This window comes from Abrus precatorius, unplaced genomic scaffold (assembly GCF_003935025.1).
Source record: "Abrus precatorius isolate BTA unplaced genomic scaffold, Abrus_2018 Scaffold3, whole genome shotgun sequence".
Taxonomy (NCBI): domain Eukaryota; kingdom Viridiplantae; phylum Streptophyta; class Magnoliopsida; order Fabales; family Fabaceae; genus Abrus; species Abrus precatorius.
The window spans coordinates 27,095,762-27,167,850 of NW_020874373.1; the positions used below are offsets into that span (position 1 = coordinate 27,095,762).

At 29.7% G+C, this 72,089-nt stretch overlaps 4 protein-coding genes across 5 annotated transcripts; all 4 read right to left on the reverse strand.

Annotated features, from left to right (window-relative positions):
- Positions 1-5,916: 5,916 nt before the first annotated feature.
- On the reverse strand, positions 5,917-7,140 carry LOC113861243 (aspartic proteinase PCS1). Its single transcript, XM_027493937.1, has one exon. It carries the CDS (start codon positions 7,138-7,140, stop codon positions 5,917-5,919), a length of 1,224 nt encoding a protein of 407 aa, XP_027349738.1.
- Positions 7,141-10,951: 3,811 nt separating this feature from the next.
- Positions 10,952-15,704, reverse strand: LOC113862400 (amino acid transporter AVT1D-like). The gene is made up of 12 exons (XM_027495490.1): positions 15,523-15,704; positions 14,504-14,766; positions 14,157-14,216; positions 14,002-14,048; positions 13,881-13,904; positions 13,603-13,783; positions 13,298-13,520; positions 12,803-12,938; positions 12,470-12,635; positions 11,363-11,406; positions 11,217-11,279; positions 10,952-11,115 (listed from the first exon to the last, which is right to left on the reverse strand). Exons 1-12 carry the CDS (start codon positions 15,702-15,704, stop codon positions 11,020-11,022), a joined length of 1,485 nt encoding a protein of 494 aa, XP_027351291.1. The 3' UTR covers positions 10,952-11,019.
- LOC113861245 lies at positions 14,553-25,670 on the reverse strand. 2 transcript variants are annotated; one of them, XR_003504166.1, is made up of 4 exons: positions 25,293-25,660; positions 24,744-24,850; positions 15,523-15,732; positions 14,553-14,766 (listed from the first exon to the last, which is right to left on the reverse strand). XR_003504166.1 is itself a non-coding variant. In XM_027493938.1 (2 exons), the coding sequence occupies exons 1-2, from the start codon at positions 25,562-25,564 to the stop codon at positions 24,712-24,714; spliced, it is 411 nt and encodes a 136-aa protein (XP_027349739.1). In that variant the 5' UTR covers positions 25,565-25,670; the 3' UTR covers positions 24,639-24,711. The 2 variants fall into 2 exon arrangements, 1 of the variants encoding a protein (XP_027349739.1); XM_027493938.1 differs by lacking the exons at positions 14,553-14,766; positions 15,523-15,732 and having other exon boundaries at positions 24,639-24,850; positions 25,293-25,670.
- A 5,168-nt stretch (positions 25,671-30,838) lies between these two features.
- On the reverse strand, positions 30,839-33,028 carry LOC113863255 (E3 ubiquitin-protein ligase RDUF1-like). The gene has a single exon (XM_027496771.1). The coding sequence runs from the start codon at positions 32,831-32,833 to the stop codon at positions 31,868-31,870; it is 966 nt and encodes a 321-aa protein (XP_027352572.1). The 5' UTR covers positions 32,834-33,028; the 3' UTR covers positions 30,839-31,867.
- Between the last annotated feature and the right edge of the window lie 39,061 nt (positions 33,029-72,089).

A 72,089-nucleotide genomic window follows, 5' to 3' on the forward strand; every position in this document is an offset into this window, starting at 1 on the left:
ATGAAATCAATAAGGTTGCTCTTCTTTGTATATCTATTTTCAAGAAAATAGTTATTCAAACTTGAGACTCATATATTAAACAAACTTTTTTTGCAGGTCATAGAAAATCACTTTTCACACAATAATTTGTTAGAAAACTCATATCTAATTCATTTCAAATACAAAAATTACAAAATAACTAAGAAAATTTCACTATGCCTACTATACACACACACAAGTACAATTTAAGCACTCACATAATTTCACACGAGACACAATTTATCTCTGCAAGTCACAAAGTTTCTTTTTTCTAATAATAGTTTAGTAGAAAAATCATAATTAATTTATTTTAAGTTCAAATTTAGTAAAATCAGTGATAAATTACTCCTAATATAGTCCTTTATTTAAATAAAATGCCTCTATAATTTATTTCAAAATAGTTCTTGATATTTTTAAAAATTGCAATTTAGTCTCTAAACTTTGATTATTTATAAAAAAAAAAATCATGTTTCCAAAACTTGGTAGATTTACATTTGTATAGCAGGTTTCCTCCAAACTTCCAAGTCATTTTTCAAGTCTCAACATAGTCAAGTTAGTCCTCTTGGTCCTACCACTTTTGTAAACAAAGCTTTTGATTAGTATTTTCTTATATCAAAGTTAAACCTTTCAAATTTAATCTAAAACTTCTTGGAATCTCATGTCTTACTCACGGTTCAAGTGGTTCAAAGATGTTCAAAGTTCCAAAAATTCCTCTCATGATTATTTTCCATTTTTAGTTCATTTTCTCTTAATATTTCTTTCTAAAATTTTTCAAAATTCATTTAAAATATTAATTAAATTATAAATATTTTAATCAACTAAATAATAATACAAATATATATTTTGACCTATTAGAATAATTGTTGTGATTTTATGACTTATATTTTTGTAATTGGATTTTATTTTGTAGAAGTTTCTCACTAGTTTTAATGTTAATTTTTGCAGATAAGCATAAGAAAATTACTAATACTTATTAAAAATATTTTGAGCAAAAACTTAAATAATTTCAATTGGTCTTGCACTTATGCACGACTGCGCTTCATAGGCGTGTTTCATTTTCTAGCACAGTTGTGCTAGATGAGCGTGCAGGGCCGTGCTGAATAGATCTGCATTCGAAAGTTTAAATTCAAAATTTAAACTTTGCGGGAGTTTTGATCCATATTCAAATTTGAAATTTAAATAAAGATTTTGGTTGAGAATTTGATTGTGGATAAAATTGATTTGAAAAGATATAGCTCAATTAACCAGAAACTCAGGGCACATCCTATATACAGAGGCCTTATGCTCTACACTAGAGACAACTTTTCTACTTCATTCTGCACCAACTTCTCTACACACCTTCTTCTCCCTCTTAGTTTTGACTTATTTAACTATTGAAAGTTATTGGAGATCATTGCCAAAGACGACGAGCCTTCTTTCGAAATTTGAGCGAGTGATTGAGCACCCCTTAGAGAACAATAACTATTTTCATCTTTCTGTTTGGGTTTCTCTTATTTGAACCCTCTTTTGTATCTATAGATTTGTTCTTCATGTTTTTCATTGTTCGTTTTGTTATGAGTTGTTAAATTTATAGCTAGGGCTATGACGGATCCTATTGCATACTCTGTATGATTTTTACGATTAATAGTAATGTTGGTTTCCTTGTCTGTTTGGTTTTTATTTTATTGAATTGAATTGTTCATGTTAAGAACTGATCACCCTTAGCATCTTATAGTTAATTGCATCGTAGGCGATCATATCACATGTAATTAATGGAACTATACGATAAAACAGGACAAAGGATTAGACGGATTAAACTTAATCTTTCTTTTCCAACCATTATTAAATTAACAAACCCATAGGTTCTTTATGTTTTCTTTACCTTTTTCCTTGCATGATCATTGGGGGTAATCGCCTAGAGAAAAGAATATTAACATTACATGATCTTTGAGTGTTAATAGATTAAGTATGAGTAGTTGGTAAACACTACAGAAATTGACATTGAGATTAAACTAAAATAAATATAGAAAGATGTAATAGATGAAACCATATGCCCTAAGCTCTTCTCATTCAATTTCTGTCAAAAACCTCTTTTACATCTTTTAAATTACTTTTTGGATTTAGATTTTTTGTAATTTTTTATTCATTACGCAACCTTTCTATTTAAACAATTGAATTATGGTATTCTTGATAATTGGAAATAATCTATTGGGACAATAACTTAGGAGCTTGATTTTAAAAATCTTTTATTAGTTTTTTACGGGTACACTTGTTCACGAACAAGTTTTTGATTTGGCTTCTATGATGTCACTTTGTTCATGTTCTTTGCGATGGTGTTTCTATTTTTGGAAATATTAAGAGAATTAAATGTAAATATTGTGAAAGTGAATATACTATAAGTATTTATTGTTTTAACCATCATTTGGTAGAAATAAAGAAAAATGTTTAAGTTTGCATGACTGTCATTTATAATGTTTGAAAGTAAATGTGAGACATTAATATTGGATTGCGAGAAAAATTCATACAATATATATATATATATATATATATATATATATATATATATAGCAAGATCTTAAGGGAGAGGCAACAAAAAGTGTTGCTGGTAAATTTGAAAATATAGGGAAAAAAAAAAAAAGCCGTGATGAGACTCTAACAAACTTATTGCAAAAGAAGTTATCTTGATGTCTTATACAAAGTATATATTGGCAGCTTTCCAGTAAGTACTCTTCTTATACTTAGTAATTCTTTCTTCATTTCTTCCATCATTACTTCTAAATTACCAATATTTTTCATCATAACTTATTTACATTAAGAGTAGAATAATTATAGTAGTGTTTACGGTGAAAAATGACAGTTGTAAACAAATAATCCAAAGATCATTCTGGGGACTGGATTTAGGTCCTCTTTGGGTTCTTTTAAGTGTGTTGTTAACGTGATGCTCAAATTAACGGCGTAAAAGAGTATTAAGCAAGAATAGTGAATAATAAATGTGCAGAATTAAATCAAACGTAGACGCTTTTACAGAAATGTAGCAAGCAGGAACTAAACAACGTACAAAGACATAAGTAACAAGAACTAAGATTAAAATGCAGAAAGGTAAATGCAGGAATGTAAAGGTGCGTGAAGGTAAACGTACGACTCCTCACAACGGCGAACAGCGACCACCGTAGGTCTCCTTGTAGCTGGTATCTAGCGCGGTGCAGGGTTTCAGCGTCTTAGAGTGTTTAGGTACGGTGTCTAGGTGCAAAAAGTCGTCCTTTGTGAAATGGTGCTTTGGAGTATTTATAGACATGAAGATCATCACCGTTTTCCTCCTTTTGCGGGCACTTCTTAGTAACTGCCTTCAACTGTTGATGTTCACTATCCACGATTGCTTGTGATCGTGCTGTTCGTTGGGGCTTCTTTTGTAACCGCTATCGCCCATTATCTCCTTTGCGTAGTGGTGAATATTGATAACTATTGGTAACCACTTTTGAATTTTCCAAGACTCCTATTTTTCGAGTATTTCTGAGAGAAATCTAGGAGACTCCTTAAATGTTATGGCCGTAGAATAATTTCTTTTTTACTTCTCTTTTCGAGCCATTATTGAGTTTTGAGAACCTGTCTTAGTCTTGTGGACTTGAAACATTTTCTTTGCTCATTTCTATTTTTCGAGCAATTCTGGAGGGATTCTAGAGCTCGACCAGGTTTGTGGACTTAGAATATTTTCTGACCACGTCTTATTTTTCGAGCAATTCTGGAGGAAATCTGGAGCTCAGCTAGGTTTGTGGACTTAGAATATTTTCTGACCACTTCTTGTTTTTCAAGCAGTTTTGGATGTCGGGGACTTGAAAACTCCTCAAAAACTTCTCGAAAAGTCATCAGTTTTTGTGGACTTAGAATATCTTCTTGTCAGTCCTGTTTTTTGAGCAGTTTTAGATGTAAGTGACTTGGAAACCCCTCAAAACTCCTCGAAAAAGCCATCAGTTTTGTGGACTTAGAATATCTTTTTGTCAGTCTTATTTTTCGAGCATTTTTAGAGAAAAAATCAACAATGTGACAAAAACCTCTAAAATAGCTTGAAATGTATCTTTTTTGATATGAAACTAAAAAGTCTTGGACAACTTTCTGATACTTCTTAAGTTTGGACCTATTTTTAGGTTCCTTCCTGACCCTTAAAATTTTGTCGAAATGTAGCTTCCTTCAACATGATTTTTAACTTAGAAAATTTTCCTTATCCCAAACAAGTAGGTCCATTTATATTTCAATCATTACTACATCAACAACATAATATTGTAAAGCAAAGGGATTAAATAGTTCATTTTGCTCAAATGCATATTTCTAAATTCCTTTAGTAATATTGTAAATAATTTTGTATAGAATTTGAAAGTCATTACCATTTCACACAATTTAGGACTTAATTCATAAAAAAATTGATTGTTATACATTCAACCTTACAACTTATTATGGGGATGCTATTTTGATTGTTTCTCATTAATGTTGTTTCTTTGTGTTTAATCCATTCAAGAATTTTACAAAACTAAATGAATATAAAAACATTATAAATTTCACAAAGAAAACAAATAAAAACATAACAATTTTTTTTAAAGATATTACCTAGACGAAGATGATGTCTCAATGAGAGACATTTATTCATGTTCTTTTCTTAACATGTGAACTTGAATGTTTACATTTTCACATTGCCATCTTAATTTTAGTAGCATGGAACAAATAAATATAGAAACTTTTTTAAATCAATATTGATGTTTATAAAAGTAGCACAAAGGGGCTCTCAATGTTTTAAGTGATATGATAAGGTAGTGGAAACATCACTAGTTTTGCTACTTAGTAGGACACAAAATTGAAAACATGAAAGGACAAAAATATTCAAAGTAAATTAGTCCATCAATTTTTTGTAAAAATTAATTGACAGTTAAAATAAAAATTTATTTGAAGGATAAATTTGTCAAAAAAATATAAATAAAAAAAATTAATTCTATTTACATAATTTAATTTTTTAAAACTATATTTTTAGAGTTCAAATTTACTAAACATGTAAAATTAAAAAATATAAATAATTTTTTACCAAAATTTATATTATTTAAAACCCACTTAAATGTTAAAAAAAATTATTGTAAAATATTTATATTACCAATTCTCACTACTTTGGTCCATCACCTACAAATTAACCTACTTGAAATAATATCCACATGCTCATACTTCATAACACAAAAAATATATCAATATAGAATACTAATTACATTGAAATTTATTCTCAATCTTGTCACAAAAATACTCAGTCTTTGGAGCAAAATTTATTTATTTTCAATCTTACATTATTTTCATATTCTAAACATTTAACTAAATTCAAAATAACAACACTTTATATCTTAATTTTCACTACCTCAAATTTAATTATTGTGAAAATTTTATAAACTTCAACTTCAATTTTATATAGACTAATAGTCATTAAGAGCTCTAAATAAATAGACTTGTATTTAGAAATTAGTTCACTTTGTCTATATTTTTTGATAATTTTCTTAAAATTATGTAAAAAATTATAGAAGGTTATTTTTTTTTTATTGAATCATTGTATGTACATATTGATGAATAAGTTAATACCTTTATACAATGAAGTAGCTCTAATCTTTGCCAAAAAAAAAAAAAAACATTTCTGAATGAAGTGCATACCATTAAATGATCGATTGATTCTTTAAAATATGAAAAATGTTAAATAACATTCATTTTAACATATTATCTTTAATATATTAATTGATTATAATTCATTAAAAACCAAAAAAAAATTATTTAAATTTTATAATTTTTAATAAATTTTAACTAATAATAAAAAGTATATTAAAAAGTATAACTAATATTACTCTGAAAACATTTACAGGTCTCGCCAAGACTACACCCGAATGAAGTAAGTGGGGCAAGTCAACCCAAGCCAAGTAGTCTCTGTCCAACCAAATCACAACGTAGATGACCAAAACCAACCTTAGATTCGACAAGATCAAACTCCATCCAGATGTTCTGTTGTTGCTGATGACCGATGATAAATGCCTCCACACCTAGCAAATCCGAGTTCCCAAATGTGAAGCAATACACCGAGTCATTCCCCCTAACCAAACCGGGTACCCGATACAAAAGCTGTTCACCCGAAACCCGCATTTCAGCTCCTTCAAAAACCAAACTCACACTTGGTAACGAGGGTAAGTTCGTTTGGTTCATGGGTACCCGGTAACAAAGATCCATTGCTATTTGAAACACAAAATTCGGATCATCCAGTGCTCGTAAAGTACTATTCGTTTGGCTCGAAAACTCTTCTCTTAACACATTATAAACCGGACCAAGTAAAAACGTGAATTGGGTACCCAAATCAAACATGGTTTGACCCGCCCCGGTATGGTCTGGAACAAAAGCAGTACCCGATATGTTTAGTAACTTATCCGAAACCTTAATTCCCTCGAGCCGAACCGTATATGCGGACCTGTCGAAATAGGGTAAGGGAGTGGATATTTGAACCAAAGGAGTGTAGTTCAATGACCCGACCCAAGAAAAATTGGATCCTCCGAGAAGTAAAATTCCCGAGAAATCGGATCCCGATATGCAGTACGAGAATTTGGGGATTTTTAATTGGGAAACCAAGGAGAGGGACCCGAGATTCATGCCCATTAACCCGGTTATGTTGGAGTCCGAATCGGAGTTAGTACTATAAGATGAGTTCATGCACCCGAATACAATTCCCGGGTTATTGGAGGATCCGAACCCGAATGTGTCAGAAGCGAGGTTCCCTTCTGAGGAAGAAGAGTCAGCATATGAGAGAGTGGCGTGGCAGAGGTTGTTGGAGTCACAGGAAGCGGGTATGGGGAAGTCTCGGGTTCGGGTTGTGCATGTTGATGAGGAGCAGGAGATGGGTGAGTAGGATGAAGAGAGATTCGGGTTTAAAATCGGGTCGGGTAGGACCCGTGTGGTGGTTGTGTTGCAATGGAGCCAAGAGAGTTCACTTCCTGTGTCAATGACCATGGACACGTTTTGTGGGGGTGTGCCAACGGTGATGGAGACAGTGAGGCTCACGTTGTGGTGAAACCGAAGCTTGTTGGGTGGTCTTGGGAGGTACCCAGATGGGATCAATTGTGATTTGAGTGGTAAAGCTAGCATCTTGGCATCACAGTGGCAGAGTTTGGTTTGAGTGAAGGTGCCAAGTGATGTTTGTATAATGAGCAAAATGAGAAGTTTGAGACATGGGTCTGTGCAAATGGAGTGGCTGGTGTGTTTGGTTTGGGGTCTCATTGTGGGTTTTTGAATGTTGCAACTTGCTAGGGTGTGAAATAAAACGGTTTAAGGGGATGTTGAATTGCAGGGTTATGATGGGTTTGAGTGTTTTAGAAATGAGATTTGGAGTAATTATGGAGAAAGTGTTGTAAATTTTGGGGGCAAAGAAAAGCATAGGAATTCCTTGATGTTTTAGGCTTGTAAGTAAAACTCCCCTCCTCCTCTGGTTAAGAAAAAGATCTTAGAAAGAGTTGAGATGGGATCTACCAGCGAGGGAAGGTACAACAGACTGTTGTTGTACCAAGTACCATAGTGCCTATGATACCTAATTAACATACATTTGTTTTGTTTGGTAGGTGTGTATGTCAATATCAAGGTGTATCCATAACCGTGTGTATTTGAATTCATTCTTTGGATACATGTTTTTATTCTCTGTTGGATTCTTTTATATATATATGTGATTCGAGGTTGCTTTTTTCTCTTTCTTTAAAATAAGTAGTGATGCTAACATGGCTTAAATGGTATACGTGATAGAAAAGGAATACGGAATTCATGTAGTATGTGGGAGCAACATTGCTGCTTATGAACGTGTGAAAGGCTATGCAATAAGTTTATTTAGGTGGAAGAAATGATTAAACCAAAATAGCTAATACTTCCTTGTAGATGAGATCAAGTCTCAAGGTCCTATATAGGTTTAACATACAGCTTTAACCCCACACAATATGGTAGTTAAACTTTTAAATAATTGAGAATGGCTTCTTCTCTCTTTTGGACATGCAAAAAGCAAGGTTCTTTTGTCCCTGTTGTTGCTACTATAGAATGTTCCACCTCATCTAATCAAGCAGCCTAGCTCAAAAGGAATTTTTCCAATTTTTTGTTGTCTATAAAGCAAGTTAAGCAAGAAAGTTACTACGTGTCTTGCTTGTATATATATAAAAAAAAGAAAACTAAAGCTAAAACCTTTGTTAAAATTTGTTTACTATAATTTTGATTCCTATACTTTAACTTGTGTACATTTTTAATATTTTTTAATTTTAATCACTCACATTTAATTTTATTAATTAACAAAAATAATGAAAGTGTGATATATTATTGATTTGTAAAAGAAAAATATATAAATAAAAATAAAAAAAAATATAAAAATTAAAGTCATTTTTGTTCCTAATTATTTTTATTAGTTAATATTTGTTATACTTTTGTTAATTATTGGATAAAATTTTAGAGTAAAAGACTTAATTTAAATAATTAAAAAGATAGAGAGATTAAATGTAAATAATTAAAAGTAAGAGAACCAACATCACGTATCAATTAAAATATTGAGACTAAAAATGTAATTAAGTTATTGATAAATTAAAATATTAAAAAATGATTTGAAAGTAAAAAATGAGTCTGGGTCTTAATTTAAGAGTCCATTGGCTACACAAATGGCATCTGATGCAGAAACATTATAGTACTTACAGCATCACAATGCGTAGTGCTCGGTTTCAAAATTGTTAGGTTTACTTTGCAAAGGAATATGATGATGGCACCCTTGTGTCAAAGGCATCGTTTTGCAAAGGCTGCTTGCTTCATAGCAGCCTTTCTTGGTTGTTGCAGATGCCAAGAAATTATCTTAAGGCAAAGCACGTGATGCTTTACTTCATCGGGATTAAAAATTAATGGATCTGATCATTTGCTTCTTAAAATAAGTAAAACACTACCCCTGTAAGATATGCTTTAATCAATTCGAATACATACGTGTTGACTACTTCATTTTCAGTACTAGTTCAGTATATCTCACTTTCAACTCCATTAAATATCATTCTTATGTTCATGAAAGCTCAACTAATAAGACTATTGATGTTAGGGATGCTTATTAAAGAAGCATTCGTAATGGTCGTATTTTCTTTTTTAAAAGAATTCTTTTCTAAAAGAGTTGTTGTATACATAGTGAATATATGTTCGTATTCTTATAAGGTATTGAGATTCAAATTCAAGTGTTTTATTTTTAAATAGAAATTATGAATTTCTAAGTTTAAAATATTATTTATATTATTTTACTTAAGTATCCAATAATACTTCAGGTTCTTAGTTTTGGGTCATTAAATTTATGTTTCTAGCTTATTTATGAAGGTCTTACACTTATCTTATGTGTCTGTGTGGAGGGGACAAAAATTAAGTGAACTTAATAAAATAATACATTTAATAACTTTATCAAAGTGAATTTTACTAATCTAACAATTCATTTTAATGTTCATATAAAATAAATTAATTCTTCATAAATTAAATACTAATATTTATACACACGCGTATATATATATATATATATATATATATATATATATATATATATATGAATTTTATATAAAAAGTGAGAAAAAGAAACTTTATAATTAAAAGTGCTGTGTCTTTAATTAGTTTTTCCTTAAGGATTTAAAACACATAATTTATATCATGTGCAAATTAAAATCGGATAAAATTAATTAAAAAATGAAATTTTCATTACTGATACTTAACAAAATATGAACATTTAACACCCAAACTGTAATTTGGAGTGTGCCTAGTATGGAGTGTAGCAGTAAAGCTACAACTAGTCAAAACCCTATTGAAATTTGAGGACATTGATGGCATATTAGCTAGTACGTTGAACATGACACAAAGTACATACGTAATTACATGACCACGTGGCCTTTGTTGGAGTCTTCTGTCTTATTTTACGGTGATAGTTACTCATATTGAAAGCTTCTGCACATGTTGTGTTGTATTTCTCAAGGACGCAACATCATGGTTGGGTCCCGGGACCCATCCATTTTGAAAATGAGTTCCAATTCCATTTTATTAGATTGTGTTGCAGCATTTGACCCCAAAAAAAAAAAAAAATTGTCTTGCAACATTAACTTATTGTCCTTGTTTCTTCAATTTCCTCATTTACATAATAATAATAATAATAATAATAATAATAATAATAATAATAATAGAACATTTCACAGCATGAAAAATGGGGTATTAAGACCTTCAAAACGATTATGATTGATTATACAAATGAGACAAGAATCATTAAACTGTTACCATGATCTTACAATTGATAAATTTATCATTTTGTAAACTGAACTGAAAAGCCATGAGCTTTACAAGACTTTTTTTTTTTGTGTTCAGAACTATATGCATTTGTAACTATATTATTTAAGTTACTCCTTGGTATAAATAACTTCATCTTAAGTGGACTAATAAAATTTTACCTATAAAAGGTTGATATGATTTTTAATATTATAATAATAATAATAATAATTTAACTCTATTACTCTACTTTAAGATTAAGTTATTTACTCCATAAGATGACGTACACAAATCTATATTGCATCAGCATGTTTCTTTGTTTATTGATCTCAAGTGATTTTTAACAGCTAATATTTTGTTGAACGTACAGTTTCTCCCCAAACTCGTAGGAGCAGAGAACTAGAAATACTGAATAGAGAGATCAAGGGAAACTAGTTATGCAGTGGTAGAAGGCTTAAGCTACTTATATTCATTTTCATCAGAAATATATACTATAAAATGTAGACAAATTACAAGAAAATTAACGTTGATACCCTACTCAGACTAAGCTGAAACTATATATGGATCATATCCTTTTCTTATGGACTACGATCAACTATAGTTGGTTAAAATAAAAAAAAACCAAAGACATACACAACTAACAATTCTGACTAAAATATGTATGAAAAAGTCTCAATATGTAACAAACTCAGAATAGTAGGGAGTTATAGATGGGGAAAACAATCTCAGTTAGTCCCCTTCGCCAGCTATTCTTGAAATAGCTGAACATGTTCCAACATAACCGCATACCAGCCCCACAATAATTATCAAAATGCAATTTGTTATCTGAAAATCAAAAGATTTAGGTAACATGCAATTTAATTAGTCTCTTATAATAATATTAAAAGGTTTAAAAAGACAATTTGATTGAAGACATGACTTTTTACCTCAACTTTTGATAATCTATGACTATGTAGTTTGAGATAACATGCACAAGGATAAATAAGTGCCTGTCACGAAACATGACAAAAAATACATAATTCTGCTTACATGATTTGCTCAAGAAAAGTGAATATGAAGAGACAGAACATACAACTAGGATTGACATGAAAGAACCAATTAGTGCCATCAAAGAACCTGCAAAAAAATTTTGAAAGAAGAGATCAAACAACCAAATTTGTGCTCCATGATGTTACTTGATCCCCTTTTACCCAAATTAGCATTTTTTTTCTCGGGGAAAGAATATTGATTTACTGACTACTATATTGGCATATCATGATGGAATGTGAAATCAAAATTTCATGGAATTCTTGTATGCATTAAATCTTTTTAACTCTTCCAAATCCCAAGTGTAGAACAAGTGATTGAAGTAGTAATTTTGGTAAATGTGCTTAAATTTGATTTATTTTAATTATTAGTCTAAAGGACTGCAAAGGAATAAAAAGATTTAATCAAAAATATCTATATAACCATCAAACTTGAATATCAAAATAGTAGATATAGTTATAATTCAATGGATTAGGTCTATTTATTATTTTTTTATAATTTTTTTAAAAAAATAATATTTTGCTTTCTAACTAGAATTACTTCACTATATTAATTTATTAGAATAATAAGAATAATTTTTTAAAATTCTAAATATAATTTATAATTTCATTTATAATGAAACTTTATAATTTCATAACTTAATGTTTTTATTTAACGGATGTAGTTATTGGCAATAACTTATTAAATCCATTGTTTGAGTTCATAATAAATTAAAAATTATTCATATTACTTAAGTTAGAGTTTTAAGCATTGTACAAAGACATACTGTAAAAGTAACTCATTATCTTCTAAGTGAAATTATTGCAACATGAACTTCTTTTTTGTACAAGAGTTCAAAGCTTTTTTTTTTTTTTAACAAATATAAAGTGTAAATAATACAATATGCACGAAGTTAAATTTTGTTTTCAGTGATTAAGGGTTGTCAATAACTACATATTGAGTCATTTGATTAGTCAATCTATTTTACGGAGCCATCCTAAGTTCACACTAAATGGTTTCAATTTTACAATGCATCGTTTCCTTTTATATTAGCCCCTATACAATAAAATGTGAAAATATAGTTGTCCCTTCAAAAGTCATAAAAATAAGAAACAAAAATACAAAAAAACCGTGCACAAAGGGAGTAGTAGAAGTAGCTGTAACAAAGACTTACCAAAATATGGAATATAGAGGGCCACAAATAAACTTATCATCACTAAAACTGTTCTGATAAGAACAGACATAGCATGGCATCTTAGCCTGGGAGAAGGGACGAGTTCCTCTATGCTCAATGCAATAGGCAATAACGTTAAGGCATATTTTGCTAGTGGAGTCACAGCCTATAAAACACAAATTCGTTAAAAAAAGACATCAAAGCAATCATAAAATGTTGAAGGGAATTGAAAGTGTGCTTATGTTGAACATAAGTACCTAGCTATCTGCTATTAGTTGCTACCTTGTAATTAAAAAAGTAAAGAAAAATAGGAGATTGATTTTGCTTTCTTACAGTTGTCCAGGTTGCAATTTTGGATGCATATAATTCTTGTGGCATGTTTAAGGTAAACTGAGATGCAACCGAGTCTCCGAACGTTAAATAGCCCATTGTTCCCACACTCAAGTACATAACCAGACAAAAGGCAAAGCTGCAGAAGGGAAACAAATCAGTAATGCTCTTAAGCAAACTACTGTAAACTAAAAACAAGAAATAACATTTGCTATCAATTCAAACTAACATTAAAGCAAGGGTGGGGCCACAAAATATGCATTGAGGTGGCTAAAGTATAAAATCAATAAAACTCCTAACAAGTTAAGATGAAACAAATGAAGATGATACATCAATCTGTCAAAAAAAAATTTTCACATTTACAATAAAAATAACGAAGTAAACAAATTTTGATAGCCAATAAGTTTTTCTTGGGTGGACAACCTTATTTATCTTAATGAGTAGCATAAGTGCATTGAGAGTCAATGTGCAAATTTCAGTACTAGATTTCATGCTTACCTGACATATAGAACTGATGGGAATTTAGATGGTTCCTTCATGGAAGAGTAGATGTTTGGAAAAACTGCATGACCAGCAAAGCCAAAACTATAGAGACCAACCGAGACAGATATGTTTGTCAAGTCTAAAACTTTTCCACCTGGCTTGAATCCAACAACTTGGTCTATTGTTCCAACCCAAAACAAGCAGAATGAGACAAGCATTGTTGCAAATATTCCTCCAACTGAGGACAAAGGTAACTGTTGTTAGAACCTAAATTTGAAAGAGAGAATTTATACATACATCACAATGGTGAAAAAAAAAACCTGAAATAAAAGAAAGAAGGTTTAGATTTCGCAGCCAAACTGTAGGTAGAACAAGAACAGCTGCTGTGATGGCAAAAATTTGTTGAGTGTCAAAATCAGTCCCACCAAATCTCATGTGGGTGTTAGGAAACAGTGATGAGAGGTTATCACTGACTAGTATTATATACTCAACACAAGAAGCCTACACAGAAGAGCTAGTAACCTTTCAGTACATATGAGAATCAATAGAGCAAAAGAATACATAAACAATTGCAAATAGATCAAACTCTTGCACTTACAAACAGCTCCACATATAAAATTATCTGCATTTGGTAAAAAACATAGCTGTTAGTTTCCCCTATTGTTGTTGCATATGTTCAGATTGTTGTACTCGCTAATTTCTATACCTATTGTACTCACCGCAATCCCCAAGCGACCGGCAACTCCAAAAGCAGCCTGGCCAATATCTGGGTATGTTTTGAGACTAAGGTGGCTGTCTAAACATCTTTTCAATAAAATTCCAGTATAACAGCAGATAATAGCAAACATTACAAGCAATGTAAGACTCAACCACCCTCCTTCTTTTACTGCATATGGAATGGTAAGAATTCCTATGCCACATAATATATTGGTTCCTTCATAGAAAACCAAAAATTATGTAAGACATCAGAGAAAATAAAGGCAATTGTGCATAAAAAATCTCATCTGTATATCACTGGCAATGAGTTGAGTTTTAAATATCTAAAAATTTTAGTAGCTTATACCTTAAAATCAGATCTCTACCTGTTTTAATTCACACCAATGAAATATTACTGTTGTGATTATACACGTGACAACATAATAATTACTCTCTCTATATATATATATCTTAGTAAATACGTGAAGATGGAAAACTTAGAATGAAGAATATGATGATAGTTACCATTAATTACTGATTGCGAAAATGAACATTGCTGCTGTGGTGGTGGACAGCTTGATTGCTCATGGGGTGCTGAGGCAGGTTCATCCTGTTGTGTCAATGAACTTGTCTCGCTAAAAAGAGGTACACTCAAAGATGAATCATCTTCGTTTTCCTGAAATCTCCTGAATGCTGTAGTGAAAGAGTTAGTTCCTCCTTTTGAACCAATTCTCTTTAGGAAAGTAAGTCCAGGTGGTGTTACACTAGTTAACATGTCCATAGATTGCCTGCACGTAATGAACAAAGGAATTTTGGATTCTATTGCTTATAAATAATCACTTTCTTTCAATTTCAAACATATTAATTCATTACTTGTCCCTTCTGTTTAAGATTTTGTTACAGTCTTTTTCTAATGTATAAAAATAAATTTTTTTTGGTATTTAGGACAGTAAATAAAACAATTAAGTGTTTATTCATTAAGCTTATTTTAACAAACTTCACATTTAAATAAGGAAAAAAGTACTAATATAAATATTACAAGCCACTTCTGTAAATAAGCTTTCAATCCTTTTAAATTTGCCCTCAATGAAAAATATATCAAATCGTTATGCATTTTGTTTGAATACCCCATTAATCGTTTATCCCATCCCAACCTATTCCCCTATTGTAACTTTTCCTTAATAGCATTATCGTTCATGAAAATTCATGTCGTATATATCCATATGGAGACCTTGAACTTCTTAATCCGCGTATGTGTCTGTAGCATCATGCATGAAAATATTGTTTCCCAAACTCTAAGACCAACTCACGTTAAAGGAAGCAGTAATTTGTTTCCCAAACTGATTATTAAAAAGACCAATGCAAATCACAAAGGCCAAAAAATAACTCACAAACAGAAGACAAATTACTCTACATGAAAAGCTAGTGCATGCATAAAATTGAATGTACAACGAAGTGGATATATAAGTTCTAAAATTAAAAAGAAAAGATAAATTAAAATCAAAACATACAACAACGATAAGTATTAACAATTAATAATATACCTATAACTTAGAGGCCAAGAGGGACTCATGGAAACCTCATTGGACAAAGTTGGTGAAAGGGGTGTGTTATCTGATTCGGTATCATCATCCAAATGTTCAAACACCCTTTCTGCCTGATTTTCTTCATCGTCAGTTTGGATATCATCCTCACGATCAGGACCCAGATCCTCATCTAGCTTCATCTTTCCTCTCTTCATTCCAGGCCGCTCCCTTGTTTCCCAATAACGTATATCAAAAAGAGAAAGAGACCAAAAAGAAAAATAATAAAAATAATAATTGCAATTTTCGTGGAATTGAATTCTAAGAAAAACACGAATGTTGAGGTTGCTTTGAACTATGTTAGCGTGCCACAGTTTTAGTCGCATAGAGGTGACAACTTGCTATATTAATTCGCTTGGATTTTTAAGACTTTTTGTTCATCAATGACCAAAGAGACTTGCTAATAATAGGAAACCATGCAAGAGACATTTGGGTTGTCCAAATTTAACGTGTTCTTTGTATCAAAATTATTATTGAATGGAGTTTCCATTCTTAATTATTGTGAGTGAAAATGACTTTGTTGAGAGAATTAAGAAACTCACTTAATCATGTCCATGTTTCAGAAGAAATTAGTCTCCAATCATCGACCGGAATGAAATGATCATAGTACACACCAAAAGCTCATAGAGGACTAAGAGGAGGCGTTGAATTTGTTAAGCAACACACCCTTTATTATCGTAGGTGTAGGTTACATTTTTCATTTTAATTAGCGCTTCTATCTTCTTATTTGTCGTACCTTTGGACGAAGTCTACAAATTTTATCTTTATCCTCTTAACTACTTTAAAATGGTCAATTAAAAAAAACTACTTTAAAATATTCTTATCAACATCAGCTTATAAAAAAGAAACAGAATTGATTGTTTAGTAATTATTAATTTTGACGAAAGCAGAACAATAACTATAAACATCACTTATCCTTAACTTAATTACTTAACCTGTTAAATATGGATTTGTTAGTAAAATTTTCGTTTCACCATTTTTTGTGCTGTATAGCACGGTTCTAATAAAATAAAATGCTTATCAACAAAATAAAATATATAGACTTGAAAATCTCGCATAAGGAGGTTATTACATAAACTAATAAATATTCGTGCATGTATTGTCTACGAATATTTTTAAATTCACTAAAATATAAAACTAGAATTGAAGGGAATAATTTAAAAAATATTTAAATTATAAAAGCCCATTACTAATTGATATAAAATGTGTAAAACATTAATTAGAAATGAAATATTTAAAATAAAAATTATAATTAATTAAAATAAGTTTTTATTTAAAATTAAAGATGTCTCGTTTCCTAAAGAATAAAAGAATAAAAAATTAAATTACCCTTAAAAAGTATATTTTACTGTAAAAAATTTAAAAGAAAAAAAAATCAATTCTATTATTTTTTTACTATTAAATAGGGTTGAAATCTCAAACCAAATAAAACTACCTATACAATCTAAAGTTCCAGATTCTTAGAAAATCCAAACCAAGAAAAGGAACCAAGAGAGAGACCCTTATCAAAGTATGAGGTTGTATCAAGAGAACCTATATCCAATTTAGCTAGCATGTTGGCACACCTGTTCCCTTCTCTCATTGTATGCCTAAACCTAATAAAAAGGATGTCTTTCAAAATATTTTTAATAGCATCAATTAGACTGAAAGAAGGATGGTTACAATTTTGAAAATTTAAATTCAATCCATATTACTTCAATGTTTTTATGTATTACAAGCTGCAAACCAAATAATTGTCCCCATAGGAAATCCAACTCCTCCTTAGGAACTGGACTAAGAGCAAACTTAAACAAATTCTAGATAGAGGAGATCCAATTATCTTCCCAAAATTTGGCTGATAATCCATCCCTAATAACCTAACACAAATCCTTACAAAAGTTATTCCAAACAGCAATTATATTTCTCTATAAGTGAAAATTTTCATATTATTTCTTGAATTAAGATTTTTACCTATATAAAAATTATACTTTTTATTCATTACTTTGACCCATAAGTCATGGGGAGATTTGATTAACCTCCACAAGAGTTTCATTATATAGGTTCTATTTAATATAGAAATCTCCTTAAAACATATGCCTCCTTTCACTTTAGGTCGACAAATTTTATCCCAACTAATTAAATGCTATTTTCTTTTTTTAAAAGATCTTCAAATAAAATTCTTGCAAATTTTATTAACTTCCTTACAAACAAAATTAGGAATAAGTATTGTTTGCATGATATAAGAAGGAATGGATAAAAGACAGGATTGAGCCAAAATGACTCTCTCAACTAAAGATAAGGTATTCATTTTCCATAAACCAAGCTTCTTTCTAATTTTATCTAAGATAAAATTAAAATCCCTTCTCCTAATTAATTTAAATTAATCGCTAAATTTAACTTTCTTATATTCCAAAACTTTTTCATTTTATAATTGATTCTTAAACTTTGGCTATGTTTGATAAAGGTAATTTGGTTAATAAATTAGTAAAGTTATTTGATAAATACAAGATAAAAGAAGCTTATTTGAAAATTAGTTTTTCAAAAATTATATAAACAAGTTTTTAATTTCAAATGTGACCTACTAATATTTCTATTACATTCTTATCCTTTATCTATTTGAAAAAGATAATTTATCATTCACGAAATTAAAATTTAATATATTAATTTTATTATTATTTTGTTCTCTTCTTTTTTTTCTTTTTTATTATTAATAGTTAATAATATATTATTATAAAAAATTAATTAATTAAATAAATAATGCTTTAAAAATTTAAAAATAAATTATTTCAATCAATTTTTGTAATTTTTATTAATATAATATCTTAAAATTAATAATTTAAAAAAATTCAAGTTATTGCTTAAATTAATAATATTATTTCATTAATAAAATATATTAAAATAAATTATATCTAATTTTAATATAATATTATATGTTCTTTTAAGTTATTTAATACAAATCAATCAATTGTAAAACTAGTTTGTCATACAATTTAATTTTATTAGTTACTCATACAGTTATAAGTTTCAAGCTATAAATTCACATCTTTTAGTGACGGTAAGAAACTACAAGCTTATAACTTTATCTCGTTTTACCAAACATAACCTTTATCTCTTTTAAATATAAATATTCAAAACCTTAATTTTATCTCAATTAATTATTAAATTTTATTATTTTTACTAAAAATTCCTTCTATTAAGTCATAATTATATTGTAAAAAAATAAATCTAAACTATTTATTCATCTCAAATCTTAAACATTTATAATTTTTACTTCTATAAAGCACTTTTCCAAACATTAAATGTAATATAATAAAAAAAACTAAGTAAAATCAATTAACTTTTAATATATGTTGAGTAGTACATGATAAGAATTAGTATATACGAAATTTTTATTAAAAATTTGAAAGATATAACAAATTTAGTGTATTGGTAATATTAAATATTATAATTTTTAATAAAATAAATTTATTATTATAAAAATGCAAAGTACAAATTGATTTTATAGACATGTTTTTTTTTATCTGTATTATAGATAGCAAATTAAAAAATTATATATTTTTTTAAGTTTTGCCTAATTATGTTTCTTGTTCCTATAAATATAAGGCATTTTGTAATAAGTTCTTATAAAATTTTTTGTTAGGATTTAATGAATGTAAAGTTAAGAAGTTGTGATTTAATTTCTATAGTCAACTTTTTTTTGTTAAGTGTTGAGCTAACCGATAAAGAGAATTCAACACTTTCATGTTGTATGTCACATTATTTAATTATATATTTTATTATTTAAAATTAATATTTGCAAATAAGCCTTTGAATACATCTTCAATATTTGCATTCCATAAAGCACATTACATATGAGATTTTCCATCTATGGCTGCATTTATGGAACATTGCATTTCATTAAAACAGTTTTAGATCCATTTGTAATGTGCAGAAATGATCAAAATTGCATTTTCTCCTTCTTCTTTCTCACTTCTCTATTTTTCTCTATCTCTCTCCTCCCTCTCTCTATCACCTTCAGTTCTTTGTCCATTATTGTAACACTTAAATTTAATTTCAATAAATAATGAATTTCACAAATTTTTGAAATAATAAAACTTATATTTTTACTTCAAGTTTCATCAAACATTTCAAATAAAGAAAAAGGGTTACAAATTACATCAAACAGTTGCTACAGGACTTATTCAAATACAATAGTTTTCCAAAATAATATCCTAAGTCCTATAACAGTTTCATCCACCCCTTCACTGAGTCCGGTGCTGATCGTCTTGATTACCTAAAAAATAAATGTAAGGGTAAGTACTCTACACTACCAAACCACAATCAAGCATAGAGTCTCACCTCTAACTCATTTCCAATACATTAAACAAATACAGTCACAGACAGCATTATCACACAGTTCATGTCAATTTAACACCGATGCACTCACGGCATTGGTAGCATTTCACATCCGTAAGTACAATACACAAACCCATGCATATGCACGCTAGCCACACTCACTACACTCACTGTGGCACTGTGATCACAGATTTACATCATGAATGGTTGCCGGTTACCCCTGCCTCACGAATACCACGTGGGCAGTCACGGGTCACTCAACAAAGGTAGTGATCAAAGGTCTAGTCAGGAAGAGAGTGTGTGGCCCGTGGTGCACCCATTCCACAGTCGGTGTCACCACCACTCCCTCTTCCCCAAGGTATTTCTACCGTCCTCATCTTCCACACCCCAATGTATCGCTGAACCATTCACAGCACATTACAACAGCGCTACACGCCTCATTCACATACATTTCATTCACGCACGCAATATTCATGCTTGCACACGGCACACAACCTATATTTAATTCACAGTACTCGGTACATAGCCTACATTTTATCTATAATATATGGCACATAGCCTTCATTCATTCATAATAACATTAATTTACCAATCAATAGCATTGTATCACACATAATCACCCCCACGGGCCCTAACTATTCCAGCATACATCACATTACACACCAATTTCCATCAAACAAATAATTCCTACTCTCTATCTCAGCCACATTGCATTAATTAACCAAACACACAAGAATTACAACACATTTGAGATAGGTAGAGTCCCTCATTACCTTGGATCGGAGACCCACATGCTAAATCCACCAAGAAATGCTCTCCTGCACGGATTGCGGCCTAAACACATGGAAGAAGTCCATGAGAACCCAAGGAAACCACAAAAACAGAGAATGTGGTTGAAAAACGGAAACTCTAATAATTAAAACTCACCTCCAAGCGTTCTCCACACGAATTTAACCTTCAATCAAGCTTTTGAACGGCTTTGGAGGCAATATAATCGGTAGAAAAGGGTTGGGAATGAGAGGATCAAAGGGAATTTGAAGGGAGAGGGAGAAATAACTCTCCCCGAACCCTAACCCCCTTTAAATCCTTTTTTGGTCGCGACACTCTCGCTACAGCGAGATATTCTCGCTGCAGTGACACGCCCTCACGCTGCAGCGAAAAATCAGACAAAACTGCACCCTGATTTCTGCAGAATCTCGCTACACCAAGACCCTCCTGCTACAGCGAGACTGCACCCATAAATGTACCCCAAAATGTCGCTCTCTCGCTACAGCGAGAAAGTGACAGTTTCAGTCCTTCCTCCTAGGGCCCTCTCGCTGCAGCAAGAACAGCCCAGTATTACACTCTGCATTTAGGCACTTAGCCTATTTCAACCTATCCAGTCATGCATACACATATATATACACACATCCACAACATATATTTAAAATACACACACACATATATATAGAGATTTATATAAATAACAATAATTAATATTACAAAATTAGGGGAGTTACAATTGTCAGTAGTTGGAGCATCTATTTTGAAAATAAATTGCACCATTGTGTTTCTCGAACAATACTTTAACTCTAACTTTTAATTGGTTTAATTTTTAAATTTTTAATGTAAAATAAAGACTTATGATTTCTAAGATAAAGTTATAGGACTGGAGATTGCATAATTAGAAGATGGGCATAAAGGTCCTTTACCGAATTATTTGTATTGTTTGTTGTGAGATTGTTTATGTTTGTGGATATTATAGAATATGAATATGCTGGAGCAATAAGGAAATGCACTTTAGAATGATTTTAGGATTGTAATGAGTATGTTTATAATTTATTTATCAACATATTTTAAGATGGTATCTTGATCTTCTTTGTTGTTTAAGCTATTTGCATAACTAGCTTGTTATAGGCTGCTAAAACATGTTTGATTAAATAAAGATATTAGTTTTTATATAAAATGCATTTACTTAGCGTGATGGGTGCAGAGAACAATACAGGAGAAAAGAGGGATGAGATAATTGAAATGAGATTATAATTTGACCTTATTCTAATTATTATAATGCATTCAGTAGACAAACAAACCAACCGAGTTTTAATATTTCCATAAAAAAAAAGTTGCTTTCAATCTTGCTTTGCATTAGTTTAAGTAACCAAATGAGTTACATGGTTTATGAAAAAGGGAAGCTAAGATTATTTTGTATCTTTTAAAGCATTAGAAGCTCCATAACTAAATGGAAAAATAAATTAAGTGGATGGTTGAAAAAAGGAGAAAAAAAAAGGTTGGTATCTAATGACAAGAAGTCCTTAAAATGAAGGTTGGCTGGGGCATCTATAATCAATTTGAATAATACACCAAGTTTTTGTCAAATTTTATTGGAAATATGTATATTATATATATATATATATTATGTGCAAAGAAAATGTTTATTTTTGTATTGTTTTAATATACGTAAGAAAATATTCATATATTAGAACAGACTCTATCAAAATTTACATTAAAAATTCGTGTGATGTAAAACAAAAGATATTCATATACTATTGTGTGATTGTATTAGGTTTGACTCAAGCATAGTAAGGTTTGATTCAGATATGGTAAGTAAAGATAAAAATTGTTTTTGAACCTTGATATGTGCTTCTTCCCCATCCAGTACAATGAATTTCAGAGTTTACACTATCGACTACATCTATCATATTATTCCCCTTTACACAATACATAGGAGAAGGATCTAATACTTTTTTTAAAACTTATTTTGAACTTTGATATCAGGAAAAAATTATAATAAAAAACTAACAATGATTAAGTTTTGTGGTTAAATAAATTATTATTATTTGTTCTCTGTTGGTAATTTAACTTTAATTTAATAAAATAGGCTATTTGCAAGAAAGATAAAATTTAAGGATCATTTAGTATAAAATTAAATTTTAGAATGTTTATTCTCACGGGAGATAAATTTAAAGATTCACAGGTATAAAATATAAATTTGGAGTGTTTATTGATAAAAGATAAAAATTAAAAATTAAAACTAAAATAATTTATTAGTCTCTAAAAATGTTATATTTTTTTATTTTAGTCTGCATAAAAAAATTATTCAGTTTAAATTTCTTAAAATATAAAAAATTATAAGAATTAATTTTTTTTTCTTTTTTCTTGTTAATCAAAAGTATATACTTGATAATCAATTCTTAGATACAGTACCTATGATGTTATTAGTGCATTTGTCCAATATAAAGCTACTTTCATCTAAATGTCTACTGCTATGATTTTGATAATTGAAATCAGTAAAAATCATTAAAATAAAATATTAGTTTTAATAGAAAAGATAATACTAACAGTATTTATACCATGTTAAGTTTTATCTTAATCAAAATTGATACTGCTGATTATTACCCTATTTTTGGGGTTTGGAGTGGATTTTCAATTACAAACAATCTCTCGGTCCTCTAAAACATAGTTAAACATTCCAAATGACATGGCTCTTTTGAAATTATTCTTATTGAACTATAATCAAAATTTTGACTCGCAAACTATATACTCTGTTTGTTGCAGATTTTTTATTCCTAATGTATCGTCAATGTAATTATAAAACTCACGTCACAATTAAAAATAATAACGAGTTGTAGTTATTTATAAGTAGTACATATAGCACCCTATTTTAAAGGAATTATACCTAAAGTTGAACTCACATTTTCTCTATCGTTATTGTTCCTTTTGGACCAAGTCTTCAAATCGTATCTTCAAAGCCCATACACTAACTAAAACAAGCTTATCTCCGAAAACAAGAGACTCAAAATCAAATACATGAATTCAAAAAGAATTTTTTTTAACTTCATTTCTTGAAATTTAGTTTAATCACTTAAAGAAATAATATTTTAAACTTAAAAATTATTTATTATATTAAATTTATAAATGTGTGATAAATAATTTTTAACCAATTTTTTTATTGCGTAAAGAAGAGAAAGTTTTAAAATTTGAATTACGAGAAAATGAAAGTACAGAAAAAATTTAGATATTTGGTTTCAAATTTTTTTTATTTTTAAATTACAAAATCATCGTCTTATTTCTATTCTATTTTTTATTTTCAAATATTTATAAAAGAACACTAAAAATAACGTTTTTAGTTTCCATTATTTTCTCTGTACAAATCTTTAAAACAGGAAAAGGAATAAACTAATGTAACAATTTTACAATTAACAGTAAATTAAAAAAATTGAAAGCACTTCTTAAACTTAAGCAGCCCCCTTATTTTCTTTCTTCTCTTTCAAACTTGACATTAATTTTTCCAACTGGGCCTAATACCACATCCTTGTTTTCATGATATATCAAATTTTGGTATAATAGTGGTAGTTCTGTTGCAAATTATCCATGCCTAATTAAGTAAAGAGTAATGCCTATAGCTATACCTGGTTTATAGCCGAAGGGCAACCCATTGAGATTGAGAATGTTTTATGGTTTTGTAGAGTTAAGTCTATGCTCATAAACATATCAGATGCAGTCAGAAATAGGATAAAAGAACAGACATATATTTATTGGGGTTTCTTATTAGCAATGTGATTCAAGTACATACAACACATGCACAATTAGATAACGACTAATGCAAGTATTTTGATCAAAACAGATTTGGAATTTCTTTTGAGGAACATGGCGGTGTCATGATGCGGGAGAGAAAAACACAAACCAGATATGCAACGAAAAATGATAAGTATCTGAACAAGGGAAATTTGTGTTTTTCTCTCCTATCATGATCATCTTATATAGGAAGAAGAAACACAAGGAGGGGATCAAATTCTCTTTTAGCTACACACGAAATTTAAAAAATAAAAATGGGAAGGAAAAGTGGCAAGTGTTTGTCTATTTGTCAATTTGGTTAAGTTTGCCCAAACCATTGCAGCGAGGACAAACAATTTGAGCTTGATCCTTTCTTGCTGCATTTGCTCTCAATGCCGCATCTGCCCTTCGAATAAACCCTGCTCCATCACACTCAGGGCATCTGCCACATTCATATCATTCACAAATCAACCTTGTAAATTTAAATTCTACTAGTTTAATATGTGTTTGATTCAACTAAATTAAAACAAATAATTATATATCTTTTTACCTTTCCAAGAAAGATTTTATTCAAAATAAACAATTATTTTCTCATTAATTAACTTCACTTCAATTTTTAAAACATGTTTTATACTGTTTTATTAATTAAAATGAGAATTTTGCCTCCATAACCAACTACATTTAAACTTTGACCTGAGTTCATTCTTAACATATGATTGGTCATCCTACACAAGAATCACTAGAAATGCAAATGTTTGAACCACAACAAATTATACATGAAAATTGTCGTTGTGTTAAGTATTAACCTTAGCTAGAGCATAGGGTAAATAATGTCTGTTCTTATAAATAATTTCTCTAGCAGAAAACTAGATAAGGGTATTTACGTGTCTTTGCGAGAGAACACAATGGGGAAGGCTGTTCCAATGAGTGCAACTGCAATAGCACCTGCAACAAGGTAAGTGGTGCTGTCAGAAGATACATCTCCAACTGCTGAAACCACAATTGTAGAAGATCTATTATTGATCCTCTGAATCCTGCCACAGGGTAAGCCACTTGAGCCCGAAAATGAGAATCTTGTGTTGGGAATAGTAACACGGGTAGGGAAGATGGGTGTGTTCTTAGGAATAATGGTATGAAGGGGAGTGATGGATGCCATGTTTTCTGAACAAGTGCAATTAAACAAAATGTGTTACACAATGTGGGAAGAAGAAGGGTCGGAAAGTGGGAACTAAAAAGTGACCAATAGTTTTGAGTTAGTGGATGGATGCTAACATGACACATAGCATGGTTTTATAAATGGGATTGTGGGTGAAAGTGATTTGGATAAGGCCACGTCAGAACTTGGGATTTCCAAAGGGGTTTGGATAAGACACAGTGTACAACCTCTGTTTTTAGTCAGCTATGGATCTCAACCATATGAGAAACGAAGCAAGATACGAGGCATCAGAGTGTTACACGATGTTACATCTCTTCCATGCAACCAAAAGATTTGTTCGGTAATGATTCTTTGATACTCCAACACGCGTTTAAAAGTGAAAATTATCACTCATATTAGTTTAAATATGCATCTCAATTACCCATTATATATATAATGATTCCAAATCAACTCTATTCTACCAATGCTCGTGGCATTTTTGTTTTTCGTAAGAAGGATGGTTGAATTTAAAACAAAGTATGAATTCATGTTATTTATGTACAAAAGTTTTGAGAATGGATGTGGATATTACTTATTATTTACTATGTTAAATTTAAAATAAAAATTAACATTATACTCTTTACTCTTCAACTTTTTAAGTCATAACTCATAAATGCTATCCCAATGACTTTATTTTGTTGGCTAGCCTCTCGTTTCAGACATTTTATTGCATTATCACTGTTGGGTCACTTTTCAAATTCGTGAGTTGAGGAACATTGTTGGATGACTATCTAAAGATTATATAATTAAAATATTAAACATAATTTTTGTTTAACTAAAGTGTGGATAATGAGTTTAAGTATGACTATCAAAGTATGCAGATGGTATAAGAATGAACATTGTTAATGGCTGATCAAACAATAGAATGAAAAATAATAGGATAAGATAGGTAGATTAAGATAGAACAGAAGGATAAACGTATAATTAAAAAAAAATATATAAATTATAGTTAAATGATTAAATTATTCTTTTATCAAAATTAACATAATTTTTTTAAAATGTTGTTTATTTAACTTTTAAATTTTCAATAAAAATATAAATTAAAAATTTTAAAATATTTTTCTGTACATAAAATATTAAAATTTTGAAATTAAATTATAATAGTTTTCTTTAATTTTTACAATTAATTTTTTAGAAATTCTAATAGAAAGATAAATTATAAAAATTTAAAATTATACCTTAATAATGAGTAAAATATATTTTTATAAAAATATAATTTTTAAAATATTTTTATTAAAAAAATGTTCATATAATATTTTTATAAAATATTAAAAAGATTAAAAAAAATTATGTTTCTTAACTCTTAACTCTTCACTCTTTTATCTTATAAATTATCTTACTTTAACTAAGTTATCATTTACTATATGGTGTAGGAAAAGGGATAAGTATTTTTCTAAAACGCATATTTACAAACAAGGTATTATAATGTCTTTTATAAATTCATGCAGTGCTTTGGATTTTCATTTTATATTTGATTTGGGTTTAGAGTTTAAAGTTTTAGATTTAGACACTTTAGTCCATTTAATTGTTACTTTTAATTGAAATTTGTATTGTTTTATTTGTGAGAATCCCAAACAAGTCTTATTTATGTTAGTTCATACCTTTTAGCTTTGAGAATAATTTTAAATTTTCTTTTCTTCTGCACCTTGCAAAATTAATATCAATTCACCGAATTGTTTGATTGCGTGGTTAGATCTCAAGAAAATTTTTTATTTTTTTTATAAAAAATTAATATTATCTTTTTTTAATAAAAATATGTTTTAGAAAGTTAAGAGACTGAATTATTTAATACCTAAACAATTTAATTTATAATAATAATTAATTTTGATATTAAATTATAATAAGTTCCTTAATTTTTCTTACGATTAGAATTTATTTATTTTTAATAAATTATAACTAAAGCAAAAGTAAACTATAAAAAAAGTACAATTATATTTTTAATTAAAATTACTCTAATTTAAAAATTAATTTTTAATTTATCCCTCTTCTTTTTCCCCTTCTCACTGTGAGATTTTTGAAGAAAAAAAAATTCGCACAGACATCGTTGCCAAAAATAATATATCTATAATATTAATGGAAACTAATTACAGTGCGTGTAATGAAACATATTTTAAATTAAGAGAGAAAAGACGAAGTTTTGTATTGAAAAAAGAAAAAAAAAATATGAATAGGAAAAAAAAAGTTACTAATAATGTTTAACAGAGTTCACATTTTTAATAAAAAAATATTTATTTAAAATATTTTTAAAAGTTAAGAAACGGGAAAAAAATACAAAAAAGATTACTTTTTTTCATACCTTTTGATTGGGACTTTGATCGTAGCATAAGCAAATTTTAAGTAAATATTACTATTTCTTTTTACAAAATATAAAAAATTGTTAGAAAAAGATTGGAATTATTGAGAAATATTGATAAATAAGGATAAGAAAAGTATAAATGAAAACAAAATTTATTGGGACACTTAAAAATATTATTAAGGGACATAAATAGAGAAAATGATGCAAATAATCTCACCCGAAAAATCACATACATTTCATAATAAGAAAAAAAAATGATAACAACACAAATCAATATTGTCTTTTAAATTATTATTTTTTTGTTAGTCGGTAAAATCTTATGTTAAACCCACTAAATAATCTGAGTCGACTCTATTAAGATGCCTGCAAGAATTTTTATTCTCAGCTTTAAAAAAGTTTTAATTAAATTTTTAGTCTCTCAAAATTTGTGATTTTTCATTTGATTCTTTATTTTTTTTATAAATAAATCCCTCAAAATCTGTTTAGTTACAAAATAACCTCTTTCGTTTAGTTTCTTCATTTGGTTCCTTTAAGGAAGAAATGAAAATTCATATTTATGAGGATAAAAAAAAATCAATTTTAAAAGGATCAAATTAAAAAATTTATGATAATTTAAAGGAACCCCGTATGAAAAATAAAAAATTCATAAAATGATCATTTAATTAAAAAAAAAAAGCGACTAAATAAAAAATCTCAACTTTTCGTAAGCTAAAAATTTAATTAAGTCTTAAATCAGTATTATAAGGTATCTAAGAATATATAATTCATACTTCTTCCAGTCTTAAATATAAGAAAAATAAATAAATTTTCTTATAAAGAAGATTAGTTAAGAAAATTAGTTTATCTCATTGAATGTCCTTAATTTTATAAAAAAAAAAAAAAGTATTTTTCCTTTTCATAATATTTATTGCACAATAAATAATTAAATCATTAGCATTGAGTAATATTAGTTGATGGTTTAAATTCTTATAGTTTCAAATGTGAAAGTTATATGTAATTGTTTATGTCATATTTTGAGAATAAAAATTCATTAAATATTAAATTTGAATTAGTACAGGATATTTTGAAAATAATTTTATTAAATAGTGTAAAATTAATTAAAATGTACTTATATTAGACCACCATGGCTCAATTTAGATTTGTTTATATACGAGACAGGAGGGAGTATCTTTTAATAAAATATATTGGTTTTTGCTTTCAAATTTCTGACAACTGAATGTCAAATTGTTTCATCCCCGACGATAGCTCCCCAGTGGTTAGACAAACTTCCAAGGTGTCAAGTCAAACTATTCAAAAAGGAAGTCAAGCAAGCGTGTTAAATATAACATCAAATATTGATCACCTAAATTCAACGTTTTCCACCCCAATGACCTCAAACCCTATTGAAGACTCCAAACGTGATTTTGACACTGCCATATTTTACACGAAACAGGTTATGACCGTCTCTATACCATTCTTCCATACACATTAAACTGTCGTTTGACAAGTACTTCAATTATCAAAGACACTGAGATTACTAACCTTCCTATCTAAATGGTTCTAGTACAAATTTGTTGAGTAAATATCAAACCTCGTAATTTGAGAAGTGTTCTTACTAAACACAAAAGTAAACCACATCTTGTTATTGTTGTCAATCATCAAAATTATCTAATAATTGTACGTGCTTGACAAAAAAATTTGAAATTGAAACCACGAGCATGATGAAAATGTTGCACTCTGCATAGACTGCAAGCTTGAAATAAATGTCGCTTTTCCTCCCACTACTCAACAGTTTAATAGATCTAATGCCTCGACTTGCATAAATTAACTTTCTCCCAAATCGTGGTCTGCATACGGTTTTAACATTCTTTGCTAAAAGGAAACTGTTAAATGTCTTCATCTAAATAGAAAATGATTTCGCATGGTTTCACGAATATTAAATTGTTTTATTTTACAAAAATCTCCAGCGAGATACAATGGTCAAGCAACTTTCAAATCAAATCCAGCCATATATTTTATTGATTCGATTGTGAAATGCATTTATTTTAGCACGCAGACTATTTTTATTTCGAGCAATGCTTGTAAATTTCCATATGCAATTAGAAACAGATTATCAAGTGATTCACACATTACGAAATTACCAATAAAAATAAATGGATTAAAAACCACGGCACTAAAATAAATAAGCCCATAAACTAAACTAAGAGTCGTTCACAGTTTCACACACTATCAAATTAGCAATGCAGGATATGTGGCACCTTTTATTGATTGAAAACTCCAGATATTATATTATCCTAACAAAAGTTAATCATATAACATGATGATCGTATAAAATTTACTGCAGCAAATGACTACATCAACCATTGATCACATGGATGATGATGATGATTTTGAAAACAGATACAACATATAATTGTACCAGAAGTCATACCCTAGATCAACCATAAATAAAACCTCTAAATTTAACACGTCATCAAGCAATCAAGTAAATCGACAGACTCTAAGTCATTCTAACAAAAACTAGATTGCATTATAAAGTCATAAACAAAGAAATGTTTTCCTTGGATCATGCAAAAACAAAATTGAGGCAATCATATGCTTAAAGTTGAAAAGAACATATAAAATAACAACAGAAAGTCACGGGCAACATGAAACTTCCCCATGCATCGTAAAAGAAAAGATACCGGTAAAGGTATGCTGCTATTATTACGGAGGGGGGTTTGGATTTCAGATACTATCAGAAAAATCCTCTTAATATTTTTTTGTTAACATCACTAATTTCTATTCGAAAAGCCAGGTTACGCGAATGACAGTATGCGAACAACTTAAACAAATACAATATCATATTGTTGACAAGATGTGAAAAGATCTTGCAGTGTCAAACAGTAGTAATGATAAAACAGAACAAACATTCACCAACAAAAGAAGCGAGCATAGCAAATGGTATCTGATTGCAACAAAATGCTGCTGGCATCATTGAATTCAGTTCTCACATATTACTTTCCTTCAATCTTCTAAGCAATACTTTCAAATTATTAACAGCAGTATACTACAAGAGAAATACCTATGAAAAGTACAGGTGAAATTTATTCCAGTCACCTGCATTTATTTCCTTTTCTGCCTAGTAGCAAAGATGAAACCTGCACGTCAAAGTGATCTAGCAGCGAAATAAACACCCTAAAACCAGAAAATGCAACATTGCTTCTTAACTGTAGATTTGACCATTAAAGGCATACATAAAATCAATACCTAGAATAACAATTTCATCAGCAGTACTACAATCCTCCTAGCCACAAACTACATAGAAATAGTTGAAGACCTTATTCCAAATGGTGATCTATCGGTGGGTCATGCAATTGCCCCATCCTAAATGTGTGAATCAAGCATCTGAGCGACTCCGTGGTTGAAATTTTCATCTTCCCAAACCAATCACATGGAAAAAGAAGTTTGAAAGAGACAAATGCCAACAAAGTAGACCCACAAATATTTAATTACACCTAATACGAACCCATAAGAAACCAATGCTATATAGACAAAGAAACAAGCCATGTTACATCAACAAACAAAATCATAATTTTCCGTAACCCAACAGACCCACATTTCAAAATAAATAAAACACCATAAATCGCTAGCATTAATTTCTCACACTACAAAAACCAGTAGAATTCTTCAAAACCAAAAATAAATAAAAACATAAAAAATACTTCTACAGTAACACTAAACAGCTCATCTTTCCGCCTTCCATTCTACCTAAACGGCTAAACCTCATTACAACCACAAGCAAAGTTCAAAACCCTAACTTGCAAAAGTTCAATTCAGCAATTCCAGAAAACCGTTTATCAGGTATAGTTATTTACAGTATGCCAGTAACCATACAATTATAAATTTTCAAAGCTATAACCTCAAATGAATACTTTAAAAAAAAAAAAAGAAGCTAAAACCATTATAAAAATTTCAATTCTCCTAAAACCTGAAACTTCAAACTTCAACTACGAGCCCCTGAATCTAGAAAAAACCGTTGAGGCAGAGCGAGATCTTACATTGACACCAGAATTTCTCGTCGAGGAACGAGAAAAATTCCTCCTAACCCTCCCAAAGTAGGAAGCAAGATTCCGCAGAACCGCACCGAATCCCCTATTTTCTCTCGATCTTCCAACAGAGGAATCCCAAGAGATCCTCCTGGGAGCACCGTTAACGCCGTTAAACCCACCGTCCATTTCGGTGTACACAACAGGAAGTTCCCTACCACCAATGAACCTTCCCACAGCGAATCCTCCCCCGGGGAGTCTCCATATGGTTAACCCCACAGTATCATCCCCTGCACCGCCAGTGGCGTCGGCGGGAAGCTCATGGCGACACACGGGGCACGAGTTTCGGACGGACAGCCACGGCACGATGCAATCGGAATGGTACACGTGACCGCACGGCATCTCACGTGCGTCGCAATCTAATTGGAAGGGTTCCATACAAACAGTGCAGTGTGACTCGGCGTGGATATGGCTGGCGATGATTTTAACCACTGGCATCGACTCGATCGCGGCTTTTGATGCGGCTGGGGGTGGGGGCCGGTCCAGCCGAACCGCGGTTCCTTCGAGCTGAGCCAGTTGGTCTAGTAAGTGGTCGAACCCTGAACCCATTAGAAACTCCGTTACGCCAGCCGGTAATGGACGAAGACCGGATCCTGAACCGGAACCTGAACCGGTGTCGTTGTAATAGAGCTCGAAGTTGCGCGTTTCGGGCGAGACGACGTCGTTTCCGCCGCGAAGGACGATGACCGGATTGAAAGGTGAGCGGTCGCGGCGGCGGGAGTGGGAGAGGGTAGGGTTTCGGATTTCTTCGAGAAAACCAGAATTGCAATCGGGGCATAGAAGAGTGGGGTCTTGTTCGGAGACCATTGGAACCCTAACGATGCGGTTGCATCTGTAGCACCAAAACGAAGATCCAGGTGATTCCATTCGCTTTTCTTTTTCTTTTCTTTTCTTTGGAATCGGGTGAGAATTAGGATTATGAGAACTGAGATTGATTCAAGAAGAATTCGGAAACCCCTATCTGTTTTCTTTTTGGTTTGGCTGCGAAATCCAAGAGTGAAATTTACAGGGCCAATTCTCCACTCAGAAAATTCCTAAGGGAATTTAAAAACAAGAGCTCAGCAAAGTACTGGTTGACAGGGACGAATACTTTTTAGATACATATAATATGAATTTAATTAATACCAGTTTATTCACTTTACTTCTTTTTTTTAATATGAATTTAATTAAATTATAATTACTCTGCACATCTTTTTTATACTTGTATTTAATTATAAATTATTATATTAATAAGAGTAATTAATTTTTAAGTTTAAATAATTTTAATTTTTAAACTTAAATTTAAATATTTAAAAATAATATTCTTTATAAAAATATTCATTATATTCAATTATTAAAGTGTAACAAATATTTTTTAATAAAATTTTACTATTTTCTTTTATAATCTGTCATATATTTTCTTAACATTAAAATTTATTAAAATAATATATAAATTATATTATTATTTTTATAATAATTATAATTTTTACTTTTTATTTTAAATTTTAAAATTAAAATTTTATTTAATTTTTATTATATTATATAAATTTTTAAAATATTTCTACATTATATTTATAATAATTTGTTATTATCATATATAAATTTTAAAATTTTCATAAGTAAATATTTATGTTTATATTTATAAAATTTATAATACAATCTATTATTTATAATATTTTAAGTTAAAATTATTAGTAATAATATTTTTTATTTTAATGAAAAAAATATTTTCAATTAAAAATGATAAAAGTTACACTTTTATTTAATTTTTTAATATTTAAACTATTTTCAAATATTATATAGTATATATTTTTTATATATCACAATATTATATATATATATATATATATATATATATATATATATATATACGTGTACTTTTTTTATCATAAATTACAATTTTGTCAAGCTATATATCAAATTGATCTATTTTTATTAGTGTATTATATTTGATTAGTTTATAATCATATAAAATTTTTTATTTTTATATTTTTGATATATATAGTATATTTTAATATTTATATTTATAAAATGTTATTATTTAATTATTAAATTATATATTTATTTTAAAATAAAAATATATATTACACAATTTATTAAACTAATTAATTATTTGAACTCTACTTTAAAGATTTAATTTAACAGTATAATAACTAAATTTTATATTTTTCATATATGCTAATACTTAATAGGTAGATATTATAAATTTTTATATTATAATATATTAAAATTAAATTCTTTATTTTTTATTTATTTATTTATTATTATTATTATTACAAATATGTAAGCTGTTTCAAATTAAGTAAAATTAAATTATAACTGATATTATTTAATTTTTTAAATAGATAAATAAATAACAATTTTCTTAAATGACTGTCAAAAAATAAAAAAGTATATTAAGATGAATAAATAATTGATTTCGTACTTTGCAGTTAACCTTTTTGCAAGTAACAACACATTAATCAAATAAGACACTTTATTATTTGCACGAAATTGAATAATTAACTGCATTCAAGTTTAATGAGTAAGGTAATATGTGCATTTTCTGTGGTAATTATTTAATCCTGAGAAATTACAAAATCGGAATGCAAATGTTTCATAATTCTATTATGAGGAACGGAATATTCCTTTGGATGTAACCAGCTACATATTCAATGTACCTAAAAACCTCTTTTCTCTTGGGAATTGTAATAAAAAAAAGTTTACTGTAGAATTTTATTCTGTCCTGATTATGATATTCTTTAAATCAACTTGAGATAATTTATAATTTTAGGAATCTTGATGAAAATAAAAAATTACAATTTTTGTTTTATTGTTTTTAGAGCTATGATATTAACTCCTTTTTTTCGGTATATACAATTGTCAAGTAAATTTTTATTTTTGTATTGTCACTCAATTTTTAAGATAAGCATTGTTGATGTCACACGTAAAATGTCTAATGGGATAGACAATAGCTTCGCAGTTGAATAACATGTTTAAAATAAGTAATTATTTTTAAAAAATTTCAATTTAGCTATTGCAATTTTAAAACCCAACTTTGTTCCCTTTGCTTTTCTTTCTTGTGTCAGTCAATTAATTCTATCACCAAAGTACTTAGTTCTTCAGTTCTTTCCTTTTACATTTAGAATAAAAGTGACACGATGCTTTAAAAAAAAATCATCTTTTAACCATTTCATGACACTTTTCAAATTATTATAAATAATATAGCACATAACAAATGACATTTTCACAAGTCAACTATTTTAACTGTTTAAAAAATTATAACCAAGTTAGCTATTCTTGTCAACAAAAAATAATATAGCTATTCTTACCAACAAAAAATAATAAAAATTTTGTTTTGATCGTACTAACAAATTAAATTTGTCATTTCCATCCATATAAGTTTTATCAAATTACTTTTCTTGTTTATTTTTTTAAAATTAATATAAATTTTTATCTTTTAAATGTTTTAAAAGTATTTATTGTTATGTGTTGGTATTATAGAAGAACTATAATTTTTTTTTTATGAATTTTCTTCTACAAGTTTATGAGATTATTATCTAATACTACTTTTTTTCTCATAGACTTTGATGTCAATATTACAAACCAAAATTTATTTTAAATAAATTTTTTTTAAACTAGTAGAAAGTTTATTTAAAAATATTGTTATTTTTATATACATCTTCAATGATTAAACTAAATATCCTTATTTATACTAGAGGACAAAAACAACTATAAAAAAAGAAGTTGATTGAAATTCAACAAGTTTTTTTGGTATTTATTATATTTATTCTTTATTTTTCACCTCACATGACTCAAAATTAATATCCTATGCAACTAGCCTATATTTACAATAAACAAGGGTAGTATGTGAAATGTGGTATAAAAGCTAAAATATGTAGAAGATGAAAAATTTGTTGTAGTTTTATAGAAAATCTTAGGAATTTTAATAAATATCCATGTATTCTCTCAATATATAGAAGTAGGTGGATCAAATATCATTAGAAAGTGCTCTCTATAATTTGAATTTTAAGTGTTACTTGAAATTTTTCCACAACATCAAGTATCATATAAGTTGAATCTCATCAAGTAAAAACATTAGACATATTAACTTTTGAGATGAAATACTAAAAAATTCAATGCACTCCTTAGATTGCAAGTAATTGAGGTAAAGATCTTGTGTATCTTACCACATTCCAAATACTTGCAATAGAGTTATGCAAGTCTTTCAAACTATCATTAACAATTAAATTTAAAATATGGACACAATATCTTACATAAAATTGTCTATCTAAAGTTAACCCATTTTTAAATATTCAATCTCTTTTACAAATGTGTAACAGCCACATCTCTTAAAGAAATATTATCTACCATAATTATAGATATATTCTTAAAATATAATTCTCTTAATATATCTTCAACATAGTTAAATTTTAAACGAACATCCCTAAAAAATTTAAAAATTAATGAATTAAATTATTGCAATAGAATAACAAACAAGATAACAAAAAACATGTAATTAAGTGTTGAAGGTAATATTCAAATAAATATAAATAGTTTAACTTTTAATTTTTTTTCATTTAGAGAATTTTCAAGTAGTGTGATGTTACCCTCTTAAAAGGAGCATAATGCTTTCAAAGACATTACATAAGTAACTCCTAATGGTAATTTTTAACCAAAATTAAGTATAACTAAAAGACATCTTCAATTTTAAGTTGAAAAATTAACACTTAGGTATGAAACAAAAGATTCAATCTATTAAACATGTACAAACTAACATTAGCATTAAAAAAAATACATTAAGCATAAACTAAGTCAATTATTAACATAAAAAATAATTTCATTAATATGTTTCATTATTCATAAATAGATAGACACTATACAAGGACCTCTTACTATTCCAATTAACATGATGAATGCATAATTTTTTAATATTTAAAATAACAAAATCATTAATCGAAATACTTATATATAAATGAAGAGGATAACAACAACAAGGAAACAAAACTCAATTCAAATCACAAATCAAGAAACAAATGTGTTCAAAATATTTCAATGTTAAATCAATATCTAAATAAAAAAAATAAAAAAAATATAATAACTAATTGTAAAATTCGAGTGTTAAATTAACATTAAAATAATTAATAAAAAAATAAAATAGAAACTCAATCTTTATGATTTGTATTAATAATATTGTAACTCTTTCACTCATTTTATAGTGATTGATTCACCTTTAAAAGTTTACTTTTAAATATTTATAAAAATAAAAAAAGTTTAATTATTCAATTAAAGCAAAAAATAATAATAATAAAAATGAGAGAAAATCCTGAACATTTAATGCCTTCTCAATTTCATCAACGTTTAAAAGTCTATCCATAAAACAAAAAAAAATAGTTATATTGATTATAAACATTTTTTAAAAAAATAAAATAATAAATTTAAGCACAATGGCAAACTTGAGACAAAAAAAACTGTTGTGTCAATTTTTATTTTTATTTTGTAAAAACACATTAGTGAGAAAGAATAAACTAATTTTTTAAAATATAAAGACTAAAATAAAATTACAATTATAAAGACCAAAATTAAAATGATATATTTTGGAAGATTAAAAATAAATTTAAACTTATTTCATATATTAAGATTGCTGGACAAAATACTTTGTATTTTTAATTAATACCTATAAGACATTCTTAAGCAAAACTCTTAAATAAATGAAATCAATTAGAGTATAAAAAAGTAACTATGATGCGATTTTATTCCTAAACTCAAACATTAGAATTGGAATTTGAGAAAAAAATTTAAAGGAGATTTATAAATATATTTTAGGGTTTTGATAATAATTTGTTTAATTTTTATTTTAAATGTGTCTTAAAGTGAAAGAGTTTGTAGTATTAGTTTATCAGAAGATAAAAAAAGGTCAGGTGAAAATTGCTCTTTTTCCTACGTTCCTTAAAACAAATTTCTCATATAGGGAATAAGCTTAAATCTTCATGCTCTTAAAAAAAAAGGGTCAGTTTTTAATATAAAGATATGTTGTATATATTGTTACAAATTTATTTTTGTTGTATAATTATCCAATCAAATAAGCAAAGATTAGGTTATATTTAGGAAAGATATTTTCAGGAATAATTTGTACATTCGTTATCTTAGAAAATGGGTAGATGGTGTAAGCATGATACTAGGAGAATTAAGTAGGTTAATTAGATCTCTAAACCTATATATATTTGTACACATTAGTTGAATGAAATTAACGATTCATAATCTGACATGATATCAAAGTTAAGGCAAAAAAATAAGAAATAAATAGTGAAATTAAAAATTGTAAGAATGATGGGGGTAAGAAAATTTTATTACTATATGATTTGAATGCAAATGAAAATCCTGAGAACTTGATCACACAAGTGCATATGTAGGGAGAAAACTATGAAAAATGGGTAAAAGCCATAAAGATTTCATTGTGTGCTCAGAGAAAGTGGGGTTTCATAAATGGAACCCATAAATAGTCCGACGAAGGTGTAGCAGAATTAGAAGATTGGCAAACTATCCAGTCCATGCTTGTGTCATGGATATTAAATGAAATCGAACCTACCTTGTGTTCAATCGTAACATATGTAAAAAATGCAAAGGAACTGTAGGAAGATATTAGAGATCACTTCTCTATTATGAATGGCCCAATAATCCAACAATTGAAAGCAAAGTTAGCATATTACAGGTAGTAAGGGATGACCATGGTTGCCTACTATAAGAAATTAATGATACTCTAGGATGAGCTAACATACTGAGTAGATCCCAAGGTGTTCATGCGGAGGATACAGATGCGATATTGAATCTAAACTTGAAAAGTGAAGAGAAGAGGATCCATCAATTCTTAATAGCCTTGAATGATGTGAGCTATGGTACATGCACTTTAACATACTGGTCCGGAGATCCCCTACTTACATTAAATAGAATATATGCTACTCTAATACAAGAAGAAAGGGTGAAAACAATCAACAGATCTAAGGAAGACAGAGCAACAAACATGGGACTTGCAGTAAAAGTAAGGCATAGAACTAGGGAACGAGGAGATACAAAAGAAAAATCAATGACTTGTTCTCACTGTGGAAAGACAAGACACAATGCTAAAAAAAATTTCTAAGTCATTGGATATCCTGAGTAGTGGGGTGAACTTCCATGAAACGAAGGTAGAACTAGTGGAAGAAATCAATAACGGAACGGGTCCTCAACAGGACGTGGCAGAGGAAATATGGCTCATGCTAATACAATACATGTTATAGGCAATAATGTGACATTGGGAATGGTAATCCGAGTTGCTTAGTCTGAGCAACGAGCAGTGACAGATTCTTGTTAAGATGCTGAATATTTGTAAGACAAATAAGAATGAGAAAATGACTAGTAAACATATGGATGATTTATGGATAATAGACATTAGTGCTTCTAATTATATGACAGGAAATTTAAAGAATTTTTGTCAGGAAAGAATAATACAAGGATGTCTGGTAGGGTGACCTGATGAAGAACAAGTAATTGCAATCAAGAAAGGAATGATAATTCTTGATAGGGACCTCAAACTTACGAATGTTCTTTATGTGCCAAAGCTAAATTGCAATCTGATCTCCGTGTCATAAATGATAGATGAAATAAACCATATTGTTCAATTTATTGATACATTGTGTGTGATGAAGTTTAGCACTTCAAAGATGTGATTAAAGCGGGTGAGTGAAAGGATGGACTTTATATGTATCATGGTGTTTGAAATGCAAGGGCTTATCAAACTAATACATAGAATTAACTTAATCTTTGGCACAAACACATGGGGCACCCATCCTTTAGGGTTGTTCAATTAATTCCTAATGCAAGTTGTAGTTGTAAAAGTGAGTGTCTGAATAAAACATGTGAAATATGTAAAAGAGCAAAGCAGACGAAAGAAAAATTTTCTATAAATACCAATCGTGCGTCAGCCATTTTTGATTTAATACATTGTGATTTATGAGAGGCCTACAGTATGCCTTCATCCTATGGTCCATCCTATTTTTTAAGATTAATGAATGATCATTCTCGAATTGTTTGAAAATATCTGTTAAGTGAAAAAAAGAGAAATATTAGAGATACTAATCAATTTCTTTGTTCTAGTTGAATGACAATATGATAAACACATCAAAGTTGTTAGGAGCAATAATGGAACATAATTTTATGTGTTTAACACAGTATTTTCTTAATCATAGTATTATTCATGAAAAATCATGCACTGATACACCGCAATAGAATAAGATAGTAAAGTGCAATCATAGGCATATTCTAAATATAGCGAGAGCTCTAAGATTTCAAGGGAAGTTTCTAATTAGTTTTCAGGGTGAATGTGTTCTCACCACTGAATAACTAATTAATTTAACATCATTTCTCATTCTTAATGGAAAAACTCCTTATGAATTGATCCATGGAACAAACTCCATCTATGATCACTTTAAGAATTTTTTAGTCACTTTGCTATGCACACAATAAAGATAGAAAAAGAGATAAATTTGATAGTAGAAATCGTAAATGTATATTTGTTGGCTACCCTTATAGACAAAAAGGATGTAAATTATTTGATTTAAAAAAAAAAGGTGTTTTTTGTCTCATGAGATGTAAAGTTTGTTGAAACAAAATTTCTTTTTGAAAAATCTAACATTACTTCTCCAGCATCACAAGCAGCAGTCACGATGACTCAAGTGTTAACGATAGAAGGTACCATTGTTGTGCATGATGAACCCTAATCTTATGAACTTGTACAAAAAAAAAAACAAGAATAGAACTGCATAAATGTAGTACCTTGCAACATTGATGAACAAGCAAAAACTAGTATCAACATTGCTCCTCAAGTTGGATGAGGTCATAAGATCAAGCAAACATCTATAAAGTTACGTGATTATGTGAAAAACACCATGAGAAAGTTAAGTCAATCTTCATGTTCTTCTGCTGCATCGCATAACTCAAGTGTGTGTTATCTATAGCTCACTATGTAAATTGTGATAGATTTTCATATCACCACCGTCAATTTCTTGCAGTAGTTAATATAGAATAAGAACCAATACACTTCTGAGGTTGTCCAAGATGCTCGATGGAGAGAAGCTATGGCCAATGAAATTCAAGCTGTTCAGAATAATGGTATATGGACCATTGCTAGCCTACCTCCACGTAAGAAAGCTCCTAGTTACAAGTGGATCTACAAAATCAAGTATCAATCCGATAGGATAGTTGAAAGATTCAAAGCACGACTAGTCATTTTGGAGAAGCACCAGATTGAAGGATTATATTACATTGAGACTTTTGCCCCGGTGGCAAAAATGGTTACAATCAATGCCATGTTGGTTGTGGCTGTTGCAAAAGATTGGGAGTTGTACCAAATAGATGTTCACAATATGTTCCTACACGATGATCTCTGAGAAGATGTATACATGAAACTATGCCCCAAGTTCATGATGCAACAACTAAGAATGGTCTGCAAACTTCATAGTCACTCTATGCTTTAAGGCAAGTGCCTATATATTGGTTTTCCAAGCTTTCTATCGCTTTGAAGAATATGGGTTCCGTCAATCCTACTTTTTGACTATTCCTTATTCACCTTGCAAACTGCCAATGTGCATATTGTTGGGTTAGTGTATGTAAATGATCTTATTATTTCTGATAATAATTCTAGTGCTATTCACCAATTTAAGTTTTAACTTCATACATGTTTTCATATGAAGAATTTGGGAAGATTGAAGTATTTTCTTGGAGTAGAGGTAGCTCGCTCACCCGCATGAATTTACTTATGTCAAAGAAAATATGTGTTGGATATTATACTTGAAACCGGGTTACTTGGAACCAAATCAACATATATTCCACTTGAAGAAGTCGTTGCGTAGCATCCACTAAGGGTCCTTTGTTATGTGATCCTACTCATTATCGATGCCTCGTTGGACATCTTATCTACTTGTGTTTCACTCAACCTGAGCTTTCTTACAGTGTCCATGTCATATCTCAATTTATGTAGCAACCTCGAAAGGAACTTTGGCAAGTTACTTTATGTGTGGTTCGTTACTTGAAAGGGAACCCCAACCAAGGTATTCTTTTATGTCGAGATAGTGATTTGAACATTTATGATTGATGTGATTCCAATTGGGCAAGTTGTCCTCTTGATTGAAGATCTCTTATAGGTTGGTTTATCTTTCTTGGTCATTCACCAATTTCATGAAAAACGAAGAAGCAATATATAGTCTCTGGATCCTCTGCTGAAGCAGAATATCGCTCCATGGCTCACACCGTCTGTGAATTGAAGTGGTTGAAGGGTATTCTGTCTACTCTTGGTGTGTTTCATCTTCAACAATACCCCTTTACTGTAACAGCCAAACACCTCTTCATATAATTAAGAATCTAGTTTTTCATGAATAAACAAAACACATTAAGGTGAATTATTATTTTATTCAGGATGAGGTTCTCACAAATACTCTTCAACTTTTAGATGTCCCTATTGACCCACAACTTAAAGGGGGATAATACAAGAATATGTTATATATATTGTTATTATATTTATTCATGTTGTATAATTATCTAATTATATCAGCAAAGATTATAATATATTTATAAGAGATATTTTTTAGAGTAATTTGTACATTCGTTATCTTAGGAAAATGAGTATATGATGTTAACATGACACTAGGAAAATTATGTTGGGTAATTAGCTCTCTAAACCTGCATATATTTGCATGCATTGGTTGAATAAAATCAACGAGGCATAGTGTGACAGTTTTGTTAGCCCAATATGCAACAGAAAGTGGGCCTTGAATCGCAAACGCGTCCTGGCTATCGGTGAATTGTGAAAGACTCTTGGTATTAACACTATGTGGATTCAAGGTATTGTTGCTTTGGGCCTCTTTTGGTCAATAGACATTGCTTGGGCTAAGACCATGCTTTTGTAATGTTATTTTCTAGTTGGGCTATTAATTTTTTGGCTAGGAGTGGCTTTTTACACAACACCATCCGCGAAATATAATTTTTGAAAGTGATTAATAATTTTGACCCAAAAAAAATCAGAATCTTATTTTTGGAACATACAAAAACAATTGATATAACTAAAAAACGACCACAGTCCACAAATAAAAACCGAATGGAGTTTGGATGAGCATGTTCTAGGTTGATATGAGTTCATAAGAATTTGCTTCAATATTCTCATTTAGTTTATAGATAGTAAGAGAAGTTAAAAATCCAATAAAATATTGAGTGTCATTTTTCATGAATAAAAATTAAAAGAAAAAATTATTAAATAGAAGAGGTTGTTTACTCTTAAAGTTGGTTGGTTGTCATCTTATCTTGTATATTTTATTTTATTCATGAATTTATTTATTTATTTGAGTTTTAGTCTCAATTAAAATATTAATATTTACTTATTTATAATATGATTTGAAAACATCACACCAATTCTTTGCAGATGAAGAGATGTGAGCGAGGCTTTTTCCTTTCCAAATAAATCTTCCTACTTTTATACATAAAACCCATTAGCCCTTTATCCCACTTTTTTTTAACATTTAATCAAGTAATGATCATGCTAGAGAAAATAATAGTCTGCAAGTTCGATTGTTTGGTTGTAAAAATGTATTTTATTTCATATTGATTATAAAATAATAATTTCATTTTTACTTTTTTTATTTTTATAAAATAGAATAAAAAATAAATTTTATATTTAAAATTTAAAATAAAAATATATTTTCTAAAACAAAACAGCTTGAGTTGCGTTTAACTTTCAAATCAAGAAAATTCTTTTATGTGAAGTTGTAGAATCAAGTTTAATATTAAAAAAAGAAAACACTAAAGAAAAGCATCCCGTTGTTATAACTTTCAAGCAATTGAGTTGCTAAGACAGACCAAGCTCCCTTTTCTTTTATACACCCTTCCAACTATTATGCGCCGCGACGTTGCTTCAGAAGCTAAGCTATGCATATACTATTATTAAAGGAAGAACTTAAGGTTCAAATAAATTGGTTGCCTTCAACTGCAAGCATGTCCTTGCACATTTTTTAACATTAAAGGGAGTGTCAAACCTTCTGTTTTTCTTTGGACTATATTTAAGATATATTTTTTTAAAATGGGCTTCTTAGAAAGCCATGTTTGTGGATCGATCATGTTGAAAATCTCTGAAATTTACTTGGTAATTATTTATAAAATAAAACAAAGAGACTGGAAAATTGTAATTTTTTATTAATTTTATATAATGACAATAAAAAATGAACAAAATAGATTGTTAAATGTCCCAAAAAAAAGAAATAGAGGTCCAAGATCATATGTGTTGGAATTTCTCCATAATTGAGGCTTTCCAATGATCTAACCCATGAAGTTGACTGTAGGTTTTCAAGGAAGCACGTTTGGTAGATGCGCCACACATTAAGTGAAAGAGGTTTGCGTGCACTTTAGAAGACCAAGTATCAATCTTAGTATTAGAAATAATAATTACACCTTTTATGTTATCTTAGAAATAAGAAGAATCCTATAAATGATTAATGATTTGATTATTTAATGCAACCCTCCTCGAAATAAGATTATTGCAAGTCTTTTCGAGAAGAAAAAAGAAGAGACAATTTACCCATTCTCATATTGAAGAGGTTTCTATGTAAAAATCTTGCTGTGTATTTTCTCTGATTTCCCCCCTTTTCATCTCCATTTCTGTCAAGTGCTTATTTTAGGTCTCACAGGGAGGAAAATTTAGTCTCGTGTTTCCCATCAATATGCTACTTCTTCAGGAATACCAATGAATGTTTGTGTTCCCTCTATTTGTTTCTCCTTCATCACATTCATTTTATCAATGTTAATTTGACATGATGATTACTTATCAAGTTTAACTAGCCGTTCATAGAAAGTATATGTTGTTCAACTTTATATATATTGGTGGTAGGTATTGAATATTTTGCTCCACATTTTGTAGACAACACCCCACAAAAGAAGGAATAAGGAACAAAAAACAAGTAGTTTGGTCTCTGTTCTAAGTCTTGCTCTCAGAATATTAATTTAATGAATCCGTCATATTCTTGGCATAAAATTAAATATACCAAAATAAGAAGCAAATCGGCATGGTTGACAAATTTCCTTGCCCTTTTGTTTACCATATATGCTTGTATGTGAAGCTGTTGTACCTTGCCTCATTCTTTTTCTACAAGAATGAGTGCAAGTATATATAATGGTATAATTGATTATCTATTGCTTCAATTTACTTCAATGGAGCATATATGCTTAATGGGGTGTGTGTGTATCAAATCTTGTATAAGATCATCGACCTGCAATCACTTCCAGTATGGCATAAAGCTCTCAGCATAGATAAATTGGAAAGAGTTTGGCAGCATTTAAATTATTTATTTGTTACCTTAGCCGCCACCCCCATTAAGGCATAACCACTAATCTTCTAAGATAGAAGGACTATGACTGACTAATCAAACTGTCTTAACATGGATTCCTACTTGAATACCAGTTAGCAATCTATCAGCTTAATGATCGCCAATCATATGGCTCCTAGATGACTCACTTAGGCTTGTATTTTGAGGAGTGTGACTTTTAAAGCTCAGCTAAGTTATGTCTCTTTGTATATATATAATATAATATTAAACAGACTTAACTACAATGAAAAATACTTGTAATCTAGCAACAGAAGATACTCCAATAAAAAATATCAAAGTCTTATTAAGTAAAAAGTTTTTTTTTTTTTAATATAAGAGATAAGATGCATAAATTTTTAATCATATAATAATATATGGATAGTCAAAATTAAAAATATAATTGTTATATGACAATTGATATTCTTAAATGATTGAATAATTTTTTTTACATACTATAAATATCCTTTGTATAAGATGATAATAGTAAAATAAAATTGAGAGTAAAAATTGCTAAAAGAAACATAAAAATTTTATTTTGATAACTTAATACCACTATAATTTATATAAAATTATAAATTTATGACTCTATACAAATTACTTAAATCTCTCACTAATTTTTCTATTATAATGGCTTAATTATTTGATGTAAATTTACGTAATTTTTTAAACAAAATTTAATTTAAAATAAGTAATTTTTGCTGTATTATATAAATCAAGAGAATATATTATGTTCTCTCACAGTTAAAATAATTATCATCATTAATATATTTTTTTAATATGTAAAATATTAAAAAATTACAAATATTAATTTTAAAAAAAAACTTTCAAGTTTATAAATACTGTAACAAATACCATTAAAATAACCTCAAATAAATAAATAAATAACCTAATCTATAATGGGCGCATTTAATGATACTAATATCATGTCTCTATAGCTGTGGACAACTAATATTTGAATAATGGGTCATTCTTACGTAGACAATGCTTATTGTAATCACGATATCCTTGCAATATGCCGTACTTGAAGAACATGGATGAAAAGTCCGATGTTATATATTCAAATATATTTTAATATTCTCACACTTAATGTTTTTCTCATATCTATTTTCTATTTATTTTCTCTTTTGATATCACAACTTTTTCTATCTCTTTATTTACACACAAATCACACATCTTGATCACTAGCTATCAAAGTATTATTACCCAAATTATGTTAGCTTTTGTTGTATTTAAATTAATAGAATAAATCACCAAACACAAACCGTTATATAAAGGGGCAGAAAGGTTCTTGGGTTGAGAAGGAAACCCAGATCTATAGGCAAACGAGGCATGATAAAAAGCTGAACCAGTCAATTATACCGAAAAGAGAAGGTCCAATAGCCAAGGCTTAAAAATAAGGTCAGAAGTAGGTCAGAGTTGGAAACAACTAGGGGTCACCTCACATGATTTTATTTATTTATTTCTTAGGACCAAACGTGTGCAAGCAAAAAACAATGGAATGGTTGCCCTCCCCACCACTCACACTTTTCATGAATATTTTTGAATCATTTTGGGGTGATAAAAATAAATGAATTCAATTTTACATGTGATGTTAATTTTTAGTTATTTAATTAATTAAATTAATTTTTGTTCATGCCATTTGCCCATATGATTGTGCACCCATGGATCCATTGTTCCTAAATGAAAATCCTTATTTATTCAGTGATTTTTAAAAGGAAGGCATCCAGCTAGTATAAATTATGTCAAATTGCATTTTCCCCCTTAACAAATATAAGTTGATTTCCCTTGCCCCACTTGGCTAAATCTAGATGATAGAGTGGCATCATCACTCCATGTCAATTTGCTATCTAAAAGGCATTTGAATTCATTTCCTTTCCAAAAAGAAAAAGAAAAATGAAAAAAATTGAACTCCAAATGAAATCTTGTGATTGTGGAGGGGAAGGTTAGATAAGGAAAAAAAGAAACAGCCAAACAACGTTGGTGTCCACATGGGGTCTGCATACTAAATTACAGTCCCCCACCAGAAAAGAGTCTCGTCTCTCTTTCTCTCACCTACACACAACTGCAACCAAGTGTAAGTTCATTGCATAGTGATTAAACTAAGGTTCAAAGCTTTATTGTCTTTAGCCTGTCGAGGTTTATAAAAGTTGAAAAAAAAAAAAACATTCCTTATTTGAGGGTATTGTGGTTGTGGTGGGAGAATCAGCAGCATGTCCCTTTGAAGCATATAGAGAGCAACGACAATAATAGCCTATCCACATTCATCATTGTGAGTACTTCTATTTTACATCATTTCATAAACCCCCTTTTTTTCTAATTTGTCTGATTGGTTTTCTAAATAATAATGATATTTTTCATATATACTCAAATTTACATTTAGAATCATAGTGGTTCTTATAAATTATTTTAGGTTAAATATGTTTTAGTCCCTCCAAAATTATCAAATTTTAATTTAATTTGAGAAATATATATATGATTAATTGTTTCAATTTTTTCGACTTGTACGGACAATGTCCAGCTAGCACAGTTTCTCCTTCAGCTTATTACCTCTCACCGATGAAAACTCAACCACATCGTGTTTTTTTTTCTTCATTAAGAAAAGGAAGTAAGTATTGGAATATGCAAAGGGACACTGGTATGCACACAATTATCATCAATTCAAAACATAATGCATTTGATTGTCCTTTTCAGAAAGACATGTGTCAAATAATAAGGTTATGCATAAGATATTCTACTTTAGACTAAATTATACTACATACATACTATAAATTATAAATAAATAAATAAATAAATAAATAAATAAAGAAGCCAACCCAACACACACATAAGTAAACGGTGATTGGCTTTTTCATATGTCTCTTTACCGATGTTCATGTTCCATGAAGGATGCTTATCCACCCTCCACACTATTGTAGTTTATCCACCCAAGCCAAACTCATAGAAAGGAAGAACAATGATTAGGTGCATTTAGTTACTCGAGCCCATTAAAATAAAGGAACAAAAAGATGCTACTTTACTGATGCATGAGGAAGCAGAACCTTAATATAATCATTTTGTTAACTTTAATTCTTAAATTTAACTTTACTTATTTAAAAAAAAAAAATTGTTATATTTAAATTTAACTCTATAAATGGAAACTAACAAAATCCTAAGGCAAAGTCAAAATAGATGCTAGAGATTCTCTAATTTTAAGGCAAATGAATGTAAGATATGTGGCTATCAGATTAACATATTTATCTCAAAAGTTCTCCTTTAAGGTGGTGTTTGTTGTAATGTATATAATTACATTTTTCAACAATTTTATTTATGAACATATATAAATTGATGATATTTCTGAATAAATTAGAAAATATGCTTTGATTAGAGTTTAATATTTGTAGGATTATTTTTCAAAGTTAAATATATTATGCCTAATCTTCATTATGGAAATGAAAAAATAAACACCAGAATGTCAAAATATTTTCAAGTTCACTTTTTTAATAATAACTTTATAAAGCTTGGAACAACCATATTCAAAGTTAAAACCTTTATTTTCAATTTTTAAGAAGTAAAGTTTATGGATTGGTTTGTGCTACCATATAGTCAAGATTCAAGTACACTATGTAGACGGAACCATTTATGAGTTATGATATTCATACACTTGGATTATATTTTTATTTATCTTTTACTTTTTTTCTTTCTATCATATCATATAATCTATACATTTTTCACTTCTCTCTTGCTATTCCAAAAATGGAAAAACTTAGTGCTTAATAGTTAACGATCCTAAATAAAACCACCAAAAGTGAATACTTTTATTTTTTATTTTTGCAGTTTGAACAGTAAATTGCAAAAACAATAAGAAAAATATTTTATTTGTATTTTAGTGTGATTGAAGAAATCAGGACACAATACTTTGTGGTTCCATGCTTTAACCGCAAACAGTACAACGCATGAACCATTTTTTGTGATTAAAACTTGAACCGCAAAACTTAGTGATATTTCTTTTTTTTAAAAAAATCGACGGTACATTGTATAATGTTTTCTTTAAATATATAAATTCAATTTTATATTTAAAAAATTTTAAAATATATATTTATTTATCAATCTTTAATCATATTTATGTATTATTATTAAATTATTCTTTAATTTAAAATTTATTTTTTCTTCAAAAACCTTTTATAAAAAATATTAAAAAAATTTCTTAGACAAAAAATAAATTATAAATTAACTAAACTAATGATATTATGCTCATTAAAAAAAGGAACATTTAAGTACTCATGAAAGCACCAGAGGAAGCATCTATTTTTTTTTTTTTTGGCTAGTAATGAAAACTGCGAACAAATGTTTAAATTGTTTCTGTCTTATTTTTAAATTTTTAAAAATTATATTTTAAAACAATTTTAAAAAGTTATTTAAAAAAATAAAATAAAACTGATTTGTTAGTTTAGTTTTCAAAACTTTTTTAAGATAGAAAATAAAACATTAAAACCAAAACAATTATTTTTGTTTTTTGTTTTAAAAATTGAAAATAAAAAATTAATTTTAAAAATTTAAGTTGACAAACAAAATTTTATTATTTTTTACTTTTAAAAAATTTATATTTAAAAAGAAAAATAAAGCTTATTTATGTTAGTTTTCAAACAAATAATAATTGTGCTTAACCACATGCTTTTATGCATATAGAACTCAAATTACAGCACAATCACATTGATTCTTGAAGACCCATACCCCAATTCATGATGAAAGTGGAATGCAGAAATGTATTTGAATTTGCCATTGGAAATGATGAATGTGATGGGATTAATAGTAAGTATGTGATCTTCCAAATGTAGAGTGCCGTAGGTTCCCTTTTTCAGGTTTCTCTTCTGATGGGATGAAGAGAAAAGAACAAAATTGGTTCTTTGTACATTTTGTAACTTCCTCTACAAATGGGGACTATAACTCATTAATGTAACTTTTGTTAATTACATTTCAAATTTAATATTTCTAATTTGGTCCCTCATCAAATTAGAATATTACTTATGGTATCTACACAATAACTTTTTATGACAATTATGCTCTTAGCCATAAACTCAATATTAGCAGACCACTTTATAATTTTGGCTGATTAGATAATGGCCCTAACATATTTAAATAATATATATGTGACCCAAAAATACTAGCAATTTTTCACTAGTCACATATATATCCTTACAAATATGTTAGACTTTATAAGCTCAAAAATTGCCATTATATACCTTGGGCATATCTAAATAATCCTGTCTATTAGTTATATCAGTACATAGAATCAAAACAGTTTTCGTTATATTCATCATAACTAAACCCATCAATGATTACTAATGTTAACACAACCAAAAGACACAGACTCATCATGAAATGTGTAGCATAAAAATCACATGAAGGTGGCCTGTATATGTCAATTTTTAATTGGTCCTATTTTACCTTAGTGAGATCATTCAACAACATTATTATACAAAGTGTAATAATTGAATATCAAACTTTATATCTGATCAGAAAAATATCCAAATACCAGACTGCGTATACATAATATCAAATATAGAACGTAAAATACATAAATGACTAACTCTCACTAAACAAAAAATTCCTTAAACTGTAAAACGCCCATGCGAGTAGTGTGCTCATGAAAGACCTTGGTGGAAGACCCTTTGTAAGAGGATCTACTATCATAAAGTTTGTTCCTATGTGTTCTATGAAAATCTGTCCACTTTGTACCTTTTCCTTAACAACTAGGAACTTGATGTTAATGTGTTTTGACTTTGTCGAGCTCCTATTATTGTTGAAATATAAGACAACTGATTTGTTGTCACAGTATAACTTAAGTGGTCTTTCAATTCCTTTCAAAATTTGTAGCTTAGTGACAAAGTTCCTCAGCCAAATCCCATGATTAGATGCCTTATAGCATACTACAAATTCTGCAGCCATGGTAGATGAAGCAGTAAGAGTTTGCTTGACACAATTGCACCACCAGCCAACAAATAGATATAGCTTGAAGTGGATCTCAAACTATCTTTGCATCCAGCAAAATCAGAGTCAGAATATCTAGTGATCTCCAACTAGTTTGACCTCTTATATGTGAGCATATAATCCTTAAATACCTCATAACCTTTTTGGCTGCTTTCCAATGATCCATTCCTAGATTGCTTAAATATTTGCCTAACATCTCAACTATGTACGCTATATTCAGACGCGTACATACTTAGGCATACATCAGACTCTCTATAGCTGATGTTTAGCGAATATTTTGTATTTCCTGAATTTTTAACTAAATTTGTCTCCCTTAGTAACTAGAGTATCCCCCAATTTATATTCATGCATGCCAAATCTTTTAAATCTTTTTGATATAGAGTTCCTTGAGATTGATCTCGGTGTATCTGAATTCCTAATACAAAGGAGGCATCACCAAGATCTTTCATTTCGAAGTTTCTTGACAGAAATCTCTTGGTTTCGTGCAACATGCCTATATATTAGTGGCAAGTAGTATGTCATCAACGTATAAGACCAGGAAAATGTACTTGCTCCCACTGAATTTGTGATACATTTAATTGTCAACAAGATTCATCTTGAAACCAAATGAGAGAATTACTTGATAAAATTTGTAGTACCATTGACGAGACGCCTATTTTAGCCCGTAAATGGATTTCGTCAGTTTGCAAACTAGATTCTTTGGGTCTCTCGACACAAAGTTTTCTAGTTGCACCATCTAGATTGTCTCATCAATGTTGCTATTGAGAAACGCCGTCTTGACATCCATTTGATCAAGCTCCAAATCATAATGTACAACAAGAGTCATGATTATCATAAAAGAGTCTTTCGATGAATCTGGAGAGAAAGTCTCTTTAAAGTTCATCCTTTCCTTTTGGATATAGCCCTTAGCCACAAGACGAGCCTTATATCTCTCCATATTACCTTTGGAATCTCACTTGGTCTTAAATATCCATTTGCAACCGATAAGTTTCACGCCTTCTGGTAATGGGACAAGTTTTCAAACCTTGTTGTCTTGCATGGACTTATACTCCTCATTCATTGCTTCAATCCACTTTTCTAAGTTATAATCTTGCATGGCTAGACGGAAGTTGACTAGGTCATCTTCCATCATACCATTGTTTTTCTCATGTTCTTGGAGTAATACTATGTAATCATTTGGTATAGCACTTCTCCTTTCTCTAGTGGATCTCTACAAAGGTACTGACTCATGACGCACAGGTTCTTGAGGATCTTGAGTTTATTCTTCATAAATAAATAAATTATCTTAAGTGGGAGATTTAATAACAATGTCTTGTAGAGGTTCCAAACTTACATCAAAAGTAATTGTATGAATCGGTTCTAGAATTGTTAACGATTCTTCCTCTAAGACAAAATCTCTAACCTTATTCTCCCCCCCAACTCAATATCCTCAAAGAATATGGCAGTTCTCGTCTCAAAAATTGTCTTTAATTTGATATCATAAATTTTATAGTCCCTAGATCTTTCAAAATAACTAATAAAGTAGCTACTCACTGTTCAGGAGTCCAATTTCTCTTCATTTGTCTTATAATGCCTTGCTTCAGTTAGACATCCCCATATATGAAAATGTTTCAGACTAGGCTTTCACCTAACCCAAAGCTCATAAAGTGTTTTGGCAGCTGCCTTGGTTAACACTCTATTTAGAATGTAAGCTGCAGTTTTTAGTGCCTCTCTCAGAGTGACTCTGGCAAGGTAGAATGACAAATCATGTTCTTTATCATATCTTTAAGAGTTCAGTTTCGTCTTTCAACCACACCATTCATGCTAGGTGACCTCAACATGGTGTACTATGGGACGATTCCACATTCTTCTAGATACTTGGCAAAAGGTCTCAGACGTTGTTCATCTAAACCGTCATATCTACTATAGTACTCACCACCACGGTCAAATTTGACACTCTTAATTCTTTTGTTGAGTTGATTTTTGACTTCAACCTTAAATGATTTGACATATTCAAAGATTGTGACTTTTTATGTATAAGAAATACGTATGCATATCTAGAGTAATAATCTATGAATGATATAAAATATTGTTGACCTTTCTATGAAGGTGTAGGAACTGGCACACAAATATTCGTATGTATCAATTCTAAGACATTTGTAGCTCTATACGTACCTAATTTCTTTATTTTAGTCTGTTTATCTTTAATGCATTCAACACAGACATCAAAGTTTGTGAAGACAATGGAATCCAAGATCTCATTTGACACAAGTCGTTCAACTCTATTTTTAGATATGTGACCTAGGCGCTTGTGCCATAATGCTCTTGAGCTAGGATTGTCAATTTTACGCTTAGTATCATGTGATTCCACATTTAAGGACTCACTATAGGTAGCTACAGTGTCAAACAACTATATATTATCATAAGTCAAAGTGAATCAATTCCAATAATATTTGAATTAAAAGATAAACTAAATACACTGTTTTCAAATGAACACAAATAAACCTGATTTGTCCAAATAAGAAACTGAAACCAAAGTCTATCTAAATGACAGTATAACAAAAGTGTCTTTTAAATCCAAATAAAATTTAGTATATAATAATAATCTAAAATGCCCTATAGCTTCCACCTCTATCGATTTTCCATCTCCAACATATATCCATCATTCAGTATCAATTGGCTTTCGGTTGCTCAGACAACCCTGCATTGAAACACTGATGTTAGTAGTGGCACTAGAATCTAACCACCAAGTGTTTCTAGGTACTGAAACTAAATTGACCTCAGAACGGACCAAAGTAAGAAATATATCTTTCCTTACATGCCAAGCGTGATATTTGGTGCATTTCTTCTTTATATGTCCAGACAGATTGCAAAAGAAACAATTGCCACCCTGATTTTGTTTATTTTGTGTTGGACCCTTAGCAGTTTCATTCTTAGGCTCCTCAGTTTTCTTTCTTTTGCCCTTGTCTTTAGAGGTGCTTACAAAATGAGTACTTTCTATCTTTTCTTGCTTTAACCTTTCCTCTTCTAGGACACAGTATGAGATGACCTTATTAAGAAACCATTTCTCCTTTTGACAGTTATAAGATATCTTAAACTGACCAAACTGTGAAGGAAGAACTAAATATATAAGCAGGTCTTCCGACAACTTAAGCTTTAATGCCTTAAGTTTTGAAGCAATATTTGACATTCCCATAATGTATTCCCTCACATTTCCTTTGCCCTGATACTTCATGAAATCAAGCTCTAAAGAAGCGCACTTATTTCTGCCTTATTGCTTTTTGCAAAACGCTTTTCAATTTCAGTAAGAAAATCTTTAGCACTTATTATCTCTTCAAAGATAGCACCCCTAAAGACCTCAGGAATGCCACACTTAATGATTATAAGATTCATGCGATTTGAGCAATCTCATTTGTCATAATTTTTCCTCTCTTCAGAGGTACCAGAGTTCGTAGGAGAAGTGAGTTTCTCAATCCTTAATGCAAGGTCAAGATCCATGCAAGCAAGAATAATTTTCATGTTTTGTTTCTAGTCCTTAAAATTTGTTCTATTAAGAACCAGAACCAAATTTAAATTAGCAGATATTGAAGCAATAGTAGTTGAAAAGAGAACAAAACAATTAATATAATTATGCTCACATCATAATAAAAAATTCAATTATCAATATGTTCAAATAATCGCATAACCCATCTCAAGAGAACTAGTGCATCATCAATATCAAGTCTTTGGATAGTGATGTTAATTGCTAGTATTACCCTTATTGTAATGATCAAACATTGATGATAAAACATGTCAAACAATAAACTTCTCTTTGGATTGATTTATCATTCAAAAGCAAAACCTCACAAATATCACATGTTTACCATCACAGGTGTGCATACAATCTGGCCAAATACTAATCTTCCTTTAGGCCGATTAATAATCGCATGGATAAATATACACACAAATATTTAACATTTCTTATAAGCAATCTACACAAGAGAGGTCACTTTAGCAATTTCTTGATTCAATCAATTCATTTAAAATACTAAAATATTATATAAAATATACAAACAATAACAAAAAATTTGAATATTGATATACCAAATCCACAAAAAATAAATAAATTCAAGTGATTTATAACTTAAACAGTGTATGTGATATGTTTCATCATGAATTTTGGAAAAAATTGGTTTGTGTATCGGCGCTGAATTTGCTTAAAAAAAATAGATTGTTCAACAATCATTATAATGATCAGAGTTAAATGAAAAAATATCACACAGATTGTGAAAAGCATAATCTGACACAAATTATCCATAAAAGTGTGTTGCATGATTAAGTTATACAAGAACCCGAGGTAAAGTCAAATTATTGTAAGAGGAACCTAATTTGACAGGAATCAGTGTAGATATTTTTTGACTCATGGGACAATTATTGTTCGACATTCTCATCATTAAATCATAGTACAATTAGAAAACCAAATGGAAACCCAAATTAACTTGTACTTTATCCATTGCACATTGCCAACAATACGAGTAATTTATTACCAGTTGCATCATGCGCTTTAATACCAATTGCATCATGCGCTGATTTCCCTTGTTCAATTAATAATGAACCGACTCACATAACACCAAACTAACACCATATACTACAACTCATAATTATGGAAAATCAATAAATCCCAATTTTGGAATCCTAATTTTAAAATTTCAAAAATCATACATGAATTAAGTATGGGTGGCTCTGGTACCATTTGTTGGGTTTTCTAACAAATAATAATGTGCCTAACCACATGCTTTTACCTATATAGAACAAAAATTATAGCACAATCACATTTTGATCCTTATTAACCCATACCCTAATTCATGATGAAAGTGGAATGCGAAAGTGTACCTAAATTTGCCATTGAAAATTTTGAATATGATGGGATTAACAGTGGGTATGTGATCTTTCAAATATAAAGTGTCTTAGGTTCCCTTTTTCAGATTTCTCTTCTGATAGGGATGAAAAGAAAAAAACAAAATTAGTTCTTTGTACGTACATTCTGTAACTTCTTTTACAAATGGGGACCATAACCTATTAATGTAACTTCTGTCAGTTACATTCCAAATTTAATATTTTTAATTAGGCCCCTCATCAAATCATAGTATTCTTTATGGTATCTACACAATAACTTTTCATAACAATTATGCTCTTAGCCATAAATTCAATATTAACAGACCACTTTATAGTTTTGGCTGATCAGATAGTGGCTCTAACACATTTAAATAATATATATATGATCTAAAAATACTAACAATTTTCTCATTTTGCAAATAAGTTTTCATCTCATTTTCTTAAACTTCTTTTCATTTTCTCAAACACTCCATTTTTGTATCTCAAACCAAACCCAAACTTCTCGGCATTTCATTCATGTAAAGATCTCTTGCATATAGTGCAACATTTTCATTTTCTCCTAACTCTAACGCATATAATGATTGGCTACGGCACTAGGTATCTGCAATTTTTTTTATGATTTTCTCCACCAACACTTATCATGGAAATTGTCTCTGATTCTATTGTTAGATCCACCGGCCTATATTCCTAGCCACACTATTCCACCCTCTAAATTTAATGCCATCCACCCAAAGTATAGTAACTTTGAATTTGGAATATTGTTTTTGGTGAAGAGAAAATCATGGGCAGCCTTTGTTGATAATTGTTGCTATGCATACACACATGAATCCAGCTTCTATAAATACTCATTGGAGCTGAAGGAAAATTTATTCCAACGCAGTGAGTGCATTTGAGAGTTAGAGAAATTTTCTAGTGTGAGAAAAATTTATAAGAGAGAAACTCTTAGTTGTAATTGGGTTGTGGGTTTGTGAGAGAGTGTGAGTATATGTAAACACAGTGTATATTTCTCCTTTCTATAAAAGGTCTGCAGCAGCCTAGAGACATAGGTATAATTGGCCGAACTCTGTTATCAATTTGTGTGTGCTATTACTCCTCATTTATTGTTTCCACTAATCTAAACATGGGAAAAATTTGTGTAGTTTCCTAACAACTGGTATCAGAGATAGTTGGTACTTTCTGCTAAACTTTGGCAAGAGTACTGTTCACGTGAATAGTATTTTTTGTGAATAGTGAAAATTGGCAGACGTTACCAATTTGTCCATGGTGGTTTGCAGAAGTTATCATAAGCGATCCAAGAAGTCAAAATCAAGTGGGAGCTATGGCAGCAGACGAAGGAAAGGTGAAAATCGAGAAGTTCGATGGTGCAGACTTCGGCTTTTGGAAGATGCAAATAGAAGACTATTTGTATAAGAAAGGCATGCATGAACCTCTCACAGGCAAGAAACCAGAGTCTATGAAGGAAGAAGACTAGAAACTTCTGGACAAAAAAGCTCTTGGAGTCATCCGATTAACATTATCCCGTAATGTTGCTTTCAATATAGCAAAAGAAAAGACTATGACGGATCTTATGAAGGCTCTCGAAAGCATGTATGAAAAGTCGTCAGCCTCAAACAAAGTTCATTTGATGAGGCGGTTGTTCAACGGCAGAAGGTGCCTCAACGGCACAACATCTAAACGAACTCAACACTGTCACAACCCAATTGAGTTCAGTTGGAATCGATTTCGATGATGAAGTATGGGCTTTAATTCTCTTATCTTCCTTGCCTGAGAGTTAGAATGCTACTGTCACAGCTGTGAGTAGCTCGTCGGGAAGCAATAAGTTAAAATTTGATAATGTTCGTTATTTAGTTCTCAGTGAAGAGATCCGGCGTAGAGAGTCGGGTGAATCATCAACCTCTTTAGTATTGCATACAGAGTCAAGAGGCAGAAGTTCAACCAGAGGAAGAGGGCGCAGTAAATCAAAGGTGAGACGTTCCAAGTCCAGAAATCATCATAGCTCCAACAACTCGAAGATTATTGAGTGTTGGAATTACGGGAAGACAGGACACTACAAAAACCAGTGCAAGAGTGCACCAAAGAATCAGGAGGCGAAAGAAGAGACAAATGTTGCTTCAACCTCAAAAGGAGATGTACTGATATGTTCTTTGGAGAACAAGGAAGAGTCTTGGGTGTTAAACTCTGGAGCATCCTTTCACGCAACATCGCAGAGAGAATCCTTCGAGAATTATGTCACTGGAAACCTCGGTAAAGTCTACCTTGGTAATGAACAATCTTGTGAGATTGTGGGAAAAGATGTAGTAAAGATCAAGTTGAACGGGTCTGTATGGAAACTGAAGAATGTCAAACATGTTCCTGACCTGACGAAAAACTTAATCTCAGTAGGTCAGTTGGCCGATGAAGGCTACACAACAACCTTCCATGGAGGTTAGTGGAAAATCTCAAAGGGTGCAATGACGATAGCTCGTGGCAAAAAGAGTGGTACTCTTTACAAAACAACATGTCATTTGATTGCAGTTGCATCAAATGAAAATCCCAATCTATGGCACCAAAGACTTGGTCATATGAGTGAGAAAGGGATGAAGTTCATGCATTCAAAGGGGAAACTTCTAGGTCTTCAGTCAGTAGAAATTGACATGTGTGAAGACTGCATATTTGGAAAGCAGAAGAGAGTCAGCTTTCAGACAAGTGAAAGAATCCCAAAGAAGGAAAGACTTGAGCTTGTTCATTCTGATGTTTGGGGTCCAACAACTGTCCCATCCATTTGTGGAAAATGATACTTTGTGATTTTTATTGACGACCACTCTAGAAAGGTATGTGTATACTTTATAAAACAAAAGTTTGAAGTATTTGAGGCTTTCAAAATGTGGAATGCCATGGTGGAAAATGACACAGGGTTAAAGGCCAAAAAATTCAGAACCGACAATGGTGGTGAATATGTAGACACCAGATTCAAGAAGTTCTACTATGAGCACAGGATCAGAATGGAGATAACTGTGCCAGGTACGCCTCAACACAACGGTGTAGCTGAGCGTATGAACCGAACATTGACAGATAGAGCTAGAAGTATGCGTGTGCAATCAGGCCTACCAAAGCAATTCTGGGCAGAAGCAGTCAACACAACAGCTTACCTGATCAACCGAGGCCCATCGGTACTATTGGAGAATAGAAAACCAGAAGAGGTATGGAGCGGAAAAGAGGTAAAACTCTCACATCTCAGAGTTTTTGGTTGTGTAGCATATGTGTATATTAGTGATCAAAACAGAAACAAACTTGATCCCAAATCAAAGAAGTGCACTTTCATCGGTTATGGTGAAGATGAGTTCGGCTATCGCCTTTGGGATGATGAAAACAAAAAGATGATCTGCAGTAAAGATGTGATCTTCAACGAAAAAGTGATGTACAAGGACAAGCAAAATACAAGCGCCAGCAACTCAGAACCGAGTGGGCCAGTTTATGCAGAGGTGGATGATGTCCTAGAAAGTCCTACAATTGAGAGTCCTTAAGAGGAAACACCTGAAACAGGCAGCGAGCAGCAGTCTGATAGAACAAAGCATCATACTCCAACCCCTGAATTAAGGAGGTCTTTTTGAATTCCTGTGCCTAACAGGAAATACATGAACTACATGTTGTTGACAAATGGAGGAGAGCCTGAAGAATATGCAGAAGCATATCAGACTACAGATGCAAGCAAGTGGGAGCTTGCCATGAAAGACGAGATGAAGTCTTTGATCTCAAATCAAACATGGGAACTAGCAGAGTTACCTATGGAAAAGAAGGCACTTCACAACAAATGGGTGTATCGAGTGAAGGAGGAGCATGATGGCTCCAAGAGGTATAAAGCTTGACTAGTTGTAAAAGGATTCCAGCAAAAGGAAGGAGTCGACTACACAGAGATTTTTGCACCAGTTGTGAAGCTCAATACTATCAGATCTGTGTTAAGTATTGTTGCCAGCAAAGAGCTATACTTGGAGCAGTTGGACGTGAAGACTACATTTCTTCACGAAAATCTAGATGAAGAGATCTACATGCACCAACCTAAAGGTTTCTTAGAGAAAGGGAAGGAGCATATGGTGTGCAGATTAAAGAAGAGTTTGTATGGCCTAAAACAAGCGCCAAGATAGTGGTATATGAAGTTTGAAAGCCTCATGCACAGGGAAGGTTTCAAGAAGTGCAATGCTGACCACTGTTGTTTCTTCAAGAGGTATAACTTCTGTTATATCATTTTGCTACTTTATGTTGATGATATGTTAGTAGTAGGTCCAGACATGGCCGAGATCAGAAACTTGAAGATGCAGCTGTCAAAAGAGTTTGACATGAAAGACTTGGGTCCAGCAAAGAAGATCCTTGAAATGCAAATCACGAGAGATAAGCAAAAGGGAACTTTGCAGTTATCTCAAGCGGAGTACATCAACCATGTTTTGCAAAGATTCAACATGAGCAATGTCAAACCAGTTAGTACACCTTTGGCTAGTCATTTTCGCCTATCAAAGGATCAGTCCCCTGAGATGGATGAAGAAAAAGAATTAATGGCTAAGATCCCTTATGCTTCAGCCATTGGAAGTTTGATGTACGCAATGGTCTGTACAAGGCCAAACATTGGCCATGCAGTGGGAGTGGTAAGCAGGTTCATGTCAAATCCAGGTAAAGCTTATTGGGAAGCTGTGAAATGGATTTTAAGGTATCTACGAGGCACTCAAGAAAAAAGTTTGTGCTTTAGTAAATGTGAGTTAAAGGTACAAGGCTACGTAGATGCAGATTTTGCAGGTGAAGTTGATCACCGAAGAAGCACCACTGGTTACATATTTACTGTTGGTACTACAGCTGTTAGTTGGATGTCGCGAATACAAAAAATTGTTGCTTTATCTACTACAGAGGCTGAGTACGTCGCAGTAACAGAAGCTAACAAAGAATTGATATGGCTTCAAGGATTGTTAACAGAGTTGGGATTCATCCAAGAGAAGAGTGCTTTGTACAATGATAGTCAGAGTGCAATACATCTGGTAAAGAATTCCTCATTTCACTCCAGAACGAAGCACATTAACCTCCATTATCACTTCATCAGATCTTTGCTTGAGGATGAGGTACTAACGCTGAGAAAGATTCTAGGAAGTAACAACCCAGCAGACATGTTAATAAAGGTGGTGACTATTGACAAACTGAAGTTGTGCTCAACTTCAGTTGGCCTGCTAGAATGACAAATCAGAGAAAGCTGCTGCATGATCAAGGTGTGAAGACTGACTTCAAGTGGGAGATTGTTAGATCCATCGGCCTATATTCCTAGCCACACTATTCCACCCTCTAAATTTAATGTCAGCCACCCAAAGTATAGTAACTTTGAATTTGGAATATTGTTTTTGGTGAAGAGAAAATCATGGACAGCCTTTGTTGATAATTGTTGCTATGCATACACACATGAATCCAGCTTCTATAAATACTCGTTGGAGCTGAAGGAAAATTTATTCCAACGCAGTGAGTGCATTTGAGAGTTAGAGAAATTTTCTAGTGTGAGAAAAATTTATGAGAGAGAAACTCTTGGTTGTAATTGGGTTGTGGGTTTGTGAGAGAGTGTGAGTGTATGTAAACACAGTGTATATTTCTTCTTTCTATAAAAGGTCTGCAGCAGCCCAGAGATGTAGGTATAATTGACCAAACTCCGTTATCAATTTGTGTGTGCTATTACTCCTCATTTATTGTTTCCACTAATCTAAACACAGAAAAAATTTGTGTAGTTTCCTAACATCTTTTGCTTGCGATTTCAACTATAATTCAATTCGATTTTTTTTTCTATCTCACGAAGAGACAGTCAAAACCAACACTGCTAAGATCTTCTAGAAAAACTTCAATCAACATTAAGACAAGTGAAATAATTTATAAGAGGGTTCTAAATAACCCGTCCATCATGGTAATTATGATCAACATAGGGAAAAACTTGTGTCATTTTCATAAAATAGTAAGACGCTCGTTACTAATGCATTACTATAGTTTAAAATCTTCCAAAGCTACCATATAGTTGAAAATAAGAAGAAGACAAAAAACTATAGCTATAGTTTCTCTTGATCCACTCAACCCATGACACGTTGAGATGCAAAATTGTGGCAAGTTTATCGAGTCTCCGACTATTGTCATTCCAAAAGTTCTTAACAATGACATTAGCATCCTTAATATTCACAATGTTTACCATTTAACAAAAAGGGTTATTTTATTCTTTCAAATAAATATTTTTTTTTCTATATTTGTCCGTTGTATCACTTATTTTACTCTACATTTTTCCCTCTCCTATTTGTGGAAAATATAAGTAGGAACAAAATTTTTCCTTTGACAAATAGGACCCGTGGGATTTTAATTATCACACTAGAAAAATGTATTTTGAACTTTAAAAAACAAATGCAAAGCCAACTAAGGATACTCTTAGCTTCTGGGATTGATTTCCACACATATAATTCACGTTTATTTGGATTGATAATTTTTAAATATTCATCCAAGATTTGTATTTTAAAGCATGTAAGCATGCATTAGCATATTGTTTATAGGATTATTTTGTTACGACAAATGTGATAGTCATAAACGCGTCTCTTTACATATTTATACGAAGACTCTTACTAAAATTTTTGTGTTATTACTATGCTAATAGTAATAAAAAAAATATGACCACTCACACTAAGATTTTGCATAACCTAATAAGTGCTTAGTTTCTAGACTCATTTTTTATGAGTTTAATAACTCTTGTCTAACTAAAATTTAATTTGTTTAGTGGGCTGATTTTCTTTTTTGTAAATCTCCTTTTAATATTTGATTATAATATTAAATTAAACTATTTATATTTAATATCATAAATAGCATAAAAACTAATTAACAATTTATCGACAAATTTATTTTAATGTCTAAAATGTATAAACGTCTAATTTATTTACAACTTTATATGTATAATTAATATAAACATATAACTTTATTTAATAGTTGAATTAACAAAATCCAATACTTATAAAAAACTATTAAGCAAATTAACTCTTGTAAGATTATTTGTAAAGTAACAGTCATAATGATGTATATTAAATTTACATAATATAAAAATTTGTAGGTATGTTATTTAAAATTTAATATTTTAAAAGTATAATATATGTTAAAATAAAGTAATGTAATGAAGTATCAATTAATTTTATTTTAGTATAAAATTTTATAAATTGATTTACTTGATAAAAATCTTTGAACTAATAGTTAAATTGCTTAATCACACATTTTATAAAAAAAATATTTAATGATGTAAATCTCTAAGTTGAACACTTAAGTCATGTTTAAGTGAGTTTATAGATAAGAATTTATAAATAAAAAAATTAATATAAAAACTAAATATTTTTTTATAAGTTAAATGAAACTTATATTAGAAAAATTAAATGAGAAAAGTTATAAAAAAATAGAGAAATATAAGTTAATTTTAATTTATTGAGAGAGTTTGATTGCTTTTCTGCGTAATTTTTTATTTTTATAAATATTTATTGAGAAGTTATCAAAATCAAATATTAGCATTAATAGATCCTAAATCAAACTAAAAAAGAGAAAAAGGAAGGTTCCTCAGTACGATGTTGAGTTGTACCGGAGAAAAGCACTAAAATAAACTGTTTTGCTAAACTTATTTGTTTGGTAGAAGATATTGTTAAAGTAAACATTTGTAAGATATTTATTTATATTTTATAATAAAAATATCTATTAAAATAAAGTAATTTAATGAAGTCCTTTTTAATTTTCCTTTTGTATAAAATTTAAAAAAATTAATTTATTTGGACAAGGATTGAATTTATATTCTCTAAAAAATTATTAATGAATGTAAATGTCTAAAAGGATTCTATCATAAATATTTGCATATTAATTTTAAATGAAAAATTAAAACATTGTTTTGGTAACTGTATAATAAAAATAAGTTATATTGAAATATAATATAACTAAATTTAATTCAAAATAACAATAAAATTTTATCGTTTTATTAAACCTAAAACTAATATTAAAAAAAAGGACAAGGTAGAGACAAAAAAAAAAAGAAGCTGGAGCCGTCCAAAGGCTGACGATGATGTCCTTTGTTGGGCCACAAAGAATTGTGGCAAGGTTTGTGATTATCACCAATTTTCAGATCAAAGTTCGAACCATAATAAAAACACGAATATTATTATTTATTAAAATATTGAAACTTATGAAATATGTTAGTTTTATTAATTTTTTAATAAATCTCACTTTTAATTAATAATAAAATTTATTTAAAAAGCATATTATTAATAGCGATCCTCGTACCAAAAATACGAAAGGAATAAGAAAAGCACAAATGTTGTTGAACAATAAAAAACTGAACACGCTCCAAAAGAAAATAACAAAACTGCTACTGCCCGGGTAACTCGAGCCAACCCTGTTGCCTGCTTCGAAGCAGACATGGAAAGAGACAGCTACTCACGGTGACTAACTTTTCGTAACGTTCCGTCAACATAACCGTCACCGTTACGCCAATCTCACGCTTTTCAATGCGCCGTGTCATTCAAACTTGTCACTACTCCCCTGCCGTTACACGCGCCATCGGTTTAACCCAAGCACAGTGAAAAACTAAATATTACACGAGTCGTGAATTGAAAATTTATTTAAAACTTAATTATTGAGATTAATTCAAATATATATTTGAATTATATTTAATTATTTAAAATTAATTTAACTTACTTTGATCATCTCAATTTTTAAAGTCAAGTTTAAATATATAAAAATTAAAATATGTTTATTATGCTAAAGTTATAATATTAATAAATTTATTTTTAATAAAATTTATTATTATTCATTATTCAAATTCAAATTTAAAATTTGATTTTAATTTTTATTTTAAATGATAAATTTTTGAGAGAAGTTAATTTAAATATGAGATTTGAAAAATATTATATACTGAAATATGGAATTTTAAAAATATTATAGAAATATAGATTCAAAAGTTTTTATTGTGAATATTTTTATTTTTTAAAATTTCATAAATTTGATATATATTATTTTAAATACCATATATATAAAAAAAGACATATTTTAAATTTAATTATATACATAAAAGCAGACTCAGGGCAACTGAACTGAAATTTTATTTATGATTCAGTACTTCTGTGTATGTTCCTAATTCTAAGGTCTTTTTGACACGAAAGTCAAGCAACATGTTTCAAGATTGAACAAAAACGGGTAATTGGCAATTTTCATATTTTTTTCACGATTCTAGTGATTTTTGATATATGCAACGGTTTTAATCATTTATTGGCTGGAAAATTCTTCCAAAAGAGGAACTTTAGAAATACATTCTTTAATTTATTTTTTTAATATTTTCAATTATTAATTAAAATTTTTAATTTATTCTTCCAAAATAAAAATGAGATTTATTAAATTAGAAATAAAATTTATACATATAATAATAAAATTTTAATTAATAATTTAAAATGTATTAGCATTTTTCTGTTTATATGTTTTCATTGATGATAACAATTTTGGGATTGTCCTAATTGAAAATTTATCTTTAAGTTATTATCTTATTGTTTAGTTTGCATATATAAATTATTAAATGTATGAAAAAAAATATGTAAGCTTTGTATAGTATTTATTTTTATTTCCTAAGCAAGAAAAATTTCAATTGATAAAAGAAAAATATGCTTAGACAATTACTTGTTAATCAAGTTGTTTTTTATATTATAACTTTACTCGTATTAAATCATCTTTTGAAATATGTGAATGAAAGATAAAATAAAAATTAAAACTACAAATTCATCTGTAATTTTAATTTTATAAGTTTCAAAAGTATTTTTAGTTTTATCTCAAAAGTTATATTACGAGGATGGTTTCTCAAGCGATGTGGAAGAGTTTATAACTTTATCCTAACGAAAGTTATAATATAATGTTATTTATGATAAAATTTATTTTTTAATTTCAAGTATTCATAAAAAATTATCAATATTTTTTCAATAGATATTTTATCATTAGGTAGTTGCATTATGTACAGTTGCACATATAATTTTTAAAGAAAATTATACTTTATTAATTAGAAAGCAACTGAAAGAATAGATTAGTAGCTTATCAAGAATTTATGGTTTGATTTATTTAAGGTTCAGTCTTACTTATTTAATAAAAAAAATTATTTTACATCTTCTTATCTTTTATTTTCATAAATTATCTTAATTATTAAATAAAAATGCTAAATAAATTTTATATTTTTAAAATAATAAATATACATATTTTTTATTTAATGTTTATTTTATAAAATATGTAAGAATATTATTAAAAAAATGAGATGACTATCGGAGAATATAACAAAGCTTTTAGTAAAATAGCTAAATCAAATATGAAATCTTTATTATTATTGATGCTTGTTATAGTGTGTGAAATTTAAAGGAGCATTAGATGCCCCTCTCAAATGGATCAATAAATTTATTTAATTACAACAAAATTTATTAAAGTATTTTAAAATTAAAAAATTAACATTTAAAGTATTTACAAAATTTTGTCAACTTAAAATGTAAATCTAATAAAATATTACAATTCTTTAAATTATTGTAAACCCTACAGAGTACTCTTCTTTCACAAGGTCACTGGATTATGAACCTAGAACAGACCAACCATCTTTATCTCTTCACTTTCATTACCTAAAAAATATTAATAAGGATGAGTATCTTCCATTCCACTAAATCTCTTATTTGACATGTATATACATATAAATATAATACTAAAAATATTATCTCATATATATATATATATATATATATATATATATATTGGATTAATAATAACACTTAGAGCATACAAATCATTATCACAGCGAAACACATATATGACAACCAATCAATCGTCTTTGTAAATATGTATGACATGTATTTTCATATTAATCTGTATGTTATGATACATGTATTATACCACATCAATTAATATGTCATAATACATGTGTTCTAATCGCATCCATCGATGTATTATAACACATATATCATAACAATATCAACTGATATATTACAATGCATATATTATAATCATACAATTTTTATACTTCTTTATATTCATCACACTTTTACATTCATTACCCCTGCGATTCCTTGAGGACTTCATAGCATAGATAGTTGCTGATTAGTCGCAGCAACACGGATACACGTGTACCGATTTGGCCTCTTTTAGCAAACTTATAGTCAAGAGTCTCACCAACAAATGAGTGTGTGGCCTATGAATGCTTTTACTTTCAGCAATCGTTGTGCACCCATTTATAATTAACATTCATTACCCTCATTTTTCAAAGATTTTCCAAATCTCTTTTGGACTCTATACCACAATGTATCTCTATAACTATCTATATTTATTCTCACCATTTCTCATATTATTCTCTTTTCTCGACATTTCTCAACTATTCTTATTCTTTTTCATATCCTTCACATAGATCAACGTGACATATTACGTGAGTCTTGATCGTATAACTTAATGTATTACAATACATGTATTATGAGTACACCATTTGATGTACCACAATACATGTATCATAATTTCATCTATCAATCTATTCTGACTCACGTATTATAATTACATTTCTTATATTTCCACCATCATGTTATATCATTTTATTTCATACACAAAGCTCTTTTTTCATTTATGAACAGTCAAACACTTTTCATCAATAACATAGTTTTACCCATTTTGACATACTTTAACTATCAAATAACATATGTATTCATTATATCATTTAACAGGAAAATATCATCAAACAATTTCACACCACATAAGCCAATATAATGTGCCAAAAGTTAGACACCTTTGGACTCAGTCCAACCGTACAATCTAACATACGCACGTTTGCTCAGTATCAATACAGTTATCTATCCTAAAAGTTTGGCAACATCCAATATTTACAATATATCTATTATTTTAAAAATATCAAATGTGTAAATCTTAAGTTACCTCTGAAGAAGGTTTACTAGTAAAATCATAATATTTCTTGAAATAGTTTTGTTCAGAGCTTTTATTACAATTTGTATTTGGTTGGTTTTGAAAATAAGCATGGAATTTTCATGTCAAACTCTCTATTCCTACACATTAGATTTTAAGAAAATATTAGGGTTCTAGTAGAAAACTTAGTGTTTTTAAATCAAAATACTAAAGAGAAGTTAAGGTTTAAGATCACTCCCCTTATCTGAAAATTGGTCTTTTAGATTTGGTTTTTCTAGAAATCTGAGAGAGAGACACAACGTCCCGGTAGAGAATATTATCTTAAGGGTTAAGGTTTCCTTAAGTATCACAAAGTACAAAATTTTAGATCGGATAAAATAGAGAAATAAGAATGAAGTTGGAGAATCAAGCTCCAAGAAATTTACTTGGATGTGAACGATTAAGCTCCTAAGCCCAGATTTGAAGGAAGATTAAGGTTTAGAGTAGAATTTTTGAGAAGGTAGGGTGAGAAATCAGAGAGAACAGAGGAGAGGTCAAGATTTTTAGATTGTGATTCAATTTTCTAGGTTGAAGACCTTTAAATACCCTTAATTTGCGATATTCTCGCTACAGTGAATCATCTCTCACTACAACAATCTCTTCTCTCGCTGCAGTGAAAAATCAGACAAAATTTTTCTTTGTTGTCTCTCACTGTAAATAGAGCATCCTCTTTATAGCGATAAATCGTCAGAGAGCCTGATTCTGGACGCTCTGTCTCACTACAGCAAAATATTTTGCATCAAAACTTCTATTTTTCCATACAAGGGCCACAAAATTGAGGGTGTTACAATCATCGTAAAATAACAAAGACGAATTATATAACAAGAATAGTTTTTATTTTAATAATGTGAGAATAAAAATCTTGACTAAGTAATTATTCAAAGATGATTAAGATTAAAAGTTAATTAGTAGTCACATGATCAATTATAAAAGTATTGTATATCTTTAGAAGTCTTGATAGTGAGTACCTTCAATTTATGAAAATGGACTTTTTAATCCTAACAATCATCTAATAACCTTCATCTTAATAAAGTGTATTAGTTGACATGTGAACTCCTTGAGATGAGTTTTAGATCTAATGTATGAAATGTTTGAACTTGTCACTTAGGAATTTTAAGTCCTTGAGATGATTTTGGTGCACAACTTCTTTGATGTTGATTTCATTTATACAATTTCTTTTTTTGTGTGTCTGTTTGTTTTTATAGTCATGATTGTATTGACAACACCAATAATGATAAAAAGGATGATTTATTCTTGTTTATTTCTTATCTCTTCCACTACTAATGTTATAGTGTTCATACATTTCATTTGTTTCTTGTTCTAAAAGCATTGTTTCTATGCCACATGAATTGAACTAAAGCACCAAATGATGATAAACATAAGATTCATGAAAAAGTGAATTAATCTATTAAACTTCACTAATTTATCATTGTAAACAAAAGCATAAACTTTTTTTTGTCATTATTTAAAGTGTTGTAATAGATAATAAGATATTAGTGTACTTCTCTCTATGATTGGCAAATGTACTCGCTTGGATTAAGAATATTGATGACAACACGGTGGAGTGAATGTCTAAAATTCTTCCTCCTCAGTCATACTCCTATTTATCACCTTATTCTCATTCTTAATAAGGACAAAAAAAAATAAAAAATAATACAAATATAATCTTATCCTCTTTAGGTTTTAAGTTTTCATGTTGCCTGTACAAATCAACAGTTGCCAAATTAAGGAAGATGGAAAAATAAAGCTTAAAGACTAGTGGCAAAAAAGAAAAATAAAATAAAACCCTAACTTTAACTTAAATACACACACATTAACAATGCCTTTGCATTTTTATACTAATGCGGCACGTTCAAAGAAAGGGATGAGGCAAATATTAGAACCCTTAAACTCAACCTTTACCTCAATTTTATTAATTGAAGAAAACATGAATCCAACCCATGTAAAAATAGATTTTTCTTGTAAAACTTGAGTAAGAGCATGTCCTAAAAAAAAAGCATGTTGATTTGCTATGTCTAGTAGAGAATCAATTATTACAACTTCTTAAAATGTACTCATGTCAAATTTAGGAATTACATAGATCCAAATTTATAGGTGCATTCTTCTCTTTATCATCATGTGTAGTATAATTAAGACTCTTTTTTTTTTTTTTTTCTATAGATAGATTATAAGCTATGATGTCATAACAAATATATAAGCATTGTTCTATATAAGGATATTAGAATGGATAATTATTATAGTTAGACTATCTTCTATAGCAGTTAAGGGTGGTTTGATGATTCTCATAAGTTCGAATGAGAGTTGTTCCTACAAGAAACACTATAACGTCCAAGTTAAAAAAGTATATTAGGTTAACTAGATGAATTAGGATTAATATATCATACCTGTCTTAGAAACATTTCTCTCTTATATGTGGGCAAGAATGGTTTTGTTATTTACTATACCTGTCATGGATTGTTTTTGTTGTTGTTTGATCATGCATAACATACTAAAACAAGGTTGTCATGTGTAAGAAGTATCAAAACGTGGTTGTATGATTATATTATGCAACAATTAGGTTACTTGAGACTTGTACCTCATCCAAGATATACAAGAGGCTACAGATGTGGGGTGTCTTACCTATGATGATAGTCTTACAAGTTTGACCATAATTTTGAGTTTGACCTAAGTCAAGGAAATTGACACGTAATTATTCTCTTTCTTTAAAAAAAAAAACTCTTTAAAAAAATCTTAGCTATAGTTTTATTTATATTTTCATATTTTATTTTTGAAATATTCATGTAAACTAAATACACTAGACATTCAAAATTTAAGCTTTTAAACTTGATGTAATTTGCTCAAAATTTTTATGTCAATATCTCTTTATAAAGTGAAAATTGGAAAAAGATGCTATGACGTGTAATTATAACACCTTATTAATTGCTAGCTTGCATATGTTTGTGTAATATTTATACAACCTACTATAATGACAATTCCAGCGGTTGTCATTTTATCACTTTTGATTTATTAGTATTTTTACGTATATACTAAGGAAAATGATTTTTTTAGGCAGACCTTTGCCAAAACAACAGTCTAAGTTAATGAAATTAGTTAAACCGAAAAGTGTAGAGACATTGTCTACTATGTCTATGATCATGTTTGTGGCATAAATTAATGGATACTTATGATCCTTAATGCTTCATTTTTCACTGGATATTCCATGAATGCAATATAAGAAGGAAAAAATAAAAAATAAAAACACAAATTTAGAAAGAGACAATATTGAACAGGTGCTCTTTTATTTTATTAAAATAATGAAGCGCAATTTCAACGGGTGTCATTGGATCACCCCAAATATGGAACAACACCCCCCCTCCCCCTTAACTCATTGTTGTAAACAAAAAAAGAAATAAAAAAGAAAAATATAAATAGATAATGATTTATTGAAAATTTTAAAATTGAAAAGACTAAAACAAAATAATACATTCAGTCAAATATTAATGCAAATTAGCAAAATTATTAACAATATTAGAATAAATTAACAAAAAGGGTAAATTATGAGATGTTGAAAAATTAAAAATTAAATAATCAAACCAACAAAAAAAATTACAAGACTACAATACTACATGATAATAATAATTGCATTACGTCACATTACACTTGTTAATAAAATAGAGATAGTGTCTGGTGCAAACAAAATTTTATATTGCGGTTCGTAACTGTTGGTGTGGTCACAACATCAGTGTTTGAGAGGCTTTTATAATCGTATTCAATTGTAATTATAGCCTCATCAGCTGAAACTATCCATAATATTAAGATTTTAAAGATTTCTACAACTGTAACCACAATTGTAATTTAAAACACACAATAGAGGACACAAGAGGCTACGCACATAGCACAGGCTCCATACACCAATAAAAATTCTAAATTACTACTTTTAAGGTATTAGTTACTATTTGCTTACACAGAATATTTTTTATTCAAAATTTTAAAATATTTAATGGATTAATGACATTAACTATTAT

What these genes read in the sequence shown, in the direction of transcription:
- LOC113861243 (XM_027493937.1), bottom strand. Translation starts at nt 7,140, where the DNA reads ATGCTAGCTTTACCACTCAAATCACAATTGATCCCATCTGGGTACCTC.
- LOC113863255 (XM_027496771.1), bottom strand. Translation starts at nt 32,833, where the DNA reads ATGGAATCACCTGGATCTTCGTTTTGGTGCTACAGATGCAACCGCATC.
- LOC113862400 (XM_027495490.1), bottom strand. Translation starts at nt 15,704, where the DNA reads ATGAAGCTAGATGAGGATCTGGGTCCTGATCGTGAGGATGATATCCAA. An exon ending in TCTTGGCCTCTAAGTTATAG is followed by an intron (nt 14,767 to 15,522) that starts GTATATTATTAA and finishes CATTACGTGCAG; the next exon opens with GCAATCTATGGACATGTTAA. An exon ending in CCTCTATATTCCATATTTTG is followed by an intron (nt 11,407 to 12,469) that starts GTAAGTCTTTGT and finishes ATTTTTTTGCAG; the next exon opens with GTTCTTTGATGGCACTAATT.
- LOC113861245 (XM_027493938.1), bottom strand. Translation starts at nt 25,564, where the DNA reads ATGGCATCCATCACTCCCCTTCATACCATTATTCCTAAGAACACACCC. An exon ending in GTGTTCTCTCGCAAAGACAC is followed by an intron (nt 24,851 to 25,292) that starts GTAAATACCCTT and finishes TGAATGTGGCAG; the next exon opens with ATGCCCTGAGTGTGATGGAG.